Source organism: Mauremys reevesii, linkage group 4 (genome assembly GCF_016161935.1).
Source record: "Mauremys reevesii isolate NIE-2019 linkage group 4, ASM1616193v1, whole genome shotgun sequence".
Lineage (NCBI taxonomy): Eukaryota > Metazoa > Chordata > Testudines > Geoemydidae > Mauremys > Mauremys reevesii.
The window spans coordinates 127,687,771-127,741,476 of record NC_052626.1 but is presented as its reverse complement, the minus strand read 5'-3'; the positions used below and the strand labels follow the sequence as shown (position 1 = coordinate 127,741,476).

Here is a 53,706-nt window from a genome sequence, read left to right as displayed (position 1 = left end):
TCAGAGAGACAAGACCACGCCACTAGTCAATACATAAGTACTGACTCAGAAGGAAGAGCACCACGCCTTCTGAGTCACTGCCAGCACTTCCTGTAGCACCTTGCCTTTTCCCCTTGAGGTCTCTCCTCCAAGTAAGGACCCAACCCAATCGTGCTCAACTTGTCCGGTGGAACCGGATCCCAGCCAGCGGTGGTGTGGCTGCAGGCTGCACTGCCTGCTAGGCAGGGAGGCTGGGGGGGAGTGTTTGCAATTCCTATTCATCCAATAAAGATAACTCAAGGCACAGGCTCTCTTTTAAAAGATTTCCCTCCCATTAGGAGGGGGCTGGCTCTGAATCTTTCCTTTGTGGAGCAGCCCAGCTGCGTTTACCTTCCACACACTTGATGCGGGTGATTTGAAATTACTATGGCCTCATCTGGTTGCTTCAATATTTGCACCCATTGGCAAAATTTGGATACTCAAAGCAAGTGGCTCTGGGGCCATTCTCATTCAGAAAGGCCTGTAGGGCGGGGAGGAGGGAGATTACATACACCATGCAGAGGGGATTTGGCGTTCCTCAAGGGCTGACTCCTTGGAGCGTAAGGAAAGGTTAATGACCTCAAAGCATCGACAGACTCCATTGCCCAGCACTTTATGTGGCACAGCGAGTGCCCGACACCACCCCGTCACAATGGCAGCGTTTTATATTCCGTTTGCGCTGCTATAAATGACTATACAAGACACAGGGCAATGGAGAATCAGGCCCTAGGTGTCAGAAGCAAGGTAGGAGAGGTGTCAGAGGGGCTTGGGCAGCCACACCCAGTGGTCAGAGCCAATGTCAAGGTCACAGCCGAGGGCCAGCGGAATCCAAGGAGTTGTAGCCTAGGGCCAGAGCTAGAGCCGTTGAGAACCAGGGTGACAGGATTCAGGGAGTGGATGAGGCTGAGGGCAGGAGCCAGGAACAGGACAGGGACTGGGGACAAGACTGGAAGTCAGGTAACAGACAGCAGAGGCTGTGGTAGCAACAAGCCAGGATCCACCTTGTTGTACAGACAACTTACTATGTCTCTTTCTAGCTTAAATAGTGTACTTGGCCGAATCAGGGACTCTGGAGCTTCTCCAATCAGGTCCCTGTAGGTGGTACCTTTAGTGGAGCATAAGTGGAGTATTATCTCAATTACTCCAGTCACTAGTAGACCCGTCGGGTGGTGCTGGTGTTGTGGATGTGGGCCCAGGTTCAGGGCCTGCAGATAGTCACAAGGGGACATTTCCCAACAGGTGCACGGGGGAGATGGTGATGCATAGGTTTGGAATTAGGTCCATCTCTGCTCCTACAAAATCCAGACAAGCTTTTGACGAAGCTTGTGCCCGGTGCTGGTTAGAAGCGCCTTCACAAGTACATCCCAGACCGGTGCTCACCATGATCCAGCCATGTCTGCTGCATAGCTAGAGGTCAGAGTATTGCTCTCCAAGAATCCAATACATCTTCTGCCTGGAGAGGGAGGAATCACATAGGCTGGACAGTGCATGTGAGGGACACTTACCCTTCCATTCCCTTGTTGTACCTATTGTGGGGATATAGTAAGCACTCTGGTCCAACACAAAGTTCAATTTCATTTTTTTAATGAACAGAGACTTGTCCCACAGTTCTTCATTTATTGACCATTATCAGTACAAAGAAAACAAATTAAAACAACCTGCTCCCCCACCTGTGTCATTTAAACCTAATGCTACAATCTATAAAACAGAATCTAAAAAACTCAAAGTATTTCAGGGATTCTGAGGAACTTCCTGAAGTCAGAGCAACTGTTGGGCTCATCTGCTAAACATAGAGGGAGCAATTGTGCTTTGTGGTCTGGGACCAGTGGCCAGTTCTGAACCACCCAGAGACTCAATGGAGACAAGAGTACAAAAGGTATCTAGTATTCTACAGTAACGATCCAACCCACTATAGCTTAAAAGAGCGTCTCTGCAGTGCTTGGGGCCATCTCTTCCATCAGGGTGGAGGCTGAGGAAGACGGAATGGTGACTGTGTGATATCTGACCTGCTACACTCTAATCAGTGGATATGTATTTTCATTTAACGACTCCACTTGGTCTCATTCCGCTCCACTCTCCAGATGTGGACAGGTAACATTAGTAACACCAGTCCAGCTGTTATTCACATCCGCAGAGTGATTCACGGGTTCTTGAGTGTCAGCACAGATCCCCGTATTGTAGGTGAACCCCAGCCTAGCTCAGCTGCTCCAGCTGGCGATGTTGCCCCTCCGACTGGCCTAGGCTCAGTGTGGCTCAGGGACGTAGGGCTCCCAGGCGTGTTATTCACAGGCCAGCTTCCCATCAAAGCTGGACAGGGCAATGGCGAAAGCCTGCACAGCGCACATGGGGTAGTTGTAGTCCATGGTGAAAGCGTCGTCTGCCACACGGCCGAACTGCATCACAATGTAGTCAGCTGAAAGAGAGGTGGTAAGAGGCCATCAGAGCAAACACACACACTAACAGGTTCCAGGGCTGGACTGAGCACCAGGGGTCAAAGCCTCACATCCTACAACCAGCCAGAACTCTGGCACAGGAGACTACCCAAGGCTACACAGTCTGTGGCAGAGCCCAGAACGGAATTCACATCTCCAGCGTCCTGGTCCCTACTAGTCACTTTGAACCTCGTGAGCTGCATCAGTTTTCCCATCGGTAACCCAGGGATAACTAAACGGGTTGAGAGGCTTGATTCATTAATACATGTCAAAGCTTTGAGATCCTTGACTAGGAGGAGGCACCAGACGAAGTGCTCCTCTATACCTCTGAATTCCCGTCCGCGCTGTTACCCCCAGCAGCCCAGCCAGAAAACCCACGAGGAAGTCCATCTGATGACATTTCCAGCTCAGTTTTTCAGCTCCCAGAGGCTGAAGTCGTACACCTAGGGATCTGAATGCCCAAGGGCTCAGCTTGAACCCAGCCTCTGCAGTTTGTCCATCGAAGGTGACCTTCCAAAGAAGCAATGCGTCATGTCTCCGAGTTTGAACGTGTGGGTCCTGCACCTGCTGCCAGCTCCCAGGCTGTGGCTGAGCGAAGCACCGTGCCATGGTGGACTGAAAGGCCGCGGGGCTCTCGCTCAAATGTCAAACCCAGCAGAGCAGGAGGGGACTGAGCAGGGTGGGGGCAGAGCTCAGCCACTTGCCTGACAATAAGCGTTGCCATTTAATCAGCAGAACCAGCCCTTCCCCTCTCAGCGCCGATAGGGTAAGAGAACACAGGAGCCCTAAACACTGCCTCTCCCAAGGGGAAACTGATCTCTTGCTAGAATTCCTGACCTGACCATTCTCAGCACGGCAGTGGCACTCCCCCAGCCCACAGCCTCTCCCGTGGCTTCCTTTTGTTACACCAGCGAGGATGACAGGAAATCTGTAAAAATAACCGGGGGGCCCCCCGACAGGTTCTTTCTGTCCTGTAATCCAACACTCTGGACACGAACGTCCCCTGATTGGACTGGACAGGTGACAGGCAGAAGAGTCCCTCGCTGCTTTGCATGCTTCATAAAGCCGCTGAGCTGCCCTCGCTCAGATATTCGCAGGTGGTCTCTGCTGCAAGTCTGGGGTACAGGGTGGGTGGAGCCCGACAGCCCCCAAGCAGTCAGCTGTCTGAACTTCGAACCCTCTGACTGATCCTCAGGGACCTTCCAAATCCAGCCAAGTCATGAAGCCAACCAAGTAAAATGTCATTGTGTCTCCAGCATCAGCCTCGGAGCGGAGCCAACACAGGATTGTTTCGGCCTCTGGGTGAGACTCCCTCCCCCGAGCAGAGGCTGCACAAAGTCTGTAGATTGCTGACCTCCCACTTACACCTAGGGGCCAGAATTTTCAAAAGGTCTCATTACCCCCCCTGCTTGGGCCAGGTTTCCCAAAGAGCTCAGCTCCCAAAGCGCCAGGCCCCATTTGTGGGTGCTGAATGCTTGAAAATGTGGCCCTGAGCTCTTTTAGCCCCACAGGCCTGATTTTTTAGGACTTATGTGGTGCATATCAGGGGACATAAGTGGTTGTGCCGGGACCCTGCCCAGAGGTGAATTTTCATAGATTCCAAGGCCAGACGGGACCACGGTGATCATGTAGCCTGACCTCCAGCAGAGCACGGGCCCAGAGAACTGCCCCCAAATAATTCCTATAATTTCTCCCTCTATGATCATACATGGGATACGGGGAGTTCAGATGCAATGGATTCAAAACCAACCACAAAAGGGGCCCATGTAATACTGGTGTAGGCAGGCGCTCAGCTATTGGCATCAGTGGGAGCTGGGCTTGCTTACACCAGGGTTGGATTTGGTCCGTGATCCTTTCTGGGCTCTATACTTTGCTTATCGAATAGGTTTCGGGGCGAGGGTGCTCACCGCCTCTCGTGTCCCCCCTCCCCCAGCTCAGGGCTTAGGCCCAGCTGGCCCAGGTTGGGACCCTGGTAGGGTGACCTGCTCTGGGAGCTCTCCCCATCAGCGGGGGCCCCACCAGCGGCACCAATGGCCTGGGTGGGGAATTCTGGACAGCGGCATCCCAGGGCCTTCTCCTAGTTCAGGGATAGGCAACCTATGGCACAGGTGCCGAAGGTGGCACGCAAGGTGATTTTCAGTGGCACTCACACTGCCCGGGTCCTGGCCACTGGTCCGGGGGGGGCTCTGCATTTTAAATTTAATTTTAAAATGAAGCTTCTTAAACATTTTAAAATCCTTATTTACTTTACATACAACAATAGTTTAGTTATATATTATAGACTTATAGAAAGAGACCTTCTAAAAATGTTAAAATGTATTACTGGCATGTGAAACCTTAAATTAGAGTGAATACATGAAGACTCGGCACACCACTCCTGAAAGGTTGTCGACCCCTGTCCTAGTTATTCATCCAGTGACCAGCAGCAAGAAGCTGAGCCGGGAGCACGGCAAGGCAGAGCCCTTGTTTAAAGGCCCAGAGGAGAACAATTTCCTTGCTGCTAGAACTGTGCCCAGGGAAGGTTCCAGGCTCAAGCAGCATGAGCCAGGCTGGGGAACTGCAGAACTTCGGCCGGGCTCCCCTGTCCACCAGACCCACGTAGCCCCAATCCCCTAGTACAATCTGCTTGGCCCTCTGGCTCCCCCTGGTGCTCCACTCCAGCACGATCCACACAGAGCACAAATTTGGCCCGCAATGGGCCCAGAGCTGTGAGCAGCAAGGCTCCTAAGGGGTACCGTTTTGCTTGCGCAATGGGCCTAACGCTCCCTCCGAGCAGGTTCCTTGCAGAGCGTAGCCCCTTATTTGAAGTGAGATTATGGTCTGGAAACTCCCACCCGGATTCCTCTCAGATCAAATGGACTGCAAGTTTCCGAGCAGGAACAAGACCTTTCCAGCTGCCAATCCCACCACTCAGCCTGCTGGGACTGTTCCTTCTCCCCCGTGGTAAAGACTCTGCCCCCACCACTGGATGTCTGACTCTCCAGCTGATGCCTGAAGCCGAGCAGACTCAGCTGACCCTCTGTGACTGTCAGGAGGGGAAACTCGCTTTGGCTCAGATACTACCTACGCCCGGGGAGCAGAGAGGGCGAATGAAGTGACCGTGCTCAGTAAGGTGTGTGCCCAGCACCATAGCTGCCACGTCAGTAACGTGCGAGCCCCAGAGCAGGGTGCCAGGACTGTGTTCCGGGGACAGACCGCAGCAGCCCAGAAAAGCTGCTGACGACACCATATTCTCCCAGTTCCCATCTGGTGCCAATTCAAGGCCCAGATCAGCTTTCCATTCATATCCCACAGGATAACGCTGCTCACAATGACCAGAATGAAGCTCACAAGCACAAAACCTAAGCTGGAGAGATGGCGTGAGATCCCTCCAGATTGACAATCCCCACCCCCTTGGCGGGAATCTCCTGTGTCTCGCGCGCTGCTCCCTGCCTGGGGAAATCGACCTTGCGGGGTGACTCTCCCTACGGACTTACGATCGTTGCCGTGCACGATCTGGAAGTTCTTGACGGAGGCGTGGGTGACTCTGCCGTGGAAGTTCAGGACGTAAGACTGGGTCTCGTCATTCCATACCGGGGCCTTGTTGTGCAGCTCTATCAGGTTGTCCATGTTCTTGTTCTGCCATCTCGTAAGCAGCCCGTCGTTATCCTGGGACCAGCGAGAAAACACGCTAAGGAGGCAGCGCGAGTCTTTCTACCTCTAGGAGTCCCTGCGACTATTTCCTGGGGTGTGCAGGGTCCGTATGAGGCTGTGTACCATGTGTGCACACCCCTGTACTCCTGACATCAAGGGGAGCTGGCCATGGAGATCCAAGGCAGTATATGGCCCCATGTATCCCATGTGTGCATCTGGGCACTGGTCTGGACCTTCCATGCCCCTTTAAATCATCTCCAAGCTGTAGGCTTCTGCCATTCTGTTCTAGTTCTTATACCATGCCTGTCCTCGTGGCATCTGAGTGCCTGGGTGGGGAACGATCACCTCCCTTAGGGATTGCTAAGAAGTGAGCGATGCCTCAGAGGAAAGGGGGGGCCTGCTCCCAGCATTGCTGGCTGGTGCGCTGACTTACGTTTCGGGGCCGGATTGGCACCCGCTCATTGTCCGAATTCATTCCAGGGATGATCACGGTCATCTTCCGGGGTCCTTTGAACCCTAAAACGTTTGTCTCCTGAAACAGAAACCCCAGCGGTCTCATCAGTACGTCATTGGAGGCTCACGCATGCCGAACAGGGAGAACAAACATCCCACTCCAAGATTGAGCAGCTGTTTCCTGACCCACTGGTACCAGCAGTGTGCAACTGAGACTCCCTGTCATGACCGGGATATGCAGTGCTCCACGCTGCCCCGCCCCCCATCCAGATGTGCACGCAGCTGGGAGAAGCTCGCCCCGCCACCGCCGCCCGGTGGATCAACAGAGACCTCCGCTCTCCAGGACAGGATGCAGGACAGCCGTGCTTACTGGCAATGAATCCAGGACTGTCTCGGTCTGGCACAGACCACAATGGGCACAGGAGTCGGAGACCATGGGCAGCCACTGTGGGATGCTGCCCAGCGAGCGCGGCTCTCTACCGGGGGAGGGTGGAAAGAGTCTACATCTGTTACTTACATACACGACGGCTGACAGCTCCTGTCGCACGTTCGACCAGTCGGCGTTTGCTCTGTCGGGGTTCACACCATTATCAAACACAGTAAACTTAGTCCCCATTAAATTGGATCTACAACGAAAGACAGAAATCAGGCTGAGGACCTGGGGGATGTGTGTACGTGGCACCGTCACCCCTCTTCTGATCCTCTATTTGCCCTTCCTTAGGTTACCCTCTGTGCTGCTATGAAAGGGGTCTCTGGGACACCAGGGTATCTCAGCAGATGCCCCTCAGCAGCACAATCAAAGGGAGGAAACAGGAGGGGACATGGAGTCTTTGCAGTGGTCCCAAAAGCCCAAATCTCTCCACAGGGAACGACAGGAACAGCTCTTCTCCACCAGAGTCTGTCAAGGACAGTCACTTCCTGACAAGCACCTGATTAATGGGGAGGCGGGAGGGGCATGGGCTGTATCCTGCACAGGGAACAACATGCACCAGGCCAGGCTCTGTATGGCTGCATGAGACCTCGAGGCATGGAAGTGCTCCCTCCAGACCCAGCTTCCCCTTGCACACGGCTCCCCTGATCCATCGCACCCATCAGTTTGCCTAGCACATTTGTGTAGATTGCTGGCATTTCCCTGGATAGCCAAGCGGGGCTGGATCTAGGCACAGAGGGGATTTGGGGGTCCCAATCCCACCATGCTTCCCAATGACCCTTTTCACCAACGCAGCAACCGAGCAGGTCTCCTAACTGCAAATGCAGCCCGGATTCCTTACACCAGGGCTGTCGTGCTTTGAGGGGCATTGTCAGTAAGATTCTGGATAGGTGCCTGCCACACACAACTGAAACAAAACAGTCTGCAGCGGGAGAATAGCAGGTCACAAGCACTGGCCAGTTTGTGGGTGATTCCCGTGGCCTCTGCACTGGTCCTGCTACACCCCCATATAAGTAGGGGCTTGTCTGTGCACAGAAATTGCACTGAATTAACTTTAAAGGGTTTGAAAAGGGATGCAAAGTCTCATGTGGACACTCTTATATATGGATTTAAACTAGTTCTCTCTGTAACTTGCACCTGCAAAGTTACTCACTCACACTAACCCGATGTAAGAAGACAGGTTTGCATTGACCAAAGAGCGTCCATACACAGAGTCGCGCTGGTATAATGAAACCAGTTTACAATCACAGCTTTAGGTAAACTGGTGCAACTCTGCAGGTAGAACAGGTCTTGGCTCCCTGGGCAGCTCTGTGCTTAGTCCACGCCTGAGGTAGCCAGCCTCCGATTTCCACTGACCTGCTCTGAGCTAACATCCTGTCATTTATGTGACAGGGTAGGGTGCGTGTAGGGTGGAACCTGTCTCTGAACTGCCATACATACAGCTACCTCCCACTCCCTGCTCCAACAGACCACAGTGAACGCCTCTGGCCCACAGCGAAGGCTGCTGGGATGTGCAGGACTCCTCCCCGCTGAAAGCGCTGTCAAGAGGTGATCTCTCTATCCTTCCGAAAGAACCGGATGAGCCAGTTCTCCCCTCCCTGCCCCCCAGCGCCAGTCCAGAAGCCAGATCTAGTAACAGGAGGCTCCAGTTCCAGCCAGAAAAGCTGTGACCCCCAGCTACAAAGTCAGAAGAACTCAACTAGGCCGCAGTGGGAAGCAGCAACCTAAACAGCACGCGCACCCTCTTCGGCTCCTCATTGTGTTTCCAAGCGGCTGCCAATCTTGGGTCCCCTCCCTCTAACAGTTTTCTTTTGGGGGCTGAATTGTGTGGGACTCATTCCTCCATCTGAGGGATTCAGTGCAAGACCTGTTCCCCATGTCCGCGGGGGACATGTTCTCCCCACGTCAGCCATCGAAGGACCAGTTTCCAGCCTACGTGCAGTATCATGTGCAGGGCCTGCACTGTAGGTAGCAAGCCAAACAGCCCGAATGGAGCTGGGGGGAAGCTGAATGGTGCAGTGTGGGCCACATCTCCATGTAGGAAGGAGGGTATGTACATGGGGAAACTGCACCTGAGCCCAGGAAGTGAGGGAGCAGGGGTGGAAGGATCACCCCGTGCCCACTGTCTCCTGATAGCTTTTAGACATCAATTTAGTGCCAGTGAAAGGAGCCAGATGGACAGTCCTGGAGACTGGAGTCCTCCCTGTATCTCTGCAGCAGGGACAGACCAGGGCGGGACAGAGCTGGCTGCTCTCACGCTGCACCCACCATGGGCCCATCCTGCTCAGGACGGAACCCTCTAGGGCTGACATACGAGTTCTGTCCCAATGGCCCAGACCGTCCCTGGATGCTCTGCTGAGGCTGCCAGCCTGGGGGCTGATTCGTGTCAAGTACGAAGGCACTTTTCATTATATGAACAACTGTCCCCGGAGAACAGGATTGGGACCCACCAAATTACTGCACACAGGCCACCGAACAACCCTCGGTTGGTGACCACTTTCACTCATTACCCACCAGGGTGGGATCTGAACCTGTCACCTACATGTGCAAGCTCCCCGTCCCTTCCAACATTCACGTAACTGTGCGGCAGCGTTTGCTAAACCAGGGTTCAGAGCTGCAGGAACAGCAGAATGCAGGAAATAGCCCACGCAGCAGGAGACCTAGGCTGGCATGATTCCAGATGTACAGGGCAGAAGCTGCAATATAGTGGGTATTCTCACTTCACTCCCTGGCACGGTCACCTGCTGGGAATTTGCTCTGGACTCCTGGAAATGGGAGGTGGCCCAGGACTCAGTTTTGCCCAGTGCCACAGCTTTTCTCGTACCTCAGCTTCCCAATGAAGTTCTCTCCGCCTCGGGACAAATCAGTGGGATCAATGGAAATCAGGTAGTTCGAGGTCTTGCTCTTTTTCCGCTTCCGACCAGCCAGCAGGAACACCTGTCGGAGACGGGAAGGAGGGGGCTGGATTACAGGGGCTGCGCGGGGGATGCTCAATTGTTGCAACTCACGGTACGTAGGACTGAAGCCGCACACCTTGAAGAAGCTCTACCAGGCACAAAACACTCAAGCTGCTTGCTAACAGGCTGCTGGGAATACAACACATGGTGCACTATCTCCCTAGTAAATACAGTACAAGGCCGCTGTCCTGATATTCAAAGCCCCCTTGGTGACTGGCCTTAGCTACCATAGAGATCGCCTGTCTCTGTCTCCATGACCACCACCGCCTGTGACAGTTGCCTTCCCTGGAACAATGAAACTGTCAACTCGTAGGAGAAGCTCAGAGCGCAGGAGGCAGCTTTCACAGGAGCTGGGCCTAGACCCACTGCCACAAGAGCTGGGAGTGACTAGGGAGCTCACCGTGTTCCAGACTAACTGCTAGACTCATGTCTGGGACTTAGATCTCCATGGATACTTACCATGGAGGGGTCTTTTTAAAGTCTCTGGGAACAGTGGCTCTAGGCCTCTCGGAAATTCTGCCTTGTACAATAGGACAAGCTCATGTGTGGCAGTCTTGTGACATTTATGTGATCCACGTTGCAGCAGGACGCCATGCTACAAGAGGAGAGGGTGGCGGCCCAGTGTCTACGGGCTGTGATTGCGACGACATCTTATGGGTCTCCCAAAAGGAGACACTCTCAAAGACACTGGCTAAGCAGTGACCCTGCCTGGGGAGTTCGATTCTGTGCCAGGCCTTGTATTCACACACTGGGTGTATCTACGCTGCAAAGAAAAACCCATGGTGCAGAGTCTCAGAGCCTGAGTCAATTGACCTGGGCTCTCAGGATATGTCTCCACAGGGTTTGTGAGGTGGAAGGGCCCCAAAGTCTACACAGCAATGGAAAGCCCTGCAGCCCGAGCCCAAGTCACCTGGCCAGCCATGGGTTTTTCTTTGCAGTGTAGACATGGCCCCTGTGGCTAGGGCTTTCTAACTGCACCTGCAGAGTGACAGAATCACATTGGATGTAAAGAGCCTGGGGTATCTCTCAAGAGGGATTGTGTGAATATGGACGGAAGGGAACAGATCAATCAGCGGACGAACGCATTTCAAATCGCAAGCTGCAGCTCTACTCCAGGAGCAGTGTGAAAACTCCGCCACTGAAACAGCATCATCATTGGAAATGGGGCATCAGCTCCTGGGAGAGGTGCATCTTCAGGCAGACACAGTGAGCCTGAATTGAATAGGAGTGCTGACAGTCACTCTTCTCCCATCAGTATGCAGGCACAGCTGCATGGGTCTGTAACACTGCTCTCAGTCTGGAGCAAAGAGGGGAAAACCACCATGGAATATCAGGAGGTAGAGATGGGAAAGACTCATTGGGACAAACTCAGCCTTGGAGTAACTGCAGTGACTGCCACGAGCTTACGCCAGGGATGGTTCTGACCCATTAGGCCAGTGTTCATCTCTTTTCAAGTGCTTTGTCCGGCTTTAAGGGTCCCGAGTAGAGCTGGTCGGGAATTTTCCAAAAAAAAAACGTTTTTCGTGCCCAAGCAAAGGTCGGTTTCAACCACTCCCCATTCACGTTTGAAACACACTGCCACTGCCAGGACGGACGATTCCACAGGTCCAGAACAAAACTGTTCACTTTACGATTCAAAATGACTTTCCCTTTGGACATTTCTGTCAATTCAGCTAACACCAGGTTAAAATCCAAGTTACAAGGTCCAAGTGGAAATTAAACGTTTCGAACTTCTCAAAAAGGAACACTTCGATTGATGCTGGCTGAGATGATCATAGGCTCACCGCGTTTTCTGAGATGGGGACTTTTTGCCTCATTTCAGGGTGAGGAAAATTGCACAAAAACTCTCGTGGGAAAACCGTTCCCCACTGAGCTCTCACCCTGAGCGAGGGGTTTGCCCCACTCCCCTGGGAGGGATACTCCGCAGTCTAATAGGCTGGGACCTCACTGCTTGCCTTTTTCTCGTTGTCCAGGTGCAGGTAATATGTAGGATAGAGGCCCCGGTCCATCCCTTTCTTGTCTCGAGTGACCCGACACTTGATGGTCACCCCCTGAGGAGCCGGCCGCAGCACAAAGTCTTCCAGGTTGTCCACTTCGATGACAGGGGATGGCGGCCTCACCTCTTTCTGTGGCCCGGCACCCAGAATGGAAAGGGGAGAAGGCTTTAGGGCGGGCTCATTTCAGGCACACGCTGCTCTAGGGCTTTCCGGAGAGAAAGTGTCAGCAGCCAGAAACACACCCACCACCGTGTGACGTGTGCCCAGGCACATCTCGTTCTGGCACCTTTCCCTTCCCATCCAGTCACAGAGCTGTTCCCTGGGCCATACTCCTCATCTTCCCTGGGTCTGGCCAATCAAGTGCCAGGCTCCTCAGCATCTCCCTTCTCTGAACTTAGTCCCCCCAGCCACTGTGCGAACCTGCCGGAGCGACCTCCTCCCCTGGCCACCTCAGGAACCTGCCGGGGTGACCTCCTCCTCCCCCCGGCCACCTCAGGAACCTGCCGGCGCGACCTCCTCCTCCCCCCGGCCACCTCAGGAACCTGCCGGCGCGAACTCCTCCTTCCCCCGGCCACCTCAGGAACCTACCGGGGTGACCCCCTCCTCCCCCCGGCCACCTCAGGAACCTGCTGGGGTGACCTCCACTGTGAGAACTTGCCGGGGTGACCCCCTCCCGCCAGCTGTTGTGGGAACCTGCCAGGGGCCCCTTTAGGCAGCCCCACCCTCTATTCTTTCTGTGGCCCTGCTCTGTGAGATGGGCTGCCTGCCCATCCTCCCACCCTCCTTCAGCATTAACACCAGAAAGCTGCTGCAACTGCCACTTGACTTGGCTCCGGGGCTGCCATACCCCAGGGGTGAGGGAGGCCGTGAGGAAAGCCCCGTTCCCAGCACTGCCCATTAGCTCGGACTTGCCGGCCTTTTACCTTCTTGGACTTCTTCCCTTTCCCTTTCTTATTGGAGTTCTTCTGAGGGCTTTCCGAGGCCTCTCCCTCGCTCCCCTCTCCGGCGGCTTTGGGGAGAGCTGCAGACAGAAACACACAATGGGCATCGCCTGCTTTGCTGCCCAGAAGCGTCCCAGACCCCGTCAGCCCAGCGGGATGGCAGGGAGGAGCTGAGCGCGCTGGCAGGTGGAGGGCGTTGGTGGATTGATTTATAGAGGCAGCGGCTACCCTTGGCACAGCCTGCCGTCCGGGAGCAGAGCATTTTAAACGACCCCTGGCGGCGGCAGGTCACGTCTGAAGCAATGTGATGGGTACCCTGCTGTTGTGTATTTGGTTGTCATGGTTTTGTTGCTATGGCAACTGAGTTAGATTATTATGGGTTAGCTCAACCGGTTTCAACCGGTTGAGGAGCTCTGTATATATGTAAATAAAATGGAGGTTTTGGTTAGCTGCCTGTTCTCTGGCCTCAAGTGATTGCTTCCTACACCGGCTGCCCCAAGGATATAACACCTGCCAGCAAAGGGAGGGCGAGGAATCCTAACTCAATCACGTGGAGCTGCTGGCCTGGACAAGCAGCCACTGTGGCATTTCTGCACAAGGCAAGTCAAAGGACATGGCCGATTCCACTAGTTAAATTAGCCAGCAGGGGGCAATACATCCTCCTCCTCTAGAGCCCAAACATATGACCCACAATAATACCCCCACCTGGTGAAGATGGAAGAGTTTGCAACCCCAGGTGTCCAGTATCTGCCCATGCACTGCCCTGAGCAATGGGACTTGTACCCTTTGGTGCCCAGAGCCCGCCATGGTGCACCCCCCGCTCAGGGAGCACCCACCTTTCTTTTTGGTCTTCTTCTCTTTGTGGCTGTCGCCTCCCGCCTGGAACATGGAAGCCGTGTCCTTTTTTGTGTTGGGTTTGATTGGCTTGGTGCTGGAATCGGAGTCGTCTTCCTCCTCGCTGTGTGTAAGAGCTGGGGCTACGGGGGGGGGAAGACATGCGCACAGAAGAATCAGTCAAGAGAGGGACTACGGATCCCTGTGCTAACACTCATGCCTTTCATCTGAGGATCTCAAAGCCATCGAGAGACGTTAGCTAAGGACTGTACACATCTGTCATGACAAGGGAATATTTCGCTCAGGAGAACGGAGTTACTCAGGGTGGGATTTGGTCAAGATCTGGCTAGCGGCAGTCAAAAAGGCGAACAGAATGTTGGGAATCATTAAGAAAGGGATAGATAATAAGACAGAAAATATATTGCCTCTATATAAATCCATGGTACCCACATCTTGAATACTGCGGCAGATGTGGTCACCCCATCTCAAAAAAGATATATTGGAATTGGAAAAGGTTCAGAAAAGGGCAATAAAAATGATTAGGGGTATGGAACAGCTTCCATATGAGGAGAGATTAATAAGACTGGGACTTTTCAGCTTGGAAAAGAGACGATTACAGGGGGGATATGATAGAGGTCTATAAAATCATAACTGGTGTGGAGAAAGTAAATAAGGACGTGTTATTTACTCCTTCTCATAACACAAGAACTAAGGGTCAGCAAATGAAATTAATAGGCAGCAGGTTTAAAACAAACCAAAGGAAGTATTTCTTCACACAGCGCAGAGTCAACCAGTGGAACTCTTTGCCAGAGGATGTTGCGAAGGCCAAGACTATAATAGGGTTCAAAAAAGAACTAGATAAGTTCCTGGAGGATAGGTCCATCAATGGCTATTAGCCAGGATGGGGAGGGATGGTGTCCCTAGCCTCTGTTGCCAGAAGCTGGGAATGAGCGACAGAGGATGGATCACTTGATAATTACCTGTTCTGTTCATTCCCTCTGGGGCACCTGGCATTGGCCACTGTGGGAAGACAGCATATGGGCTAGATGGACCTTTGGTCTGACCCAGTATGTCTGTTTTTATGTTCTTATGTAGCACCTGCACTCTTTGGAGACATGCCATGGGTCTGTTACTGATTGCACGGGCCTCATCCAAACGTTGGACAGGCATGTGCCAGGGGAACCGGGTCAGCACTGAGGCAGGGCAGGATGCTTCCCCTGCTGAAGCATCACCAGAGTTTTCCTGGGAGGTCTCCCATCCAAGTACTGACCACCCAGCCCTAGCCATATCCCAAGGGCTCCCATGGTACCAGTGGTGACTCCTCATCCACCCTTTGTTGATTATGAGAGCTCTGGGGGTCCAGGGGATGTATGGGCAGCTGTCGCCCTTCACCTTTCTTTTTGCCTTTTCTCTCCTTCTTGTCCCCGCTCACTTGGAACATGGACGTCGGCTCCTTCTTCGTGGGCTTGGCAGCTCTGGGCTTGGCATCGCAATCACTTTTGTCTCCTACCGGGCGGGAGAAAGGAGCCAGTGTGAGGACAGGAGGGAAGAGAAAGGGCAGCAAGCTGGGAGGGCGGAGGGAATAGCGAGGGGTAAGAGATGGGGAATGGAGGGGGAGAGAGCAGGGAGGAGTGGGGACAAGCCCGGGAGAAAGGGAAGAGGGGGAATGGGGGAAAGCCAGGTGTGTTGGAGGGGAGAGAGCAAGGAGGCAGGGAGGAGACGAGAGAGAAGGGGGACACAGGCAGTGGTGAGCTGGAGCCAGTTCCCACAGGTTCCCAAGAACCAGTTGCTAAAATTAGACCTCCGTGGAGAACCGGTTGTTAAAGGGCCAGAGGGTGGGCAAAGAACTCCGGTCCACGGGCCGGACCATCCTGTTGTTCCCAGGATTCCCAGCTGGGGAGGCTGAGGCTCCCCCGGCCCTTCTCCCACTTCCCTCCAGCTGCAGCGTGGCCAACCGCCGGCATCAGCTAGGCAGCTCAGCTGAGCTCCGGAGTCGTCTTGCTGCCGCTTTTTGAGAGGCCTGGCAAGGTGGGGGGGGGGGGTCCTGCTGCAAGCTCCAAGGCTGGCCAGAGGGGAGGGGGCAAGTGGGGCCCCTGGCCCCACAAGGATGTCTCCCTCCAGCCCCTCCCACCCCCCCCAGAACTGCAGCATGGCCAGCAGCTGGGCAGCTCAACTGAGCTCCTGAGTTGTCCTGCTGCTTTGAGCTGCCGGCAAGGTAAGGGGGGAGGGGGCTGAAAGCTCTAGGGCTGCCGGGGGGGCAAGTGGGGCAATTTGCCCCAGGCCCTGCAGGGGCCCCCCGGCCCCACGGGTAGGCCTCTCCCCTACTCCCCCCCCCTTAGATCAGAACTTTTTATAGGGAACCGGTTGTTAAGATTTTGGCAGCTCATCACTGGACACAGGGACATGACTTCAGGGCCTCTGGAGATACAGACACAGGAGAGCCCCAGCCCTCTGCTGCCCTCCTCCCTCAGCCACTTCCCAGGAGGCTTGGGGCCTCAGCCGGCCAGTGCTCTCTGCTCATTCCTGGCCTGGGTGTTAACCGCTCACTAATAACTGGGTGTTAACCGACTTCCCTAATAACCACCCATTGCAACCTGCCACCTCTGGCTGGGGCTTCTCTTAGGCCAGCCCCGAGCCCTGGCTCTCCCTGGATCAGAGCTGCCCTCTCCATGCCCTGCCTGTGTCCCAGGCCCCCATCTCCTGCTCTCTAGCAGTGTGTGTCCCATAACACCCAGCCTGAGCCTGCTCCACTGTCCCAGGGGGAGAGAGATTCCCTCTTGGCCCCTCTGGGAGATGGCTAATTGGAAGACAATGCTGAGAACACCCTGCCAGTGGAGGGGCTTTTCCCTCAGCCAGACGCTGGAGTCCCCAGAGAGGAACTTGGATGGGCTCCAGCTGGGAGGAGGGTGCTTGATTGGAAAGAGCCTCGTCCACCCCTCATGCCCTGCGGTGGATCCTCAGGCTTCAGAAGCTCAGCTCTGCTGCGAATGACTCTGAATGTCGAGCTCCATCTGACTCCTGGGCTGTCTGCTTGCAAGGCGGAGGGATCCCGAAGTCAGGCAAAGAAACATCAGCCCCAGCCCAGCTGCCTCACTTGACAGGGAAATGGAAATATGCAGCAAAAGGATCCTTCCACTCCTGTCTCCTAGGGCGTTTCCAGGAGAGGGAGTCTGATGGACACACACAGATCCCCAGGGACAGAGGGTACCTCACCGGGCCTTGCCTCACCATAGCATCTGAGCACCTCACGCCCTATGACCGGGCAGGGCTATGGTTCCCATCACACAGAGCAGGGACTGAGGCTTGTAAAGGGGGAGTGACTTACCCAAGGTCACACCCGGAGTCTGCAGAGGAGCAGGGAATTGACCCAGCTCCCCCAAGTCCTAGTCTAGCACCCTCACTGCAGGAGCATCCTTCCTCTCACCCATGCAGCAGGGCTCACTCCCAGGGTTCACCTCCACATGTCAGCCCCTTCTTCGGGGCTCCAGCTGCTGACCTTTTGGCTTGGGTTTTCTCTCCCTGCTTTCTCCAGCTGGGATTTCTTTGGGGGGCTTCTTTTTTGGCTTTTTCGGTGGGTCATCATTCTCCACCTCCTCCTCTTCCTCCTCCTCAGAGTCCTCTGGAAGTGCGGGGATGGGGTGGGGGAGCAGAACAGGGATGAGAAGACGATTAAAGAAAAACGGACACAGCCACGTTAATAAGTGACTGTGGTGACGGCTCCGCCTGTCCTGTTTAGAGGAATTTTCTCCACAGCTGTGGACTAGCTTGGGGCCCACTGGACCTGGACCTACCCATTGCCATATGTCACCCATTGCTTACACCACACCCACCCAGTATCTGGGAGTCTAGTCTGTGCTGGGACTCAAACCAAATTTGATCACAAATCCTGGAAAACTGGTTTCTAAATGGCTTGGCCAGCCAGTGTAAATGGGATCAATCCAGATGAGAAGAAAGTGTAAAAGTGTGCTTAAAAGCCTATGTAGAAACCTCCAGTCTGGAGGGCTGCTCTGATTTCACTGGGCCCACACTGGGAATCCCCCCGCCATCGAAACACATTCAAACCGCTTTGAGAACCAGTTACACCAGCTGAACCAGTTTCAAACCTGGTTGGAAATGCTGGGGTGTTTCCCCCAGTGTAGATCAGGCTCTAGAGCTTTTTACCCCAGGAGTTTACCCTATAGGAAACAGCAGGTTAGAAAATAAAGGCCACTGTATTTGTGTGCAGGAGAGTGAGAGAATTTGTGTGTGGTGGTGGTGGTGGAGGGGGAGGGGGAAGCCCTGTGGTACAAGGCTGCCACCTAGTGACTGTCTTGCCTCCTGGGCTTTTCCTAGGAGTCTGTGCGGTACATGCATCCCTTGGGGGAGTCCTTTCCAGGGCTGCCCAGAGGATTCAGGGGGCCTGTGGCAAAACGGGGAAGCTGCGGCACTTGTACTCACCCGTTGGCAGGCCAGGTCTTTGGCGGCATTTTGGCGGAGGGGGGGCCCTTCAGTAGCGCCACGTCTTTGGCAGCACTGAAGGCCCCACCGCTGCCGAAATGCCAGGCGAAGACCCGGACCGCCGCTGGGCCAGGGCTCACAGGGCCCCTGTGGGGCCTGGGGCAAATTGCCCCCCCCCAGGGCAGCCCTGGTCCTTTCCTCTATCCCTCGCCTCCTCCCTCCCCTGGAGAGACAGTAACAAGGAATGGATCAATTGCCCATAGACACCCACCAATGAGCAGGAGCTGGTGGGTCAGGGTGGGTGAAATATTTGTCTGGAAAATGGACCTGGTGTGCATTAGAGGACAGGTATTGGCATGGGGCCACCTGCCTGTTCTGTGCAGCTGTCCTCCGAAAGCAGAGCCGGGCGTTACTCACCCTATCTGGGAGCTGGGGACTTTCCCAGCACACAGCCTTTCATTGCTTTTTAGGGGTGTAGGGGGTCGGTTCTCCAGTGGTGCTGAGAGCGTTTTCAAGCAGGCTTTCAGATGGGTTTGGATCGAAAGTGCACAGCACGTGTAGGAGGGCTGGGTTTGGACTGGGACGCACGGTGCTGTTTTGTGTTTGGATGGAGATTGTGTTGCAGTGCGATTTTTGGATTGTGGGATATGTGCAGGGCTGTGTGCTGGACTGTGAATGCCATATGTGTGTGTGTGTGTGTGTGTGTGTGTGTGTGTGTGTGTGTGTGTGTGTGTGTGTGTGTGTGTGTGTGTGTGTGTGTGTGGACTGCATTTGCATGGAGTAGCTGTGTTTGGATTGGGTTGTGAGTGCAAAGCAGTGTGCTGGATTGGGAGCACAACGCCAGTGTGCGAGGGCTGTGTTTGGCCGGGGCATGTGACATAGCTGTGTTTGGATTACCATGGTGATGCGAGGATGTGCTTGCATTGTGGCATGCAGGCCTGGCTGTTGTGTTTGGGCTGTGAATGTGTGTGGCTGGATTGTGACACAGGCAGGAGCCTGTGGCCTGTATGCTGGTGTGTGGCTGGTTGTGGCTGTGTGCTAGGGTTGGGTGTGGCGGGCACGAGGGCGTGCAGCATGCATTAGAGACACCTTCTTACCTTGCTTCTTTTTTGAGGCTTTGGCCACACTGAAATGCGACGTGGGACTTTCTTTCTTCTTCCTGGGTTCTTTGGTGGATTTGGGGTAGGGCTGCTTTTCACTCTCCTCCTCCAGTTTCTCCTCCTTCTTCTTCCTCAGTTTCCTGATAGCTGCATGTGGTGAGAGCGGCCAGAGTGAGGACAGAAACACAGACCAGGACAGGCGGGGAGCTGGCGGGGGGGCAGAACGGCACATGCTCAGTGTGGTGCGGCTTGGAATGAAGTCAGATTCCACTTACCCTGTAGCGCACTGCGGGAGGGGAGAAGTGGATAGGGATGTGTCTCGCCGGGGAAGGATGGGGGGGCGTTTGTCTCTGGGAGGCCATGGAAGTGAGTCCCTGAGGTGATCTTCCAGAGGGGGTGGATCAGAGTGGGGAGGGGAGGCTACAGGTGCTGGGAGGGAGATCTCATATGTGGGACCTCCCTATATTTAGGGGCTTGTGCAGGCATACAGGTGGGGTTGGCCCTGGCTTATGTCTAGGTCCAAATACGCTTTGCGGGGGTCACTCCCAGAGTACAGGCCTGCGTCTTGGAGGCAAAACGTAGGCACTGTGCCAGGCTAAATGCCAGGAGGTGTCTGCATGTGTGCATGGCTGGCCTGGCACTGCTTGGTGGGCAGTACAGCGAGGCACCACCACAGACAGGGGCTCAACCTCTTCTACTGGTAGAGCTCCCTCCAGCAGCTGGTTTCGTGCCCTGCAAGGGGCTATGCGCGCTGGACTGCTTCTACCAGCACAGCTGGGATTCTCAAGTCCCAGTCCCAGCATGAGCACTGGCACACAGAGACGGCCGGTTCCTTGTTCTGGGGACAAACCCAGGGCTTTGCTGGCTGTCCCAGTGCTGCTGGAGAGGAGAGAGGCAGGAAGCCGGCACAGAAGGGTAATGCACAGCCGGGAAGGCAGCAGGTGTGGGTTGTGTGTGTGATTCAGAGCCCTCCCTGATTTCTTATCACCCCTGTCCGCAGCTCCCAGGGGCTGCCTGTCCCTGGCTGTGGCCAAGCTGCTCACGTCTCTTACTCTGAGAGGGGGCGCTGGGCTCCTCTGCTGGGCTCAGGTTGTCCAACTTTTTTACTTTTGATTTCTTGGGCTTGGCTTCCAGCGTAGGCTCCTGGCGCTTCTTCTTCTGCTTCTGCCCCGGCAGGAGGCGCTGGATGGAGGGACACATCATTTACAGGCATACGAAAGAACCAATAACAGAGCCCCGACCCTGGAAACCCTACAGTTCACAGGCACAGTCCAGTACAACCAACCCACTGCAATACAGAACATGCATGAGGGGGCCAGAACCCTTCTGCACGGGGGTGCAGTCTGCATAACTGCAATGCTTCCTGGGACAAGTGGGTCTCCACAGAGCCTCAGAGAGGAGGGGCAGGGCGATAGGAGGAAGTGAGAAGGCCACAGTGGGCAGAACAGATAGAGGCTGGAGTGGGAACAGGCAGGGAGCAGTCAGGAGAGAAGGGATGTGCAGGGAGGGGAAACTGAGGTGAGAGATCTAGGAGGGAACAGAGCTGCCAGGTGAGGATGAGAAGAATGATGGACCCTGAGAGCAGGAGGTATGCAGGCAGGAGAGGGGCAAAGGGTCCAGTACAGAGACAGAGGGAGAGACAAGATAAAGGAAAAATCAGCCTGGCCCAATCTGTTTGGTGTCTGGGTCTACCTTCAAAACCAGACACACTCGCCGACTGGCTAAGCAGAGATTTTAAAGAAATGCTCCAGTGAAGCACTGGCAAAGGTGAGGGCCAGGGATGAAGGGGCAGGTGGACGGGGCTAACAGCCCGCAGGGAAGGGACCTAGCTGGCTAGGGGAAGAAATCCTTAATCTAGACATCCCCCGTGCTGCTTGAAAAAAACAGTTTTTCCTTAGTGGGTCCCTCCTTCAGCACCTAGAGCCTGATTCCCATTTCACCCAGCCTGGTGTAAATCAGGAGTAACTCTGCTGAAGTAAATGGAGTTATACTGATGTAAAAGCAGTGTGAATGAGATCAGAATCACGTCCGATATCTTTCTCCCGTTCTCCAGTCCTCTATTCAGCAATAACATTTTCCCCTCACCGTTTTAAAAAGACGCTGCCAGGGTAGTCCAAAAGGAAAGTTTTGTTAGGGAAAAATAAGACAATAAAACTTATTTTAATACACTGATTTCTCCTTTTCTTTTACCTTTCCCCCCTTTCTTAACAAAATGAAAAGCCTCGTTGTACAATAACGTGGATTTCTTTTCAATGTGCCCCTGCACCATCTACAACCCAAGCAGTGCCCCATTGTGCTAATGCCTGGGAGCCAATGTGAAATGATCTGATCTGAAATGTCAAAAAGGAAACCACCACCACCAAATAAGAGAATTAGATTTTTTAAATTTCCCCCCATTTTAAACCATTTCAGGGGTTAAAAGAAACACAGGTCTGGACTCCTCTGCTTTTTTTTTTTTAATTGGATGTTTAATCTGACAATGTTCCTTTAAGTGCTAAACATTAACACCTGGATCTTTCCTTCACAGTCATTCTGCCCACAGGCTGATGTTGAGACATGCAGGGAGCCGGGAGCCAGACAAGCCTTTCCCAGCCGGGATGGTGGCCAGAGGGTCACAATCGCCTAAAACTCAAACCAGGCTTCTTTATTACGTTCTTTTCCCTGTCTTTTTTCATAGGCTGCCCTATGGGTGGGGACAGAACTGCACCGTGGTCACTGTTTTTGTCATGGATTTTCTGCTGACATAAGGGGAGAGATGGCCAGCCCTGAAGTCATATCGACTCAGAAGGGCTTGGTGGTTGGCCACCCTAAGCTGGAAACTTGCAGAGGAATAAACCTTCCTGCCAAAAGTGTCCAGTCTCCTGGCATCTTTGTCCTTGGGGGTGGGTGCGGGCTGACCATGACGTTCCCAGTGGTTCACTGACTACACCACCAGGGAGTTAGGTGCCGGATGGGAATACAGGTATTTGTGGCCCTTAGCCGGCACAAAGTATTTCCTCTCCGCTTTCCTGGAGATGGGGGCCAAGGAAGCTGGGGTTTGCCACAGTGTAGTTGAGATGTTGCCTACCCTCTGGTGGAGAGGTAGGGCCACCCGGCTCGGTGCCGAGGATGACAGTACATTAAAGAGGGAGTCAGGTTGCTCCTCCATCTCCTCAGCCTGGAGCTGGAGTTTGGACACCACCCACTTGAGGTGCTCTTGGTGAACCTTGAAGTCCTCCTGTGGGATGGGCGGCGGTGCCGCTATGGTGTCCTCCGATGCCGTCGAGGGGACTGGCACAGAGCCTAGGGCGTTGGGCAGTACCGGTGGGTTGATCCCCAGGTCAGAGTCCGGGCACAGTGTCATTGGCTCGGGACCCATTGATTTCTCCCTCTGTCGAGGAGGGAAGGCCGAGGGAGCCTGAGACACTCCGGCCACCAAGCAGGATCTCGCTTGGGCGGGCATCTGCGGCCATGGTGCCCATTGACACCATTGCCCTTGCCATGGTGTTCCGTGCCACTGTCCAACTTGGGTGCCGGGTGGTGCCGTTTGTTCTTGCTGAGCTGTCTGACTTGGAGATGGGCGGTTGGGTGCTGATGCGGAAGTCGCTGTCAACCGCACGGTACTGTATGAGTGGCAAGAGCAACGGTTTCTGCGATGGTGCCATCCGTGTGACCGGGACCTTGATGACGATTGGTACATCCGAAGCGCTGCTCCTGTACTCGCCCCGGCGGCCGGAGCTACAATGCTTCGGTGCCGGTGAATCTCAAGAGGAGTTCCGAGAGTGATATCTGGCGGAGCGGAACTCGAATCGGAGCGTCTATGTTGGTGGTGTCAGGATCGGCTCCGGTAGCTGTGGCGCAAGGAGGAGCGTCGGTGCCGCTTATCGCGGTGCCTGCGTCCCTGGTCGCAGGGCATGGAGGAGCCCCGAAGCTCCTTCACAGGCGGCTAGCCGGTCAGCCTGAGCGGGGTAGAGGGCTGGCGTGAGCTGTGGGAAGACCACGTCGAGTGAGGCAGCTGTTGTTGGAGCGGGAACTGTGCCACGTCGGGGAGGCCTGTTGTGCTTCCAGTGGCATTTTCCCTCGAGACTGGGGGCCCATCTCAGGTGGCGCCCCAGGTACCGGGAGGGTTAAAATGTCACGTACGGCCTGTGTGGCCTCCGGAGTTGACGGCATCCTCTCCACAGGGGAGGCACGTGCACACGAGACCGGGCTGCTCCACTCTATGTGAGTCAGAGGTCTGGGTCCCGAGGGGGATCGTGGGCTGCCCAGCTTGGGTCCGGCCTCACCCCTATCTTTCTCTCGGCGCCGCTGAGTCTTCCCCTGCTTCTTGGAGGGGGAGCGGTGCTGGCTAGTGGAGGGGACTTCACTCCATACTGAAGACGCGGTGCCGAGCACCGAGTCTGTTCAGAGTGCCGGTGCCACTGCTGATTCCATTAGGAGAGCGTGAAGCCTAATGCCCCTCTCCTTCTCAGTCCGGGGCTTGAATGATCTGCAGATCCTACAGCGCTCACTTACCTGGGTCTTGCCCAAGCAACGGAGACATTTAGTGTGCGGGTCGCTTCTTGGCATAGAACTGCAACAGGAGTCGCACGACTTGAAGCCTGGGGCACGCCCCGAACCCAGACAACTAACTGGAGAAAACTATAACTATTGGAAGAACTGTACTTCTAAGGCTAACTAGAGAAGCTGCAGCAAGGCTGGAGCACAAAGTTCTGACTACCTTCACTGGCGTCAAGAAGGAACTGAGGGTGGCGGGAAGTGCACGGCTCCCCTTATAGTGCGATATGCAGGCGCCACTCCAGGGGTCCCAGCGGTGCTCCCCCCCCGTACGGGTACTGCTAAGGGAAAAACTTCCGGCATCGATGCACATAGCAAGCATGCACACCTACTGTGGAATACACATGAGCAATCACTCGAGGAAGAACTTTCTGGTTATTACCAAACTGCCATGATTTGGACTGGCAGAAACCATCCACCTCTGTGCTCTTTCATTGTCTCACTCAACCTGCTCCAGCTGCAGTTTTTTTGTTGTGGTGGATGGGAGGTGGTTGTTTTTTAAACAATCCAAAAATATCCTTCCAAGAATTCCTTTTGCCTCGGGGAAACAGCTTCAAAGAACAAAAGAAAAATCAGATTGGGCCACATTCTTCTGAAAGTTTCTCCTGCCAACGTTGTTTTTTGAAGCAAAATTCCCAAGCCGCCATCCTCCCGCTGAACTTTGTACTGTGCCCGCGACCAGGGGCGGCTCTACCTTTTTGGCCGCCCCAAGCAGTCATGCACGGGAGGCGCCCCGGAGCCACGGGAGCAGCGGGCATGACTGCAGAGGGTCCGCTGGTCACGCGGCTCGGCTGGACCTCCCGCAGCTGCGGACAGTTCGCAGGTCCAGCGGCTCTGCTTGAGCTGCCGCAGGCATGCCTGTGGGAGGTCCAGCCGAGCCGCGGGACCAGCGAACCGTCCGCAGTCATGCCTGCAGGAGGTCCACTGGAGCCGCGGGACGAGCGCCCCCTCCGCAGTCATGCCTGCGGCAGGTCCGGTCCTCCCGGGGCTCCGGTGGACCTCCCGCAGGCATGACTGCGGCAGGTCAGCCGGCCCAATCTGCCGCCCCCCCGGGAAAGGGCCGCCCCACGCGCGTGCTTGCCGCGCTGGGGTCTGGAGCCGGCCCTGCCCGCGACTCTTTCTTGTGCGTAGAGGGCGGTGTGGATTATACTTCTTCCAAAGTCTTCAGGTTGGAGATCCCCAAAAACCTTTTCTGCTGGAGAATGGAATTCCTGAGAAGGCAGCATCCATCGGCTACAGGAGCAGGCCAATTGGCAATAGGAATAATTGCCTCCAGCCCCAGAACCAGCATGTTGGAGCGATCTCCCCAACACAATATGAATCTCATTACATGTCAAGCCCCTGCCCAGAGCCAATATGATACAGAGGTCATAGGAGAGTGACGAAGGGCTGCTGGCAAAGAGCCCAGAGTGCTGATGACTTGACCTTCTGGAGAGTTAATGCAGGTCAGTCTCTGGGGACATGGGATATGCCTTCACGGGATGGGCCAAACTATTTGTGATGTGGTGAAGGCCAAGACTATAACAGGGTTCCAAAAAGAACTAGATAAGTTCATGGAGGATAGATCCACCCATGGCTATTAGATCCACCCATGGCTATTAGCCAGGTTGGGCAGGAATGGTGTCCTTAGTCTCTGTTTGCCAGAAGCTAGGAATGAGCGACAGGGGATGGATCACTTGATGATTCCCTCTTCTGTTCGTTCCCTTTGGGGCATCTGGCATTGGCCACTGTTGGAAGACAGGATATGGCTAGATGGACCTTTGGTCTGACCCAGTATGGCCGTTTGTTCTTATGGGGAAAGAATGAAGAATTAAGCCAACAGATGGGACTTGGCTACAGGTGAAACGTCTCTCTACTCAGCTTCAGAACTGCCAGGCTCAGCAGACCAGAGGTCTGTCTAGCTCAGTATCGTGTCTCTGGCAATGGTCGGAACCGGCTGTTTGGAAGAAGATGTAAGAACCCTGCTGGAGGCAGAGGTGGGATAACATGCCCCCAGCATTGGTCTCATCCTGGTCTCTAAGAGGTTGGCACCTCTGAAGCATGAAGTTGAATATCCCTTCCAGAATCATTGAAATGCAGAGCTGGAAGGGACCTCGAGAGACCTAGTCCAGCCCACTGCACAGAGGTGGGACCAAGTAAACCTAGACCAGCCCTGACAGGGGTTTGTTCAACCTGTTCTTAGAAACATCCAATGATGGGGATTCCACACCTTCCCTTGGAAGCCTATTCCAGAGCTTAAACTACCCTGCCAGCTAGCAAGCTTTTCCCAATAGCTAATCTCCCTTGCTGCAGATTAAGCCCATTACTTCTTGTTCTACCTTCGGTGGATGTGGAGAACAATTGCTCCCCATCCTATTTATAACAGCCCTTTGCATATTTGAAGACTGTTACTGGGTCCGTCCATCCCCCACTCAAGACTAAACATGCACACTTTTTAAGCTTTCCTCACAGGTCAGGTTTTCTAAAACTTTTATCCGTTTTGTCGCTCTCCTCTGGACTCTCTCCAATTTGTCCACATCTTCCCTGAAGTGCGGCACCCAGAACCAGACCCAGGAGTCCAGCTGAGGCCTCACCAGGGCCAAGTAGAGCGGGATAAGCTGTAACGCTGCATATTCTTGATATCCACGTGACTAGCCAATCCCTTCTCTGAGCAGAGACAAGAACAACAGAGGCAGGGTGGGGGGGGCAGTCATTAAAGGCGCAGAGAGGAGTGGGAGTGATAAGGAAACAGGTTTGTGAAAGGAATTGGAGCTCTCACAGCAGTTCCTAGTGGGCAGGTGTCCTCAGCTCAACACACACCAGGGTTCACAACTCTGGGACCCATGCTGTGCCTACTCTGGGGATAAAGGGAGGGTTTCAGTCTGCAGGGCTGGCAATATCTTTGCTTTAAAATAAAGGCGAACGGGACTAGGGGGTTTAGGCCAAATTCATGGAGGTTAAATCCATTAATGGGTATTAGGCAGGATGGGTAAGGAAGGGTGTCCCTAGCCTCTGTTTGTCAGAGGATGGAGATGGATGGCAGGAGAGAGATCACTTGATCATTACCTGTTAGGTTCACTCCCTCCAGGGCACCTGCCATTGGCCACTGTCAGAAGACAGGATACTGGGCTGGATGGACCTTTGGTCTGACCCAGTATGGCCATTCTTATGTTTGTTCTTATGTACCATTGAAATGAACAGGAGCTGTGTGTCTAAGTCCCTGTGTCAGCACTGAAACTCTCAGCTGAGCAGCTGAAAGCTTTTGAGGGTAGAACCTGCCTTGTGTCCAGTCGCTAGCGACTGGACACATCTCCCTCGCCGAGAGAGGACGGCATAGAAATGGGTCCGAGCCTAAACTCAGCTCCAAACCTCACCCAGCTCCTGGGGAAGCCTGACTCGGATGTAAAAGCTCAGGCCTGTCTCTAACTAAACAACACAATGACAGAGCAGGGAGGGGCGGCTGAGAGACATTTACTCATGTCAGAGTCTGTATTGCGTCCATCACAGTAGTATCTGGGTGCGTTCCCAGAACAAAACAAAACCAATGTTGCCCCAAAGCCAGGCCAGTTCCTGCCTCTGCACTGCACTTGCTAGCAAAATAATACTGGTGTGTGAAGCACGGACTATATGTGTGTCTGTGCACCTCTCCAATGGCACAAATTTAGTTTCTGGGAACCAACAGGGCTTGATTGCCAGGGGAGGACTCTTTGGAGAAAGGAATATTCTGGCTTTCGTTCTAATCACAAGCCTGTTGTTTCTTTGCTCATCTGGTTATCACAGCACTAATAGCTTTCTGCCCTTCTGTCTTGCCCACTCTGAGGATCTCTGAGCTCTCTACAAACGCCTTCTAACACAGGCATTACTTCACAAATGTGATTAAATGAAGAGTTAATGAGCCTCAGATGTGGTCGCTCCATCTCAATAAAAATACATTGGAATTGGAAAAGGTTCAGAAAAGGGCAACAAAAATGTTTAGGGGTATGGAACGGCTTCCATATGAGGAGAGATTAATAAGACTGGGACTTTTCAGCTTGGAAAAGAGACGACTATGGAGGGATATGATAGAGGTCTATAAAATCATAACTGGTGTGGAGAAAGTAAATAAGGACTTGTTATTTACTCCTCATAACACAAGAACTAAGGGTCAGCAAATGAAATTAATAGGCAGCAGGTTTAAAACAAATAAAAGGAAGTATTTCTTCCACAATGCACAGTCAACCTGTGGAACTCCTTGCCAGAGAATGTTGTGAAGGCAAAGACTATAACAGGGTTAAAAAAAGAACTAGATAAGTTCATGGAGGGTAGGTCCATCAATGGCTATTAGCCAGGATGGGTAGGGATGGTGTCCCAGCCTCTCTTTGCCAGAAGTTGGGAATGGGTGACAGGGGATGGATCATTTGATGATTACCTGTTCTGTTCATTCCCTCTGGGGCACCTGGCATTGGCCACTGTGGGAAGATAGGATATGGGCTAGATGGACCTTTGGTCTGACCCAGTAGGGCCATTCTTATGTTCTTTCAGCACGTGGCAGATTCAAGAACAGAACCCAGGAATCCTGGCTCATGTGCTCTTCTGCTCCCTGCAACTAAGCTATGGGTTTGTACTGACAGTGTCTACATTTGTGTTACCTCTATCAAGGGCACAACATTTTAAAAACCATAGAAACAAATTTTGGATGGAAAACCTCTTTGGCCCATCAACCTAATTGAGCCTCCATTTCACAGAAGGACAGCCCCACCTCTCCCCCCATGTAGCCAGAGATGTTGGGAGCTTTGAGGTAATTCTCCATTCTTGCCTTAAATTCTCAGCTTCTACAATTCTTTGCAGATTTGTGTGCAGTGTTGTTTTAGCCGTGTTGGTCCCAACAGGACATGAGAGAGACAAGGTGGGTATGGTGATATCTTTGATTGGACCAACTTCTGTTGGTGAGAGAGACAAGCTTTCAAGCTTATACAGAGCTCTTCTTCAGGTTTTTTCAGATTCTTGCAGGTTAGTTGACAGTTCAGCGAGCTTTCTTCTCAGAGAAGGAGCCTCTCCGGATATCTAATCTAATCTCATGTCACCCAGGTCTCAGAGTAGGTGGGCTTCTATCTTCTTCTGGTTGAACATGTGGGTCCTTAGGAATATAGGAACTACCTGACTTGATCAGACCATCTAGCTCAGGATCCTGGCTCCAACACTGGCCAGCACCAGCTGCATCAGAGAAAGGAGCAAGAAACTCTAAAGTGGGCAGTTATGGGATAACCTGCCCCTAGGGGAAGTTTCCTCCTGACCCCCAGTGGTTAGAGGTTGGCCTGGGCCCTGAAGCAGGAGGGTTGATGGCCATTCCAAAACTATTCTAAATCTAAATAGCCTCATTACCCATATAACTATTCCAGGGGTTGGCAAACCTTTCAGAAGTGGTGTGCCAAGTCTTCATTTATTCGCTGTAGTTTAAAGGTTTCACGTGCCAGTAATACATTTTACATTTACAGAGGCTGGCAGATGGAACCCCAGACGGGCAGTGGGCTGAGCAGACCGGTGGCTGGGATCCCAGGCCAGCAGTGGGCTGAGTGGCTCAGCCCGCTGCCAGTCTGGGGTCCCGGCCGCCAGCCCCTACCAGTTGGGGTCCCGGCTGCTGGTCCCACTCAGCCCGCTGCTGGCCCAGGATTCCGTCCATCCAGGCCGGCAGTGAGCTGAGTTGCCAGCCTGAGGTCCTGGCTGCTGGCCTGGCTCAGCCCGCTGCTGGCCCAGGGTTCTGTTCATCCAGGCTAGCAGCAGGCTGAGCTGGGCTGGCAGCAGGGATCCCAGGCCAGCAGCAGTGTGCCATGGTAAATCGGCACATGTGCCATAGGTTGCCGACCCCTGAACTATCCACTCCTTCTTTGAAGCCTGCTAAGCTCTGGGCCTAGGTATTCGCATACCTGTTGGCTGGCTAGGTGGGCCCAAATTCAGGCCTTTCTTCATCAAACATTTCCTCTGCCCCCTGGCTAATCCTTGCTGCCATTCACCAAGGTGTCACCGAATTTAAACAACAACAGAGGTTGGCCCAAGCTGCAGAGTTTGGACCTGGATCAGAACGTCCCCGAAGCTCAGGTGGGTTTGATCCGGGGTTTCAGCCCAACTTGCTAGACAATAAGATGGTGCTGGCACTGGAACAGACCCGAATCTGGAGGCGGGGGCGGCATCTGGATCTGTGGGCTGGTTCTTACCCACCTTTAAAATAACAACAGTTTTGATTCATTGGTTTGTAAAGCAGAATGACTTACCACCGAGTGGCCCAATGAACGGAAGCAAAGGGAGGGAAAGAGAAAAGGCAGTTAGTAACTGGCCAGGGGATGGGAGGTGGAGAGATCACTAGCTAGAGGATACAGAGCATGGTGTACTCAGGTTCCATCTGCATTCAGGGCTCCAGGGAGGTCCGTAGGTGGTACGGTACCAGCTGGTAAGGTACTGTAGCTAGTCCTGCCAAGGCTCTATTCAAACCAGGAGAGAAGGAAATCGGAATGCATCCTCAGCCTCGCCTGATAAAGCTTGTAGCAGGGTGGCACAGCCCTGGGAGAGGGCTTGGAACAGCCCTGGGAGAGAGCTGAGGCTGGGAAGGAAAGCCTGGGCTGATTGGGGAAAGTAGGCTCAGCTGTGGCCAAGCCCCAATTAGGCCCAGTTGGTCCCTATAAAAGGCTGTGAGCCAGAGGCCCAGGGGAGTCTCTCTCTGGCTGTAGAGGGAGATGGGCCTGGCTGCAGGGACCTGAGCAGAGTACCTGAGTGGAGCAGGACTGGGGAGGCAGAGGAGCCGGGGAGCTCCAGCCTGGAAAGCCCCAGGCTGCAGCCTAGCATTAAGCCAAGGGGTACTGGGGGTTGCAGAGGGCAGCCCAGAGGTAGGCCAAGGCAGCAGGTCCAAACCCCTTTGCCTATGATGAGTGGCCGGTACTGCAGTCTGCCCCAGTGAATGGGGGCTAGATGGAGACTGGGCAGTAGCCAAAACTGAGGCAAAGTGGGGGTAGTGGGTTGAGGGTTCCCCAGGGAGGGGAGACCCAGATTGGAGCGGTTACTGCCAGTGGGCAGCACCCGCAGCTAAAAGGGCACTGGGGTCCTGGGAGGGACACGGGGGCCAGAGGACAAGCAGATCATTGGCCTGCAGAGGGCGCTCCAGAGGCTGGAGTGAGCTCATTCCCAGGAGTCACCAGCAGGAGGCGCCGCAGGGGTGAGTCCGCTCCTCTACAAAGCTCTTTCACCTACACAACACCTGCAGAGAAGGGATAACTTCCCTGGGAAGGACGTTTCAGCCACTCACTAGACTAGCACGCTTTCTCAGGTATGTTCCATGTATTGTAACGAACACGGCCACCATGTGGGTGTTTCAGGTGAGCGTGGGAGGCCACTTCTCGGGAGAAGACAGGGCTAGGGCTGTGCGAGCAGCAGGGGTGCACATGGTCCCCCCTCTGGGGCATTAGTGTTGGGGCTCGGGGCAGCAGCTGGGAAAGGAGCATTTCTCTCTCAAACAGGAAGATGCTGGAAGGGGAGAGAGCCAAGAAAGTCCTGATGGGGCAAAGGAGGGCTGAAGAATTGGGAGCCATCATGCCCACTGGCCAATTCACACCCTTCCTCTAAAACAGCAAAGCACTGCTCTGATGGACTGGCCAGCATCATGTCTCCCATTCCCCCTGGCCCAGCATAATCACGGTGCTCTGACGTTCATCTACAGCGGAGACTGTGAAGGAGGCGTCTTGCTTCGCAGCCAGGGAGTGACAGGAGGAGCCTGTGCTAAAGACGATTGGGGTCCTATGGAAGAGTGGTGGCAGGTAAAGAGATTTCAGTGACTCCAAGGTGTCCAGAAATAGCTTGTGAGAACCAGTTCCTCTGGGACTGAGGTCACCCAAAGCCAGAGCACAGAGGAAGTAGATGGATTAGATGTACCACACCTAATCCCATTGAGCCGGGGCTATAAATAATGAGGATTCATCAGATAGAGACCACATGGCTTGGCAATTAGCTAGATAATAAAACATTTGGGAAGTAGGTGCTGATTTAGAGCCCGCAGCCTGGTGCAAGGTGATGTAAGTAACACCGGCTGCAGCCTCTCGCTGGATTGCTGGTGTATTCGCCATTAGATCAAATCACCTTTCACGTCCCCACCTACAAGCTGCGCTCCAGTGGTTTCATTCTGGGCTGCTGCGTGGGCTGGGGCTAATTATAAATTGATACCGAAATGAAAAAGGAAACAGAGTAGGTCTGAGTCATTTCAATGAAATAGCGCCATATTGTGATAATTAACGATCTCCTGGGACATTTTGCAAGAGAAGGGGTGTGACCTCCACTGCCCTGGCCAGATTGCATCTGCCTCCCTACTTTCTTCTGCAGCTTCAACGGGCTACCAGTTTCTCCTTCCCTAAACTACCATGTGTTGTTGCTGTGTGCTGTTAAACAGCAGATGTGTTGCACCCCAGAGGTGGTCGCCCTTGCAGGATGTGCAAAGTAATTCGTGCTCCAATTAGTTCTGTAGCGCTAGTGGTGAGGACGATATTATCCAGACTACTGAGAAGATAAGGCCTTTGCTCTGAGTTTTCATTCCAGAGAGTTTATACATATGCAATATACTCGTTTAAAAAGATTTTGATGGACAGAAGCTCTTCAAGCTCCATCTGGATGAAAATTGGAAGATCACTGTCAGATCCTAATGAGAAAAGCAGCTCCCTGTCCGTCTTTGCTCTATCGACCATGGCATACAGTTCAAACAGAAGAGGAGATTTTGGTAGGCAGAACACAATTACCTTCATCGGAATAAGACCTTCCAGGCCAAGTTTCAGCTGTAAACCAACTGTTACGAACCACTGGAGAGAGGAGCATGTTGTCACAGAAACACTGACAGACCCGTAAGCGTCGGAATGGGGCTGCCAGCTGCTGCTGCCACGGATCAGAAACCGTTCCACCCATTGAGGAGTCATGTATATCTCAGCCCAGACCTTGAGACAGGCGTGGAGCAAGGAATTGACTTGCCCCAGGCTACGCGCCGCAGCTACCGGAGCCGATCCCGATGCCACCGACGCAGACGCTCTGATTCGAGTGCCCGCAGTGAGCGGGCAGCATGTGGGATGAAAGACATGGACTGATTTCCCTGCTGAATTTGATTTTGAACACCATTGTAAGCTGAAGCCACGTGAGCTCTGCCATAGCTTTGGTCCCACCAATCAGCCATATCTAAACCATCTTTTTTTCAGCTTCTCTAAAATAACCTCAGTAATCAGCTGCCTTGCTTTGGTGTGGAGGGCAATGAAATCTGCAGAGCATTAAAGAAGGCTCTGAATGGTCCATTTGGGACTCTTGTTGGAAGGAAAGAGCAACAAAACAAAACAAAGAATGGGGTCCCGTACATGCCTGGTTCCACTGGAATCATTTGAACCCCCGTTCACACGAGCCAGCTCAGGCCCCAGGTTCAGAGCTGGACTAGAATTTAGCCAAAGTCTTGGCTGCGGGTGGTGTAGGGGAACCAGCTGGGGTCACACTTGCATGGGTGTGTTTGGGTAGAACCTGCTAGTACAGACTCCAGAGAGGGCAGCGTGTCATTCCCAGAACTCACCGTTAGTTCCAAGAGCCTCATACACAAACACAACTGCTTTGTCTGAGCACAAGCAACTGGAGAGTCCCTCTGTTCTGGGCTCACAACCCATACCCCCAGTCTAGCCCATCTCTGTGAAGCACCGTCACAGTCACAATTATCTTCCCAGCCCTGCCAGCAGGCTCAGTCCAGGAACACAAACACAGATCGGTACCCGAAGCAAACGGCAAGTCTGAATCTCCTGCATTCTTATCAGCTACTCTCAGAAACTGTGTGAGATACTGCCGTGATGGGAGCCATAGGAAAACTGAAAGTAGGCAGATGTATAGGGGCTTAGCAATAGGCAGGAGAAGAGTGGGAAGATTTTCTTACCTGCTTGTTAAGTTTCTGCTTTTGGGGGCTCCCAGGTTCCTCATTCACACTGTGGGGGGAAAACAGTACAATGAGATGAAGGCCTGCGTTTCCAAAAGCGACGGTGATTTTGCGTGGCTCTGTTTTCAAGGACCCACCTGGAGTGGCCTTAAAGGCCGTGCTTAATTTGTGCCAGGGCCTGGCAGTTCCGAGCCCCGGCACCTCTGGGCTTGGCAGTTCCGAGCCCCGGCACCTCTGGGTCTGCTGCATCACTTATGGATGTAAAAAAATTGCTTGAGCCCTGGCACGCCTTTCATTACAAATTAAGCGCTGCTTAAAAGGGCTTGATTGTCAGAGGATGGATGCTCAGTGCTGTCTCACACAGCATGCCCCAAGCTGGGCTCCCAACCGTGGAAGCAGCCGAAGTCACCAGTCCCATTAGAAAATCGTGGATAGGGAAACAAACAAACATTGACCCTTGGGTTTACATCAATCCCAGCTGAGAGAGAGAGAATCCACTGCCTGCTCCCACTCCCCCATACGCTCCCTGCCCACTTCTTTCTTCTGGGGCTAGAGGAAACACACCTCTGTACCAAGAGGGCATTCTGTAGGCTGGCGTATTACAGGTCACTAACACAGGATCTCTGAGCAAGAGGTGGACAATCCACAGAGGCGCCCTGTGTGCCCTTCTAAGTTGCCAAATGCTGTTTCCTATCCCCTTTATTTCCCACGGGTCTCAGTTCCCATTCCCATCCTTGCCTGTTCTTCTGGCTGCTCCCAGGACTTGTGGCTGTTTGTCACGGGAACAGAGAATTTGGGAGCATTTACAATAGAAGAACCAGCGAACAGACCCCCAGCAAACCCAGCTGCGCAACAAGGTAGTTCCGGGACACCCAGAACAGCTGCACCAGCTGTTAAGGCTCTCAGGGGGAGGGAGGGAGGTTCTGCTTCTGGTTTAGCCCAGAAAGTCCTAATGCTGCTCAGAGCTGGAGATGTGGAGTGGGGTGGGCAATGGCAGATGGGATAGGCCAGCAGTGCTCAGGCTGCCATGGCACCATTGGTAAAACATCTCTGAGCAGAAATTGCGGCTGTCCTCTGGAGAGGTGACCCTCACATTCCAGCAGATAGTACTGCAGCCTGTCAATGTAGCTAGCAATGTTTGTTGTTAAATACTAATTACATTATATATATATATATATACACACACACACACATACACACACACACACACACACACACACAGCAGTGGCTGTTGGGGGGAGGGATCCTTTGGCAGGCTTGTGGCCTAGTGGTCAGGCAGAGGAACCCCTGCTGGAATGGGTTTTGTGCATTTTCAGACCAGAAGGGATTAACCAGTCTGACCTCCTGCCTAACCCAGGCCAGAGGATTTCACCGAGTGACTGATTCCTGCATCAAGCCCACAAGTGCTGGCTGAGCCAGAGCAGATCTTTTAGAAAGAGACACCCAGCCTGGATTTAAACACCCCGTCCCATCCCCAAGTAAGATATTCTAGGGGTTAATTACCTCACTGGTAAAATAATCAATACATAGATACAAATTTCACCTCATTTCTACTCTGAATTTGTCTAGCTTCAACTTCCGGCCATTGGATCTTTGTCTGCGAGATGCAGAAAGCTTCTTTCCCATTAGGTACTTACAGACAGTGATCAGGTCACCTCTGAACCTACCCCTTTGTTAAGCTAAATGGATTGAGCTTCTTTAGTCTCCCTGCAGAGGCAGATTTTCCAGAGCTCAGTAATTCTTCTAGTCCCTTCTCCCCCCGAATCTGTCAACATCCTTTTTGAATTGTGATGATCCTTCCAGCCAAAGACGGACAGAACCCCTTTCGGATCCTGGCAATGCCAGAGGGGGTGTTGCTGATCCCTGAAAAATATCTCGGTCATCGCTGGCCCAGGAATGGATGTTTGGGTCTCTGACACGGCAGACGATAGCCAACCCTTGGTCATTTCTGGCCCATTGTGGCTAGTGGAGATGGTGAATGTCAGATTACTAGTTTCGCTCCCTCCTGGGTTTTGGAGCAAGCATCTGTTTGCAGTCTTACAGATTGCTGCTCGTTTTGGAACGGACTAAGAAGCCATCAGCTGGCCCAAGAAAATTCTGCAGGCCTCTCGTCTAACTCAGACCTCTGCAGTCCGTCAGAGCAGCCATCTGAAATGCCCCGTGTTCTGCTGCAGCGTTTCCTGGGGGACATACAGGAGTCCGAGGAATACACTGGCTAAGGCAGCAGCAAAGCACACATCCAGAGCATGCCAGTGACTCCGAGGGTGTATGCTCGGGTGCGTAGGGACTCAGGTAATAATTCCGTGCTCCCAACTACAGCCAGCCTCTCTGGTAGGTGAGCCTGATGACAAAGATACCTTAGGACAGTGTTTCCACGCAGCCAGCCCCACCAGACCCCTCCCAAGCAGGAGACCCCTGGAGCAGCCCCCGCCCCCCCAAGCAATCCCTGTTCTTCACTCTTTGTTCAACAGACTCTGCCTGCTTACAGCTGGTGGAAATTTTCCGATGGGAGGGTTTCCTGTAGTAACAGGGCAAGTTTAGTCGAAACCAAAACCTTTCCTGTTTTGATTTCAATGACAATTTCAATGGGCACAAAGTCGATAAAACACATTTTGTGTCAACAGCATCATTTCAATTCATTCCGTTCAGACTCATAAATTCGAATATGAATGGTAATGTGATATTTATATCTATATCATACAGCATCATGTTTTGACATGATTGAAAACAAACTTTTTGATGGCCCTGAATGGACGTGTTTTAGAATTTTCGTTCTCTGGCCAATTGCATCTCGTTCTTCCGATTCCAAATGATTAGCTCCTCCCCCCAAAATATTGAAATTTCCCACAGAATGGAAATTTCCCTTGCTAGCCAACTCTAGGTCTGCTGACTGATGACTGTAGAGTATCCCTTCCCACAGGAGAAAGTGGGATGGGATCTCCCCAGGGCAAGATTGAGGTACCCCGATAGACTGAGGGGAACCCTAAAATGGTAGGCTCCCATTGGGGTCCACGGGAAAGCCTTTCTCATCTTCCATAAAGCTTTGGATGAGGCCCTGAATGAACATGGAGAGACTGGTTTCCTGGAGAGCAACGTTCCTCCAAGTCAGGGGTAGGGTCTACACTAGGGAGACGTCTGTGTTTGATCGAGGCAATGCTCCCTGACTGCTCAGGAGTAGAGAAGCGCCGAGGCTAGAAACCCAGGCTGTAGTATTCCACTGTGACCTTGGAGCCTGATCTTCAGACAAAATTAACCCCTCCCCACCACCTTCCCCCTACAACCAGGACCATGTCAAATGTGTGAGAGCAGCCAGGGGCAGAAGGAACCGAACACTCACCTGTCTGAGGTCCACACCTCACGCAGAATCTCTGACTGAAGGGGCATGGCAAGCTGCCGGCGGGGCTCTGGCTCACGGGGAAGCGAGGCTGGGCTGCAGACCTGGAGCACAAAGTCACCTTATTGGCAGATGCAAAGCTGGAGCGCTCCCTGCTCCTCCTCCAGATGTTCGTCCTCTCCGGCACAGACTTGAAAACGGCGCACGCAGACGGGGTGGATTTTAAATGCAAGATGTGACCATCTACAGATTTGACCCTGTCTGGCTGGGGAATCCCCGCTCCGGCTTGCCCGTTAATCTGCCCCAGAGAATCCTGGGGCAGCCTCACAACATTCGCTTATTTCGATGAAGTCGATTAGCCGATCAAATTCATTTTCTCTGGTACCCACCACCCAGCCTTCAGCGCAGGCAGGTCTGCGTAGCGCTTCGGCGGCCGCGGAGAGCCACAGAGACGATTAACTTTTTATTTCTCTTGAAACTCGGTAATAGGATTTCAGGGGCTCATGGCCAGGCAGCCAGGCCTCCGGGGAGGTTCTATAGAACGCAGCAGCTGTCACAGTAATTCATTCAAACAGGGGGCAAGGGAGCTTGATGGATCACACAATATACCGCTGCGACTCTGGATGAGCGAGTGTAAAACGCATGTGTGCCGTGCACAGAGAGAGACACACAGACAGACAGCGTGTGTGCGTATACAGTTAGTGAGTGCGAGTGCGCGTGTGTACAGCACACCGGAGTTTCAATGGCATCTCTCTGTGCTCAACAAAAGCTGGAGCAGGGCACGCCGGGCTGGGATGGAAAGAGAAGGGAGCTGAAGTCTGATATATGATCAGCTATAGAAGCCGGGCCCTTCACAGGGGAGATGTCGCTGTGGGTTCGTCTCCACTGCGATCCGAGGCATGACTGCAGCATGCGTAGTACCAGACTAGCCTTCATCTTGCTAGCTCCAACAACAGCAGCAGCAGCACAGGCTGGACAAGCCTATGAGGGATACGTGCTGGCGCAGCACTAGCAGGGAAGCTAAAGCAGCACAGGCTGGCTGCGTAGATTTCAAGGCCAGAGAGCCCATTCTGAACACGTTGTCTGAGCTCCTGCATTTCCCGGAGTTTACCACGGTGCGACTGAGAGTCCGGTCTGCCTCCCCATTGACTCCCACCATATAAACCACTGACACTCAGTGGAGTTCCACCAGCATGAAAGCCGTGCAAGAGGCAAACCAGGCCTAGGATCAGTTTGGGTCAGTTACCCCTCACCCTCTCTGGCATCACAGAACACCACGCCCCCATCCCCATATGCCCACAGTGCAAGCGGAGGTGTGGCTGCAGCTTCCTTCTAGCGTGGCTACCTGCAGACAAAGCCCTCAGCATTGCTGGGTAGTCAGCGCTAATGACTCCACTCACATGACCTCTCCCTCCCCCCATTTTGGTGGGCTGATGCCATCGACACAGGCAGGTTCAGCTTAAACATGAGCAGGGCAAGCTATTCTGGGCACTCCAGCCCCACATCGCTCAGCCTTGAGACCAGGGATTTCAACCCTGATCTACTTAGGAGAAACACAACCTGACTGAGCTGGGCCCCGATGTAACTGCCCTGGCACACAGATGCCATCCTGACCCGGTGGCCTAGAATTGCTGTGGAAGATGATACCGTGGGGCCTGGTCCTGCATTGGCTTACCCCAGTTCCTAGGGGAGTGGAGTCCGGCCGGCGTGCACAACTGCACGACAGAGCATCAGGGCTACTTTACGGCGTCAAGCCCCACAGGCAGGGAGCCTGGTTCTGTGTAGCTAATCCCTTTACCTAACTATGCCACACTCAGCCCTTTGCATATTCAGCCCCCGCTTTCCGCTAGCAGAAGCGGCGCTTGCAAGACCTGGTCGCAATGAGTCTGTCTGCACGGGGGTTCCAGCCACGGGGGCCGGATTAACCCACAGGCTAATAAGGCTACAGGCCTTAGACCCTACTGGTCAGGCAGGGGGTGCAGCCGGGGCCGGGTGAGGGGGGAGCTTGCTCACGCAGCCCTGCTGGAGCGCTCCTGCCAGCAGGAAAGGCAAAGCAGCCGCCTGTGGCTTGGCAGGAGCTCAGACCACCGCCTGCTGCTGCGTCGCCCTGGGCTGCAGGAACACACCAACAAGGATCCGGTTAACACTGGTGACCGGACACTAAAAATCCGGTTACCACGGGAACCCGTTGCCAGCCGGGGGTGTCGTTTGAGCAGGCATTGCCCCTTCCTCAGCAGCTCCCCCCAGCCCCGATTTCTCTCCTGGGCTGAGGCTGGCCGGCAGCTCCAGGACACTGCCTCCTGGGTCCTAGTGCCCGTCATGATCATCTTCTATGTGTGCTGGGTCCCATTTCTGGACAACTGGTGAGTGCCTGGGCTGGGGGGGCAGGGCAAGGGGGTGGCGGGGGGAAGAGGCAGTACCAGAGCGGTAGGGGGGGAAGCTTGCACAGAACCCACATACACACTATCCAGCTCCAGCCAGAACTACTGCCCCTCCCGTGTCTAAGGCCTGGTCTACACTAGGAGTTTAAATCGAATTTAGCAGCGTTAATTCGAACTAACCGCTCAACCGTCCACACCAGGAAGCCATTTAATTCGAACTAGAGGGCTCTTTAGTTCGAATTTGGTACTCCACCCTGACAGGTGGAGTAACGCTAAATTCGACATGGCTAGTTCGAATTAGGCTAGGTGTGGATGGAAATCGAATTTAGTAGCTCCGGGAGCTATCCCACAGTGCACCACTCTGTTGACGCTCTGGACAGCAGTCCGAGCTTCGATGCTCTGACCAGCCACACAGGAAACGACCCGGGAAAATTTGAATTCATTTTCCTGTCTGGCCAGTTAGAATCTCATTTTGTGGTTGGACATCGGGGCGAGCTCAGCAGCACCGGCAGCAATGCAGAGCTCTCCAGCAGAGGAGTTCATGTAATCTCTGAATAGAAAGAGGGACCCGGCATAGACTGACCGGGAACTCTTCAATCTGATCGGTGTGGGGGGCGAGTAGTCTGTGCTTTTGGAGCTGCGCTCCAACAAACGGAATGCAAAGACCTACGAGAAGGTCTCCAAAGCCATGATACAGACAGAGGATACAGCCGTCATGCAACGCAGTGCCGCGTGAAAATCAAGGACCCCAGACAAGCCTACCAAAAAATCAAAGCGGCCAACGGATGCTACGGAGCCTGCCACCACTGCCCCACCAGTGACCATGGACTCTGATGATGGGACAGTGTCGACGGACAGTTCCTCGACGATGTTCACGGACGGGGAAGATGAGGAAGGGTTTGTGGAGGACGAGGCAGGCGACAGCGCTTACAATACTGCTTTCCCCGACAGCCAGGATCTCTTCATCACCATCACGGAGATCCCCTACCAACCCTCCCCGGCCAGGAACCCGGATCCTGAATCAGGGGTAGGAGCAGTCGGTAAGTGCTTTAACCATGTTAACTTTTATTCTTAATATAACAGGAATCTGAAGTGTGTGAAAAGGAGGTCTCTGTATATATGGTGATAGAACAGAAATCCTCCTGGGAGATCTCCACGAAGCTCTCCTGCCGTTAATCGATAAGCATCAGCAGGAGGTTCCTGGGGAGAGCTGCCTTATTGGGTGCTCCGTGATAGCACACTTTTCCGCGCGAGGCTTTCATGCGGTATTCAGGGAGCACTGCCTCCCAGAGCACGGCTGCATAGGTCCGTGGTTCGTGCTAGATTTCACGCAGCATGCGCTCTCTATCTCCTTCAGTGCCCGTCCTCACGGTTATCTCGGAGACTCCTGCATCTAAGTAGGGGAAGAACTGTTACATTACACCTGGTCCAAAGTATTTTTAATAAATAAACGGACAGACGGCATAGCACAGACTCAGCACGCAGCTGCGTGACGAGCGTAACGGAAAGCCAAAGAATCAAATGGACGCTCATGGAGGGAGGGGGGAACGAGGACGCAAGGTATCCCACAGTTCCTGCTGTCTCCGAAAAGCATTTGCATTCTTGGCTGATCTCCAAATGCTTCTAGGGTCAAACACAGTGTCCGCGGTGGGTCGGGGCATAGCTCGGCAATTTACGCACCCCCCCCCGACCCCCAGAAGTTAAAGGGAAAACAATCCTCTGTTGACTCTTTTACATGTCACCGTATCTGTACTGAATGCTGCAGATAGACGCGCTGCTGCAGCACTCAACAACAACATCCTTCCTCCCACCCCGCCATGGGTGGCTGATGGTACAATAGGACTGCTACCCGTCCTCATCATCAGCCTATTGGCACATGGGGCAGTGCAAAAGGACTGGTAACCATACCAACTTGCTTGGGACAGGTCGATCAAGGTCGCCTGGTCCTAATTTTTCATGGTAGATGGTGCAGTATGGCTGGTAACCGTCCTCATCATTGCAACAGGGGGCTGAGCTCCATCAGCCCCCACCCTTCATTGTAAAGAAAAGATTAAATTGCCCCTGGACTAGCAGAGGGATGATTGGCTCCCTCCTCCACACCCCTTAATGTCATCTCTGGACTATCATTGCAGCTGGAGGCTTCCTTCCACTCATTTCTCACAAACGACTACCTGTGTCTTATTCATGCATTCTATATTACTTCATCACACAAGTGGGGGGACAATGGTATTGGAACCCAGGAAGGCTGGGGGAAGAACGGAATGAACAGCTGGGGTTGTTTCAGGAGCACACCCTGTGAATAGCATTCAGCTCAAAATTTATGCATGATTGGACAGAGAGCAGCTGTGCTCTCTGGTTCTATGATACAGTGGTTCTCTAGTCCACTTGCCCATATTCTAGGCAGGACTGATTCTATTTTTAGATACCCAAAAAGGAGGGATTGACTCGGGGAGTCATTCCCAAATTTTGCTTTTGCGCCCCTGGCTGATTGGCCAGGGGCACTTATGACAGCACCAAATGGCGCAGTGCAAAAGGACAGGTAACCATGACCATCTTATTACCGTCTTCTTACCAGTTCATGGTATGGTAGACGGTGCAGTATGCCTGGTAACCATCGCTGCTGTCATGCAAAAGCAAAAGCATGCTGCTGTGTAGCGCTGCTGGTCCGCCTCTGTCAGCGGCATCTAGTACACATACGGTGACATACACAAAAGGCAAAATAGGGTCCATTGTTGCCACGCTATGGCGTGTGCCAGGGCATTTCATGGAAAACGTGCTCGAAATGATTGTCTGCCGTTGCTTTCCCGGAGGAAGGAATGACTGGCGACATTTACCCAGAATCCACCGCGCAAATGATTTGTGCAACAGCAGGCACAGGGGTCTCAACAAAAAATTCACAGAGACAGCCTAGACTCAGTTAATTGTTCGCAAAAAAGTATCTTTGCAAGGAATTCACTAACTGTTTCCCATCTCACAGCTTCCACTGTCTCCAGACCTTCCACAGCATCCCCCTCGCAGAGGCTGGCGAAGATTAGGCGGCGAAAGAAAAAGACAAGGGACACGATTTTCGATGAATGTGTGGGCTGCTACCTAGCCGAGGCGGACCAGCAGAGGCAGTGGAGGGAGAAAGTCTCTCTGTACCAGCGCTCACACAGCGAATGGAAGGAGAGGTGGCATGAGGAACACAAGCAGGCAACTCAAGCAATGCTTGTACTAGTGAGGGAGCAAACGGACACGCTCCAGCAACTTGTGTATGTTCTGCAGGACCGCTGCAGGACAGAGCCCCCGGCAGTATCTCTGCAACCGCCCTCCCCCGCCACAAAGTCACATACCCGCCTCACCCTAAATAAGCAGGAGGATGCCCGCCCTGGGCCGTGAATACTGTCACTGCACCCCAGCAGAGTGCTCAAGTAACCAAAAGCTCTCATACCCTACGTTTGCATAAGTCCTTCCCTTCCGGACTCAAACAAGTCCCAATCCCAGTCCCATCCCATAACTGTGTACTTAAGTAATAAAAATACTTTGCTGTTAAGTACTGTTTCCGTCATGTTTTTTCACTGAAGACTGTGTTTGAATGGGGTGCGTGGGGAAGTGCGTTGCTAATTGCATAGGACAGGCACCTTTCCCAGGGTACAGACACGGGGGCCGGATCAGCAGCGGGTCACACACACAGTGCAGTCAGTAGGCACCGTGGTCGGTATGGGAGGTGGTTTCCAGGTTCTGTGTGGGCGGTGGGGATGTGACTTTTTAGCAGGGGAGGGCAGTTACAGATCTTATACAGCGGTCCTTGTCCTGGACCGCTGAGTCACGCAGCAGAGGAATCTGTATCCGTCCTCCTCCGCCACAAGGCCACATAGCCCCCCGCACACAGAATCCCAAAAAGGAGGGATGGCAGGCTCCGTTGAAACAAGCAGTCCGGCAATGCGGACCGCTAGAGGAGCAGGAGCCTGTCATTCCTTGAGTTTAGAGGCGGTCTTTACATCAGCGCACACCCTACCCACCACAGTCTGCGTTCCAGTTTCAACCCTTTAACGAAAAGTCATGAATAAAGAAACCTCTCCTCAGTAACAGTGTGACATGTATTTTATTTTTACACGTGTCTTGGAAGTGGGGGAAACGGGGAGAACGGGGTATTTAACCGAAGAGGAGAGTCAACAGTAACTGGGTAAAGAAACAGGGGCAGGTTCAGCTTCTCTGTAAAGAAACTGAACAGTCACAGGTCACGCTGCTCGCTGCTCGCTGGTATTTAAAGAGTTCCTTGTCGCTGTCCCAGGCGCCTGTATAGGGCTTCATGAGCAAGTGCATTAGCGGGCAGGCTGGGTCACCGAGGATCACTATAGGCAAATGCACATCCACAACAGTTATTTCGTGGTACGGGAAGAAACTACCTTCCAGCAGGCGTCTGAGCAGCCCACAGTTCCTGAGAACACACGCATCAGGAACCTTGCCCGGCCATCCGACGTTCATGTTGGTAAAACGTCCCCTATGGTCCCCCAGTGCTTGCAGAACCATTGAAAAGTAGCCCAATTTCTCAGCAGCTGAATGTGGAAGAGGTGGACAATAAAGTGCGAGGAGGAGAAAACGGCGAGGATCGCAGCGGGCTCCATGCTTGCAGTGCTGTGGCGTCCACGCTGTCACTGACCAGAAAAGTGCACGAACAGATTGCCCGCAGGCGCTTTCAGGGAGGGAGGGAGTGAGGGCGTGATTGACGGTTCAATGACGACAGTTACCCAAAACCACCCTCGACACATTTTTTCCCCCAGCAGGCATTGGGGGCTCTACCCAGCATTCCAATGGGCAGCGGGGACTGCGGGAACTGTGGGATAGCTTCCCACAGTGCACCGCTTCCAAAGTCGACGCTGGCCCCGTTAATGTGGACTCAGAAATTCGAATTAGTGTATTTAGTGTGGATACACAAATTCGACTTCATAAGGTCGAATCCACAAATTCGAACTAAGTTGATTCGAAATAGTCTTGTAGTGTAGACAAGGCCTAAGGAACGAATTCCCACACATTTGTAGGAAAACCAAAACCAAACCTCCCATTCTGGATACCAGTCCTTTAACTTTACCGAACTTTCCATCGAGGGGCTTCAGATGTATGATGCACTGTGTTCAACACTGTATTGAACTGTATTAAACATCAAAGAAATCCAATTTCTCTTCTTTGATGTATTTTTCTGTACTTGGCTGCACAGGCCACCAAGTTCTTTCCTCAGCCTAGTTCCACCAGCCAACGCATCTTTGTATTTTTAAGGGGTTGCAAAAGCACTGGAGGAAGCTCAACACACAATGTTGTAGGTTTCTCCTTCCCTCTCTCAAGGATTTTAAATCCACTTCTTAGCAGGCTATGATAGAAAGACTGGCTGAATAGACTAAAGGCTGGTTCTCTAGCAGTTCAATCCATCATAAAAGTACCTCACATTTGATTTCTTTTGAGTTTCATTCCAAAAACTTAAAGCTAAATAAACCTGAAGTTAGTCCTCATTTTTCTGCCCCAACTCAAACTAACTTCTTTCCCAAGAGGAAAATATTGGGTGAGCATGGAATGTGATTCGAGAAGGGAACAGGAACACAGGCCAATTCCTGATGACAGTTACACCTGTGTAGCCTTATTGACTTCAGGGAGAACAGATTTTTGCACAAGAATAGATTTGGGTCCCTTCTGCTTTTTCACACTGGTATAAGCAGAATCTCATTCACTTTCCTCCCCTAAGCTCTGAGCACTTTAAGTCCTTTGATTCTAATTGCGGCAGAGCTTGGTGACAGAGTGGCCCGATGTGGTGAATCACTGGAGATTAACTACACAAACTGAGTATCATCCCACAAATAATATTTGAGTCCAATTCATTGTCCTCAGCCAGTGCCACACTGGGAGGCAGCTTTCAGAGCAAGACAAGCCTAAAATACGGCACCCAATGTAATTTCCCCACTCCTCCTTCCTCTACTTCAGTGGATTTTACACCCGAGTGCTTTTCTTTTGCATAATAAGAGTTGTCGCCTCCCAGAGTGCAGTCAGAGTGACGTAGGGTGTGTGGTGTAGAGTCCATACCTTGGGGGAAAACACCTGCAAGGCTTGGCTTTGCCTTGTGCCATGTGGAGAGCGGAGGGTAGATGCAGAAGGTGGAAAGAGGTGAGCAGGATGGGGAATGTGGCAGTGTTCATCCTCATACAGATGAGCTCTCCACTTCCTCAGAGGAAGGAGGCCCAGGAGAAGGACAGCATAGCATCCCCTGTGCTACCTCTTACTCAGAAGTATCTGTAGAGAGATGTTTGATGACTTCATCATTTTTTTCCCTTGCAATGTAGCATTCATACTTAGGCCCCTCGTAACCTTAATCCTGCCCTGCCTGCCACACAGGCATCCTGCAAACCCCTGCTCCACCCTGGGGCTCGGAGCCAGCTGGAGCAGCTCAGAAACTGGGTGGGAGGGCATGTAGCCAGGGCACCCATACAATGAGTTGAATCGGCTTATGTGAACGGGGCTCTTTCCAAGCCTGGAACCCCCGGGAGGGGGCAGTACCAGTGCCTGCCCTCTGTCAGTGAATACCTCCACTGGCACGGATGACAGAACGGTCGACAGGGTTCCACCCCTCTTTACCCTGGGGGTGAATGGAGCCCAGGAAATGATACAACCATTCAGTGCTCTGCTTGAAGACAACTTTCTCCCCTCTTTCCTGTGTAACAGCAGTACTGGGAACCCTGAAGAACAGACAGGCTAGTTGTTAGCAGCTGGCTGTACTATCTAATCCATCTATGTATTTACAGGCGTGCAACTCCATAGCATCTAACATTCCCTTTGAAGTTACTTCGCTTGCATATTATGCACACAATCACATCTCTGCCTACTGAGTAGTGGCACTGGGTCTTTTTTACCTGTTGAGTTGACGAGGTTTTGGTTTTTAAATCTGATGCGACTCAGCTGTCAGGACAGATCAATTGTATTTTTGACTTTCCCATTGTTGCTTGACTGTCATTGTTGTGTCACCAAGCCTGCACACGCAGCACAACATGAGTGAGAGATGGTATAAATTGACAGAGAAACGGGATGGAAAGAGACTGAAAGGTGAAATCTATAGCATGTGCAGCCTTCAGCTGGTGGTAATGGAAAGTCAGGCCCTGATCCTGTCCCTTGTGCCTGTGCAAAGTTCCAGCGAAATCAGCAGGGGCTCCAGGCACATGCATCTGATTGGGAGTCAGAGTAGTGTTTCTTGTGACTACTTGAGGGTCTGCATAACATTCTCCTAGTGCAACCGAAACCTACTGAGAACAAAACATCAATCAAGAAATGCTATGGGGAAAGCTCCAGAGTTCCTTAGTTTAGCCCGAGGGCTGCAGGGATGCAAGATATCAAGTCACTGCACTTAATCTCATATTCTGTTTCATTGTCAGCACCAGGGAGTGATTTTTCATTCAGCAGGCCATGCACCGTCTCTCAGGGCTGTCTGCTGACGTCCAGAGTTGGGCGCCCTGGAATTTTCTAACTGTGACTCTGAAGACCAAGGCCTTGTTCACGGGTGGGCAGAGTCAAATGTCTGTCCACTGGCGATAAACTCTTTCCCTATTATAGCAATGACCAGAGTAAAGAAATGGCAGGCACTTGTTCAAGTCTAATTTATCCTGAGCCGTTCTGCTGTTAAAACGTGTTGGTTTCATTCATTTAAATGTGTTAGGAAACTTTTGTACCATTTCCATTACCAAACCACGAACGGCTCCCTGAGTCATTCCCCAGCTCAACTCCTGCAGTGGCTTCACCCCCAGATTTTGGTTTCTTTTCTCCATTTTACCTTCCAGGATTCTGGAGCCTGGCAGACAATTTGGGACTTAGCCGCTGTCTTTCCCCATCGGTTTAGCCAGAAAGGCAAGTTTCTGGCCCCATTCCTAGGCTACTTCTCAAGGTAACAGAGGCTTTGTCACCGAACCGGAGCTGTAGAAATGGGATCAGCTGCTCCCTCGGGAGAGCCATATTCAGTGAAGTTACTTCTGATCTACCCAGGGGTAAGTCAGAGTTGAATGGGGCCCCATCTGCTAAACACCGAAGTTCCAGTCCGACTGCCTGGATGCTGGGGCAGAATGTGAACATTTCATCAAACAGAACAAACTTGGAGGAAAAACGTTCCTGTTGGAGGGAAATGCTCCCCTGTGCCAAAATTCCCACAAGCAACACTTGGCAAAATACAGGAGGTCTAGAACTCGGATGATGCCAAGACCATTGGCTATGAAGGTAGTGATGGTTTATTAACTAAGCACAGGTAACAGCAAGGGAAGATAGGAAGAGCCGAGAGCACGCAACACATGCAGTGAGGCTCTTGAAGTCTCCTCAGCTCCGCTGGAGTCAAGCTTCGCAGCAACACTGGTTCCAAGAATGGGCCACAATCCCCCCTCGAACCCAGTGCCTAGAGTTGAACTCTGACCCCCTGGTTAGTACAACTCTGACCTATCTGCAGCAACCATCCTACTTAATGCTCATGGTGTGTTCTGCCCAGTCTTATTTCCTAACCAGCTGCATCTGTGCCACTAGGTGGCACCACAATACCATTTATCTATTTGAATGTCAGAGCAAAAATATGCCGTGCTTTCGAAGACGAAAGGGGACCCGTGTGATGGGCTGAGGGAGGGAGGACTACGGTGTGTAAGCCCTTTCCCTCCACATCAAACATCTTCTGCAAAGCAATTGCTCTTGTTATTCTTTGACCAGGCTAATGCATTATTCTTAGCCAGCGAGTCACTCTGACGGGCATTTGGCAAGCTTCCAAGCCAGTGGCTCCTTCACCTACAACATCCTCCCACTCCTTCAAATCCTTTTTCCAATACTTGCTTCCTTGCCACCAGAATCCTTCCTCCATGCCTCTCCTCTCCACAGCCCTCTGCCGGAACACGGAAACCTCTACCCTAGCTCCCCCATGTTCAGTCCCTCCAACCCACCTCTTCCCCAGAAGCCTGCCAAGAAAGGTGGGTGTTGCAGGAACGCTAACAAATCAGGGGGTGCTCTCCCCTTTGAGCCAGTCCTGAGCCAACTGCCCGGCATGGCAATAGAGCGATGTGCTGGACATCCTCCAGCATGGGATGTCAAACCGAAGAGCTAAGCACCCATGGCCATTAGACCCCCATAATATTTTGCACAAGAGTAACAGCGTTAGCCCAGGCATCCTGATCGGATTCCAATCCTGTGCGTAAATACATTCTGCCTAACTCTCTCCTTCACGTCTCGTTTTAAAACTGCTGTGAAGTGTCGCCGTGCATCATTATACAGTCTGCACCAGAGGCGGCTGCATTTCAGCAGTGGGTGACACTGGACACAGCTTTCAAAACACTGGGCTCCTTTATGGTTGAATCTTTCCCCCCCCCCGATGACAGCTATAATTAATAAAACAGCCAACAGGCCGTAGCTCAACTGACTGTCTCAGCACCCTGCAAAATGTTCAGTTAAACACAGACCAGTTCTCGAGTTACATGAGGTCAGCAAAGCAACACACTCAATTTTCATTACCCGAATGCTTAGTAAAAACAGACAACCACAAGTAAAACCCAACCATGCATGCACGGCCTCTCGTGGGTTCAGTTTCACCCTCTGATCTTATTTTTACAGTCATTACGTATACAGCTCCAAGAAACTGTTTGCAACGTAGGAACGGCCGGCCGCTATAGGAACAGTATTGCTATAATTAAGCAACAAGTCAGATTAGGAGATGTTCTCCCTTCTCACACACACACACCCCGAGCTTGGTGAGTTTTACAGAGCATAGCATACAGCAAAGTGCTTCTTAGGTGCTTTGACACCGAGGTAGGACCCATGTCATGTACAATGGTAACAAGCCAGTGCTTTGACCTGTATTTTCAAGCGCTGGGTCAAACTGATCCGTCACCCGTGGTTATCACAGAGGAGGGAATCCAGGTCCGTAGTTGACAGACTGGAACTAAGAGGTCTGGGTTTTTTTGTCTCAGTTCCATTTCAGGCTCACTGTGTTAATTCACTCTCTGTCTCTCCTTGGCCCCCATTTATAGATAAAGCAGCAAACACACCCCTACCTCTACAGCTTGTGAAGCTTGATTTGTATTTGGGGAAGGGCATAGACAGCCTCAGCGCAAAGACACTATGGGCAAAGCATTTCTTATGCTGTATATAAGAAATAACACTAACAAGATCACTTATTGCGCCTTGTTCATGCTAAGGCATTCAATCCCGCCGAATGATTTTGAAGAGCGGACTCTGGCCGGTTGGGAAGCTTTTAGGAGTTTGTCAACTCTCAGCTAAGCTGGGATAAGTGTAGTTGGTGTCAAAACTTCGGTGGAAGGTCTCAGGGAGTTAGTGGCCTCTCCTCTGAGTCTGGACCGCCCCAATGTGCCAGGTGGCACTGTGCTAGTGGAAGTCACGTCTCTTGGAGACGGTCTAGATCACACATGAAGTCATTAAAGATCACATGGCGTTCTTCACGAGACAGAATGTGAATGGGACACGGGCAGGCTGGGTGCCAGGTTATGCCAAAGTCCCCATGTCTCAACTGAACACTGACGAGTATGTTGCTGGAATCTGTCTGGCTCACCTGCGTGTTACCATCGTTCCAATAGGTAGCAGCCTTCTAAGGGCGTGTTTGGACATTATTGAATGTGTGAGAGTTGCTGCACGCTTTAATCTCACTTAGCGCATCTGTATCCCGTGGAACTGGCATTTTCTTACAGCCCATCAACAAGATAAAAAGCTGTGTTGTTCTGCCCTCCTCCCCTGAAAGTGAGTCATGCAAGCGGATTCCCCTCATCAGCTGAGCTTGCAGCTCTGGGTACATGGCAGGGAGGGAATAAAACCCCTTAAAAAGGGAACTGATTATCTCTATGCTGCTTCGATTCCAGGAAGCAAGGCTTTTCTAGGCATAAGCAAGAGATCCTCTGCTGCTTAGCCTGGGTTAGCCCTAATGGAAACAGAGCTTGCAGTTCATTGAAGCTTCTATGACCTTTAGAAAGTTAAGATTGGAACTCATTTGTGTCCTTACATTTGCCAGCTTTAACCTTGTAAATAATTCTTTAATTTCCTTTTCCCATTAATCACTCTGTATATAGTTTTATAAGATTGGCTACAAGCATTGTCTTTGGTGAGAGATCGAAGGTGCAACTGACCTAGGGTAACTGACTGGTCCTTTAGGACTGGGACTAACCTGAATATTGCTGTGATCCTTGGTGGAAGGGTCTATATCGATCCCAAAAGAATGCTCACCTGGGTGGCGAGATCAGAGTACCCAAGGGGACTGTCTGTGACTTCATGTTCAGGCTGCTCTAGTCCATGAGGATTTACACTTGATAAGTGGTTTGTGAAATCCAAGCGTAGGACTCACAACCAGTTTGGGGTTTGTGCCGTGGTTCTAACAGTTTGCCCTGACAGTGGTGGTCACACTCTAGAGTCACTGAGAACAGCCTTACAGCGAGCTAACAGGTCCTTTCTGAATTCCAGTTTCTGGACCCACATATCCTGGCCCCTTTAAATTCCCCTCTGCAGTTTCAGTTCAATATAGGATTCTTCGTCACTTCCTCTCCTACACAGTTCCCTAGCGTTGCTGTGCACTGGTAGGTAGCTGCCAGGCTGTAACCTCCATGATCCTGCCCCTTCCTGGTAACACAACCATCTCTGAACAGGGCCCAGAGAACCTCTGCAACCATTCACAGTGAACACTGGGGCAGTTCTCTGTAGGCAAGTTATAATGAGCCAGGATGTTGGTGCTTAGACCTCCTATTCTTCAAAAAGGTGTGGAAAGATTTTATTAGGCCACATTCATTAAAGTGAAGAAACTGACTGTATCATCTGAAAGTTACCGCCTCTAGCAGCACAGTGTCCCTAGCCATGGGGAGGGAGGGGGTGTTATGATTCAGCAGCCCAAGGGAAAAGAGCCGTTTGCTGAATAACCAGTGCCACTACCTGAACAACCCAAGTGTACCCTGCCAATCTCCCATCCACATACAGACCAGGCCAAACCCTATTTAGCTTGTGATAACTGACAAGATTGCAGTCAGCAGTGTTACAGCAGCAGACGCTTAGAAGACTGTTTAGCAGATTGTGGGTGGCCAGTGTCGAGAACCCCACTTCCACAGGCAGAGGTGCTTAGGTGCCATACAGAACTCCTGAACAGTAAATAAACACATACGAGAACACACTCCTTGGCAGCAGGCTTGACATAGTCTTTACCCTTGTGGCCTGCAGGGTTATGGGGGAAGAGGTGGGGAGAAAGAGAAACCTTATATTCTAGCTTTAAAACAAAGACTGATCATATTGTAAGCGTGAATCAGATTTGCATTTATGCAAGCGATAGCAGTGATACCCAGGAAATGTCCAGGGCCCAAGCCAGTTAGCTGGGGTAATTAGAAATGTCTGCACTTAGGCCTTCTCCCCCCTGCATAAATGACCAGATGCAATACGGGGCTCCCTCTTCCTCTGCCTGAGCCGTGTCAGGAGCCAAACAAAGGGTTCACAGGAGGGACACTCGGCTTCCAAGATCACTTTCTAGTTCCATCCTGTCGTCATCCAGCTGCTGGTTTCTTAGCAACCCCTCCTGCTCCACAAAGACATGCATGAGAGAACCACCGTGCAGCTAAGGGGCTGATCTAGATATGCCTGCCTGGTGGGAATTGATCCGCTTTCACAGGAAGCATGCTACCCCTCCCCCTTCTATGCTCACCTCAAGGCACTGTGGCAAATAGAGAGAGCTGTGAACAGGTGCTGAAATCTTGCCAGGTGCTCCCTAGCTAGCGGGGTTGGGTGGGGTGAGGAAAGCCCTATGACTTCCAGCAGGAATAGCAATAGCAGTAGGAGCTACTGCAGTTCTACAGCATGAGGATGGACAATTCAACATCCCAGCCTAACTGGAGAGCAGATGCTGGTGCAATGCACGACGAGGATGCGACCGCAGGGTGATAACCAATCTACAGAAACACCGCAGGCAGAAAGAAGGCTTCTAAAGAGTCTAGCTATACCAGAAGTGAAAACACTGCGAGGAAGGTCAGGATCTATGCCAGTGGCTTTCAATGGGTACGTGTGCTCCTGGGAGTACACAGAAGTCTTCCAGGGGGTACATCAACACATCGAGATATTTGCCTTCTTTTATAACAGGCTACATAAAAAGCACTAAAAGTCAGTACAAACTAAAATGTCATATATCAGAGGGGAAGCCGTGTTAGTCTGGATCTGTAAAAGCAGCAAAGAGCGTTGTGGCACCTTATAGACTAACAGACGTTAAAATGTCATATCCCATGGCTACACTTGCAGATTTGCAGCGCTGCAGCAGGGTGTGAAAAAACACCCCCTCCAGCGCTGCAAGTTGCGGTGCTGCAAAGCGCCAGTGTGATCAGAGCCCCAGCACTGGGAGCACGACTCCCAGCGCTGTATGTTAATCCCCATAGGGAGGTGGAGTACGGACTCGCGCTTCAAAGCACTGCCGCGGGAGCACTCCCGCGGCAGCACTGTGCAGCGCTAAGTGTAGCCATAGCCATAGGCAATTATTTGTTTATACTCCTCTGTATACTATACACTGAAATGGAGGTACAATATTTATATTCCAACTGATCTATTTTATAATTACGTGGTAAAAATGAGAAAGGACAGAATTTTTCAGTAATAGTGGCTGTAACACTTCTGTATTTGTATGTCAGATTTTGTAAGTTTTTATGTGAAGTGAAACTTGGGGGTGCACAAGACAAATCAGACTCTTGAAAGGAGAAAAGAGAAGTCTGGAGAGGTTGAGCACTACTGATCTACGCTTCAGAATTCTGCGGGCGGCTCAGACCGCCTCTCCCATTGGTGAGAATGAGCAGTTTAGGGTGACAGCCAGGAAAGCAAAAGGAGAATCAGATGCAGAAGGCGGAGCCGGAGTGACAGAAGGCTCAGCCGTCTTTCCCGTGCGTGAGAGCTGCAGATGAGCTGGGTGGTTGTAGGACACCAGACAGCTGCTGCAGGACACAGACAGCAACGAAGGGACAGAAAAACCGTCCAACTTGATGAGTGTTTCAAGCTTTGACGTGCCCAGGGATACAACATCCCCCCAAGATAATAAGTGCTTTCAAAACACTAACAGGCGTGGCCAAGAGCCCTGTAGCCCCTCCAGTGATGAGGAGAGAGTTGGCAGTAAACCTCCCTCAGAACCATCTGCCTCAGCACCACATATATGCATATATGGCAATGGACACGGACTTGTAGGCCACCCATTCCTCACCACAATAGAAATTAAACCACATCCACGCCGAGGCACTCTCCACTCACAGGAGGAGCGGAACACTAGGGTTGTGTATTGCTGCAATATACTGAACTGAGAGACACCTGGGTTGCTCTCTGCACAACAGTCCACGGCGTGGCAGCTGG

General features: G+C 52.5%; 1 protein-coding gene across 2 annotated transcripts; it reads right to left on the bottom strand.

The window, feature by feature from the left end:
- Window positions 1-1,585: 1,585 nt before the first annotated feature.
- Window positions 1,586-37,273, bottom strand: TULP1 (TUB like protein 1). 2 transcript variants are annotated; one of them, XM_039538235.1, is made up of 14 exons: window positions 36,992-37,273; window positions 33,655-33,703; window positions 20,285-20,414; window positions 19,230-19,379; window positions 17,192-17,314; window positions 15,088-15,201; window positions 13,698-13,838; window positions 12,844-12,941; window positions 11,879-12,049; window positions 9,791-9,903; window positions 7,054-7,162; window positions 6,517-6,615; window positions 5,927-6,098; window positions 1,586-2,431 (listed from the first exon to the last, which is right to left on the bottom strand). In XM_039538235.1, exons 1-14 carry the CDS (start codon window positions 37,036-37,038, stop codon window positions 2,298-2,300), a joined length of 1,650 nt encoding a protein of 549 aa, XP_039394169.1. In that variant the 5' UTR covers window positions 37,039-37,273; the 3' UTR covers window positions 1,586-2,297. The 2 variants fall into 2 exon arrangements, with proteins under 2 accessions (XP_039394169.1, XP_039394170.1); XM_039538236.1 differs by lacking the exons at window positions 33,655-33,703; window positions 36,992-37,273 and adding an exon at window positions 23,727-23,883.
- Window positions 37,274-53,706: the final 16,433 nt, after the last annotated feature.

Coding starts and splice junctions, on each gene's coding strand:
- TULP1 (XM_039538235.1), bottom strand. CDS start 37,038: ATGCCCCTTCAGTCAGAGATTCTGCGTGAGGTGTGGACCTCAGACAG. Junction 17,315..19,229: donor AGCCTCAAAAAAGAAGCAAG/GTAAGAAGGTGT, acceptor CCGCACTTCCAG/AGGACTCTGAGGAGGAGGAA. Junction 2,432..5,926: donor GATCGTGCACGGCAACGATC/GTAAGTCCGTAG, acceptor CCTCTCTTTCAG/CTGACTACATTGTGATGCAG.